Source organism: Zalophus californianus, chromosome 10 (assembly GCF_009762305.2).
Source record: "Zalophus californianus isolate mZalCal1 chromosome 10, mZalCal1.pri.v2, whole genome shotgun sequence".
Lineage (NCBI taxonomy): Eukaryota > Metazoa > Chordata > Mammalia > Carnivora > Otariidae > Zalophus > Zalophus californianus.
In genome coordinates, this window is record NC_045604.1 from 4587397 (window position 1) to 4655149 (window position 67753).

A 67753-nucleotide genomic window follows, 5' to 3' on the forward strand; every position below is an offset into this window, starting at 1 on the left:
GGGATTCAGTGTCTCCCGAATAGATTTCCCAGGGTATCCTGGGAGACGAACTCACGGGAATTCTGTGGTCACCCTGATGGTGACCAGGGACACATAAATGATCTACTTTTCCAGTGAGCAGAGGAGCTAGAATTCCACTCTGGCAAGGCTGGAGAGGCACACAGAAAGCAGCCCTGGGAAGCAGAAGGGAGACAAGAGATTTTGTGCTGCTAATATCTCCATGGAAAAACAGGGAAGAACCGGGACTGTCCTTGGGATTCCCTCTCCTGAGGCGGCATCTGTGTGCACAGCCGTCTGCTTGCCTGGAGACATGGCCCACCCAAAACGTACCAGCCCGTTGTCAAATGCAGCCATTATTAAAAATTAATTTCTATAAATTTCCAGTTAAATTACATTAAAACAAAAGAGATAAGTACTCAAAACTCATCACTTCCTAATTATTTTACTAAGGTTCCCTTTTTTGAGAGAGAGAGCGCACGCGTGCGCAGTGGGTGGGGAGAGGGGACAGAGAGACGGGGGGGGGGGGGGGGGAGAGAATCTTAAGCAGACTTCACACTCAGCATGGAGCCTGACGTGGGGCTCGATCCCACAGCCCTGAGATCATGACCCGAGCTGAAATCAAGGGTCAGGTGCTTACCTGACCAAGCCACCCAGGTGCCCCTACTAAGGTTCACTATTGCCTCGGTGCTGGAGGTCATTTACTTCCGTGGAACCTGTTTCGTGGAACTAGTCTATGGGGGCGTCCTGCGGGACACTGCTCCCAGTCCGCGCGGGGGCGTCACGTCCTAGCTGGAAACCAGCCCCGCTGGGAGGGCGCACATCTCAGAAAGGGCAGATGCTACAAATCAGGGCTTCCCGGCCCCCCAGTCACCGTTACACATTCACCACCACAAGTGTTCTCCCCCAACACTGACAAGGGGTTCATAAAGGACAAAGAAGAGACTAAGGTACCCCTAGAGCAAAATGGCAGGAGCAGAACCACCTCTCCCACCTGCCGCGGAGGTGAGCGAGTGCTGTGGGACTGACTGAGAGCCCGCCTGGGGTTTAGGAACTTCCCCGGGGTACACTGGGTCACCCTACTGGAAGTCGTTTCCAGAGCCTCTCTCAAATCTCTCTTACTGCTTCATAATGAACTTTTCTTGCCAGACCTCGCTGTTCTCAGCCCTCAATGAAGGCTGCCTGAGCGTGGCTCCCTGGTTCCCGGAATGGGGAAGATGATGTCATTCAACAGAACCTCTACCACCAGCTAGCTGTCAGTCCATCCGTCACCGCGTTCCAGGAGGCTGAGCTGGAGGCTCAGTCTGAGGACAGACTGGGAGGGCCTTCGCCAAGTCATCCTGTGCAGGCCCCTGCCTTAGGGAAAAAGTGCGCCAGGCCCTGTGCCCCGCCAAAGGTGTAACTCTATCTGCAAGCCAGTCGTCCCACAGATGCTCATCCATGTGTCCAAACTCAACGAGGGGACGAACGGTTCCTGCCGTTCTCTGTTCCCCTCACCACTCGATCCCCTTACCCCTGTACCCCACCCATCCCCAAGAACCCACCCCCACCCCCAAGACTTTTGTCCCTGCCTCCCTCAGCCCCACCACTGTCTCTCCTTTCTCTTCCCAAGCTTGGGCAAGGCAGAGCCGGCCATGCCCACACCCTCTGGCCAATACCCAAGCCGACCAGAAGGGCTTCGTGGTTGCATATAACCAAGCAGGGTTTCAGGGCTTTCTCAGTTTAGAAACATGGAACCCAGGTAATCTGAGGTCCATCCGTACTCCACACTTCATGCAGTCCCAGGAGAGGAGCAGGGAGCATTAGGAAGCCTCCCAGGGGAGAGGCAAAGAGAAGGAAATGCCTGGGCTCTCAACAGGCAGGTGGCTGGGCAGAGGCGGGTAGCACTGTGTTCGTCAGAAGACCCTCAGCCCCTAGACCAGACACGCTCCCAGCTGTTGCCTGTTGCAGCCACATCCTGTGCAGAGTCCCACCACTTGGTCCCCTAGAGGCAGCGGACTTGGAAATGTGACACTCAGGGCTCCCTGAGAGTAGAACTTGGACCAGGGGATAGAAGCTCTAGGGAATAAAAACTGCGTTCAATAGAAGAAATCTCTCTCTGACAGTCAGAGGCCGAATGGACTGCTTTGGGAGATAGTAAGATGCCACTGGAGGTACCCGAGTGGTTGGAGGATCCTTTGTCAGGAATGCTGTAGAACGAATTCAAATATCAGAGAAACAGCCTGATCTCCTAGAGTCAAACATGCCTGGATCAACACCTGCATTATTACCTTTGTGGCCTTGGCCAAGATATCTATCCCTCAAGCCTCGGTTTCTTCATCTGCACAATGGGACATTGCAAGACATCATTCGACTAGAGCAAGGATTAAAGAAGACAAAAATATTGGAAAGCACCTGGCACTTAATGGGTTCCCAATAAATGTCCATCCTCTTTCCATTAAAGGGGGGGGCAGCTGGGGGAGGTTACATTAGATGCCCTCTAAGGTCTTCTACTGCAGAGTGTGGCTCTGAAACCCTTCCTGGCAGTTGAGAAGGCAGGCATACACCCGGGAGAGATGAGGAAGTAGATGTGGGAGGAAGAAGAGTGCCGAGGATGGCTGGGAACCTGCGGGGAGGTCATTCCGGTCAGTCCCGCGGTTCCCCTCCTCTGCCTTCCGGAACGGGAGGGGAAAGCGGGATGTACGGTGCAGTTGCCCCAGCTACCCCGGCCCATCCCCTTCCAGCCCGCCCGCCGCCCGCCGCCCGCCGCCCGCCCCAGGTGGGAGGGAGGAACCGGCGGAAAGGCAGCGGCCGGCGGGGAGGCCCGCATCCCCGGCCCCGCGCCGCCCCTCGGCGGAACCACAGCCAGCAGTCTGAGATCTTACAGGTGCTTTATTGTGCTAACGCTGTCGCCTGGGAGCTCAGATCTCTCGCGCCACCAGCCAGTCCGGACCCGCGCCCACTCCCCGGCCCCGGGGCCCTCCGCCTGGGCTTGGGGACGCCGGGCCTCCGGCCTCGACCGCGCTCGGCGCTCCCCACCCCTCCCTCCCGCTCCCGGCCCCCGCGCCCCTCCCGCCGAGGCACTGGCGCCGCCTCCCGCGCGGGCCCCGGGGAGGCGCCGTGGGCTCCGCTGCCCGGGAGGCCCCGGGCGGGCGCGGCGGGCGCGGGTCCGAGCGCGTCCCCGGCAGGCGGGCGACCCCTTGGCGCGCTCACACCAGGAGGCCGTCGGTGCGCTGCCGCGGCCCCTCGGCGCAGTCGGCGGGTTCGGCGCTCTTGACCTTGACGTAGACCGGGGAGGGGCCCGCTTCGCAGGCGGCGGCGGCGGCGGCGCAGGGCGCCAGGGCCAAGTCCTCGGGGCCGCCGCAGGGCGGGGGCGCGTACTTGCGGCGCAGGGAGCGGCTGACGGTCTGCGTCGGGTACCCCAGCAGGTGGGTGACGCTGCGGCCGCGCCCGCTGGCCTTGCACCCGGGCGCCTCGGTGTCCTCTCTGTGGAAACAACAGGCGGGCGGGTGAGCGGGCTCCTCTGGGCGCGGCGTGGGCACGGCCTGGCGGGGGCCGGGGGCGCCGGCAGCCTCTCGAACCCGCGCCTCCCTCCGCCTGCGCCTCGCCTCTCCCTCCGCCCCCTCCTGGCCGGCGACCCCGCCGCGGACCTGAGGGAGGCGCCCTCCGTGCCCGTCCGACGTGCGCACGGCCGCCCGCCTTGGCGGGGGGGCGGGGCCGCGGGCACCGGAGGAGCTGCCTTACCTGTCCTCCTCTCCTAAGCCAACACCAGCCCGGCCCTCTCGCCTCCTCTTCTCCGCGCCTCTGCCCCTCAACGTCCTGCTGCATCGCTTCCTCCATCCCCAGGGCACTGCAGCCATTAGCACGACTAGTCTTGTTCTAGTTTTATTCTAGTTGGCTTCTAATATAAGTTATTGGCACTACTCTTACTATTGACTCTTCTTAAATAAGCATGTCCAGAATTGTCACCGGCGCGAAATAGGGGGAACACGCAAAACTACAGACCCTGCCCTCCAGGAGCTTACAGTCTAGACAAGACGGACAGGGAGCGGCACAGACAGGAGGGAAACGGAGGGCAGGGGAGTAGAGGCGAAGACTGGCGTGGGAGGGGGACAGAGGAGCCACGACGAGTGGCAGGTCGACATGCTGCGGTCCCAGCACTCCTGGCGATGGCAGGCAGGGTGGGGGTGGGGATCCCGGCCGGCCCGGTGGCAGGCAGGGGTGAGGAGGGGCAGGGCGCCGGTCCCCTGCCGCTCGGCAGCATGCAGCATGCATCAGGTTTTACCTGATCTCACTAGCCAAGTCGCTGCAGGCCCCTCCGCAGGCCCCTCCGCCGACCCCGCCGCCGTTGCTGTAGCCGAAGGCACCGCGGGTGCCGCCGGCCCCGGGGCCCCCGCAGCAGCAGCAGATGAGCCCCCAGATGCCCACCAGCAGACAGCCCAGCATGAGCAGAGAGCCCAGCACTGCGCCTATGATCATGCCTATGCGCCGGGAGTCTGTGGAGAGAAGTGAAGGCAGTCAGGTGCCTGGCTCACCAGGAGGGGCCAGGGCAGGTCCTCTGTGGGAAAGAGAGCAAGGACCCCTCGGGGATCTCAGGGCCCTGGGAGGCCCAGTGAGGAAGGAGGGGGAGATGCCAGTTACCCCTCAAAATGCATATTTCTCCCAGGGGTTCCCGGCCACCCCCAGCAGAGCCTTACACACTGGGGGGGGGGGTGTCTCCAAACACAGCCCGGGTTCCTCCAGCCCCGCCCTCCCGGTCCCAGGGCCGCCAGGGCCACCGTCACTGCACCCACCTGAGACCTTCACCTCCACCACACACACACTGTAGCCCACGTGGTTGGCCACTGTGCACTGATAGAGCCCATCATCCTCTCGGGAAATGTCCTTCAGCAGCAGGTCACCGTTGTTCAGACCTGAAACTGAAGGAGCGCCAGGGGGCTGGAGCGAAGCCCAGGGGCCTGGTGTCTGAGAGCACCACCCCAGCCCAGGCCACTGCCGGTGGGGCCCAAAGGAGGGAAGGTGTATGCGCGCACACACACACACACACACACACACACACACACACACTGGCCCACCCCACTCTCCAGGTGAGTTGCTTTCCCAGCACTCAGACAGAGAGGCAAGGCAGGCCCCTCTCCCAGCAACAGGACAGAGAAACCATTCATTCACCCTGTGACCTCAGGGAAATGTGTCCCCTTTCTGGGCGTTGGTGTCCTTCTTTGTACAGTGAGGACAAGGTTAGACCAGAGGAATTCTAAAGGCCCCTCTAGCCCTGATGTTGTCTGGTTGTGAGTCCTGTGCAGCTTCTCCCTGTCTCCCCCCGCCCCCTTCCTCCTCACATGACCCTGGAAGGCAGACGTCATTATTCCTTCTCCATGTGAGATGAAGTCAAGGCAGAGCGACGTGCAGCCGCTTGCCTGAGCCTTGCAGCCAGCCGGTGATGCAGCCAGGACCTGAGCCTGGCTCTTATCTGTCCCAGGCCCTGCTCTCTGCACCCCGGGGCCCGCTGCTCGCCCAGTCCCACCTTGGTTCATGGAGCTGTGGAAGGACTCCTGGTAAGAGAGCTCGGAGTGGAAGCTGTGCTGTGAGTGGTAGGAGCCGGCGCGGTAGGGGCGGGTGTGCCCACTGATCTTGGCCCACTTGTAGGAGAGCGGCGGGGTGCCCCCGTTGGCAAAGCACTTCAGCACCACGTCGTTGCCGTGGGTCATGTGGCCCTCAGACCAGCACATGGGCACCGCGGGCCGTGCTGCAGAGAATGGGGCAGGTGTGAGCCAGGGCCCAGCCAAGAGGCTCCGAAGTCTGGGGAAAGGGTGCCCGGAGGCGTCCAGCTGTACCTTGGACAGTGACGATGACCTTCCGGCTGGCCATGGTGGTCTTCTTCACCCTACACTCGTAAGTGGCTGTGTCCGATACCTGCAGGTTCATGAGGTTGATGGAGGCATCGTACTGGCTGGGGTCCGAGGCGGCAAAGCGGACCCTCTGCTGCAGATGGGGGAGGTTGCCATGGTTGATCCTCTTGTCTTGGTAACTAAGGAACTGTGAAGAACAGGAGAACACGGAGATGGTGACACAGGCAGAGCCAAGGAGCCCCCCATGGCGCGGCTGCCTCGGGAACCTCACTGAACTTCTCGGAGACTCTGTTGTTGGTGGTGATGGTGATGATGACACCAGACCCATTAACCTGGTAGTGAGCGGGTGAGAGCTGATGAGACCAGGCGCTCTGGAAAGTGTAAGCTCAGGCTGGGACTGCCCTGAGGCCTCCCGTGCCCTCTGGAGCAGGTGGGAGAAGGCGGACTGTGATCTGTGATTGCAGAGCCCTCGTCCCTGTTGCCCCCATCCCCAGAGAGTCCATGGGTAAGTTCAGGGTCTTCATTTGCTTATCTGCCCTCGTTTTCCCCTCAGGGTGTTGGCTGCCCTACAGGTAGACACCATGAAGCGTATGGTAAGGGGAACCCTAAGCCCGACACTCACCACATTCTCCCGATGTGAGGGGTCTGAATTGAGCTGCATCCACTCGATGTCTAGCCCATTAGGACCATAGTCCTCGGGGTCCAGGATGTAGGGGCAGCCCAGTCTCACATTGTCACCTTCTGCCAGGTACAGGACCTCCTGGCCATCCCCGTTGATCCGCACAGCAGACAGCAGCGCTAGGGGAGGGGCAGGGCAGATGGGGTGGGGGAGAAGACCAGGGGGTGGGGGGGTCAGCTTCAGCCCCTCTCTCCACCATTCTCAGTGGAGTTCCCTAGGAAGCAGTGGCTGCCTTCAGCGCGCGTGTGCACGTGTGAGAGAATGCAGGGGTCGGTCTGTGATGTCTGGGCTTACGCGTGTACACGGGTCCATATTCTGTAACTGTGTGGGATTGCATCGGAATACTGTTTGTATGTATATGGCTGTTACATATGCTTGCTTGTGTGTACGCATGTTTGCGCAGGAATGTGTGCGTACACATGTGCGTGTAGGGTGCTTATGAGGACTTGTGGCTGCGTCGGCGTACCGTAGGGATACTCATGCCTAGAACCAGGTAGGCGATCTTATATACTTACATGACGTGCGTGTGTGTGTGTGTGTGTGTGTGTGTGTGTGTGTGTGTGTGTGTGTAAGCACATGAAGCCGCCAGAGTTGTTAAATGCTCTGATGGAGAAGCCTGGCTCGTTAAAAGGCGCCTCTGTCTGGGCCAATGAGGCACACCTGTCTGGAGATAGGACGGACACCACGGCCTCCAGGGTCCCTTTCCAGCCCAAGGAGCAGAAGGCTGGACGTACTTGTGTGCATCTGTGTATGACAGTGCGTGGGTGTGACCGCGTGTGCCCGGCTGTGTAAGTGCTCTGGGTGACCATCTGTGCCTGTGTGTGGCAGGGGGCAGCTGTGAGCGGGAGCCTGGCTGTGTTTGTCTGATGGTGAGCAATTCTGTGTGCCCGGGAATATGGCCGCATGCATCTGTAGCACAGTCTGAGCCTTGCGTGATGCCATGGCATTGTGGCCTTGCGTCCTTCCCCGTTGGATTGTGTGGCTCAGGGGTAGCCGCCCTCTCATGCTCGCTCCACTTGGGGCCCCTCCCGCTCCTAAGAGCCCTCGCTCTACTGAGTCAGCCATGGTGAGGAGCCAGGATCCAGAAGCTCAGGACTGAGCTCCTTGCCCTCCCTACCCTGAAGCCCCAGGCAAGCACTAGCCCCAACCGGTTGGACCCAGAGAGGAAGGCAGGAAGACAAAGCGGGGCGGGGGGGGGGGGGTGGGCATTGGTGGTGTGCTGGGGCCCCAACCTTAGCAAGCAGGGCAGGCAGGCTCCACCTCCCAGACTCCTGCAGCCCTGGGCCCTGGCCCAGCCTGGCTCATCTCCTCCTGCATTCATGACAGCCAGCAAATCCTTTGGAGTCCCAGCCCGGGTCTCAGCCACTCATTCAGCTCTGCCCGTCTCTCGATCTCTCTGGGGCCCCCGTTCTTGTTAGAGAGAGTGTAACACATGCAGTGACGTGTGGTCACACATTGACACACTTTTGCAGACCTTCAAAATGCAGACGTAGGGTAGGCCTATGCAGTCCCACCGTCCTGCCCACCCAGACACTGTCAGATCCAGACAGACCCGCATCTGCACGCAAACACCGGTACATATTAATCCAGAAGACGCGCCCACTGCACACTCCTAGAGTCCCCCGACTGCATTCGTTCAAGACTCAACACACCTGCAGAAGCTTAGTTTGGTTCTAAAGAGCCAGAGGGGCCCTTTCAACACCCCCAACCCCTCAGAGATCACTGAACTTGCCCCTCGGACCCCTGGCAGGGAGCAGCCCTAACCCCCTGGGCTGCAGGGGGACCCAGAGCAGGCAGGCTGGCCACTGGGGCACTAACGGGATCCCGGGACGCCTCCTCCAGGCCCAGGCCAAGAGAACGCCAGCTCTCCTGCGATAAGGATCTTGATGCTGACTGCCAGATCCTGGGGCAGCTGGAGGCACACCAGGGAGGAGCCAGAACCCAGCGGAGAGCAGAGGCTCCCTGCGAGGAAGGGCTGCTGGGAGCAACCCACAACCCTGAGGCCTGTCCCCATACCCAGGGGGCTAATGGGCAGGAGGGCAAGGATGCAGGGAAGGGGGACTGGGAAAGAGGGACAGGCTGAACCACCCTGCACGAGGCTGTGTCCTCCATGGTCCCAGGCCAGGGCGCCTCACCTAGCCTCTCAAGCTCCCCACAGGGCTCCAGCCTTTCCACACCCCTTCAGGCTCCCCTGAGGACGTTGTTCCTGCTGTCTCACCTTGGTCCCTCTTGCTGTGGCACTAAGGAAGTATTCCGGGGAATGGGAGAGAAGAGAGAGGCTGGAGAGAGGGAAGAAAGCCAGGGTGGGAGAGCGAGCAGGTCAGGACGCCCTGGAGAGAGGGAGGGAGGACAGGGCCAGGGACGATGCATGGCCCCCCATGAGAGCCCCATGGGTGCACTCCCTCTGGGGGTGTCTACTCTCAGCTTGTAAATCCTTCGTGAATTGTCAAGCTGCTTCCCCAGCGCCTAACCCTCCCCCTGGAGGTGAGGGAGGAGAGGAAGGCAGCCCTTATGAGAGGGCATTGGAGCCTGGATACAGGGAGCACCGGGTCTGCCCTCCCACACCCACTCCACACCCCCACACCACACACCACACACCACACACACGGACATGTCCCAGGTCCCCGGAGCACAGCTGGAGCTGTTCTCACCAGCCAGGGGGTTTGCACGCACCCTGCCGGTAAGGCAGTATCTCTCTCTCTCTCTCTCTCTCTCTCTCTCTCTCTCACACGCACGCACACAAGCGCGCGCGCACATGCATAAACAAAGGCTGAAAATGCTCCCCCCTCCCCAAGTTCCTCCCACAAACCCCCTCATGCCGAATCCAGACCCCACGAGGGTCTCAGAGCCTTTTCCAGCGAGGCCCACACAGAATGGCCCTTGCCAGGACTTGCCCCAGCCTGGCAGGCAGCCACGGCATCTGCTCCTGAGCCCTGCTCTCAGGGTGTGCCCCAGTGGGGCGAGGGGGCCTGGGAGGCACCGTCCCCCCGCCCTCCGGCCTCATCCTGGCGGTGTGGTGCTACCCAGGAACTCTCAGAGCTCAGGGGCCCGGAGCAGATGTCCCTGCTTCACCCACGCAGATTACACCGAGGCTCTGCCTTCTCGTGGCAAGCACCTCCCTGCCCTTGGCTTGAGCCTGGGGGCCAGAGTGGGTCCCTCCTCCAGGAATAGTACACACTGAGGAGAAGGGGTCTTTCCTGGCTCCTCCTCAGCGCCTCCAGCTTTGCTGTTCACCTGACACCCCTGGCCCACCCCCAGACCCCTCCCCCCAGTTCTCAGGCAGGCCTGGACTCCCAAGCACAGCTGGTGCATGCATGTTTGAGCCCACACGGCTCACAGACACAGCAAAGATCCATCAGGGACTCCTGCCCCGTAGACACGTGCCCCAAACCTTCAGGCACAGGCTCTCCTGGGGAGAGGCCCCTTGGCGATATCCAAAGTGGGGTGGCAGCAGGCTCCTCCGACCACCTCCGAGGCTCGTCTGCAGGCCCCTTGCTGCCCCTTCCCTGCCCGGCCGGCATCGTGTGGGCGTCCCTGCCGGATGCCCGGCCCCATACCTGGGCTCAGGCACACAAGTAGAAGGTGGAATGCTCCTCGAACTCCCATGTCTCTAGGCTTGGCGTCTCCTCCGCCTGGGCTGGGTATCCTGGGGGCCAGTGGTGGTGGGCGTGTGGGGACAGGTGGAGGGAGGGGGACTGAGGGCCCAGACGCTGCCCGGGGTGGCAGGAAGAGGGAATGAGTGCCCAGCCGCAACCGGAGTTATTTCTATAGGAGGCCTGGTCCCCGCCTTGGGGAGGAGCCCCAGGAACCCTAATTATCAGGGTGACAGAGTGGCCTACCCAGGCATTACCCGGCCCTCACCCAAGCTCTTCCCGGTCCCGAGAGTGGCGCAGGGCAGCCAGCGGGACTTGTAATTAGGCACCTGTTAAACTTCCACTTCCTCCTGGCCCCATCCTCGGGTAACAGCCGTCGCCCCACTTCACAGCGTCCACAGGGCTCCTCTCATCACCACTCATTTGTTGCCTCCTTCCCTGGGGGAAACGGGGAAGCGGAAGGAGAGTCGGGCTTGGGGAGGTAGGGTGGCCAGGCCCTGAAGGATTAATACTGAGCCCAGGGGTCTGACCCCGCCTCCTCTGCACGCTCCAGGGTTTCAGCCCCCACCCCCTCCAGCATCCAGACCCACCCAACAGACCCTCAGGAACTACCCCCCAAGTTGAGGTCTGTGGAAAGGGGCTGCAAGGAAAGGAACACAGGCTGGAGGGAAGGCCCAGGCAGGTGAAAGGGACCCGGGAATGTCCAGCCCACCTTCCCCCTGAGGCCCCTGGCCCTTCAAAGGTAGTCAAGCCTCCTGAGATGCAAGGGGAGGGGGGCGTCTGGGAATGGGCATCTTCCCCTGGCTGCCTCTCTGGAGCTGTGTCCCCCACCCATACCTGAAGTGAGGTCAGCCCTGAGGGCAGGAGATCCCTGGGAGCGGAGCTGCCAGGGGGATCGAACCCCCAACTCCCCGCAGAACCAACCCCATTCCAGCGGGGCTTGGGAGGAGAGGAGCCGGGTGTGTGGAGGGGGTGAGGGGCGTGCGTGGGGCGGCGGAGCGCCAGGAGGGCCAGGGAAGGGGGCGAGCCCATGTGCACCTGCTCACCTGACGTGAGTTGTGTCTCTGCTGTGTATACTTATTTTAGGGATCATTTTGTGTCTGTCCTTGCTTCTCTGCCCAGGAAGGCAGACCAGGACCCTCGTGACCTCAGCAGCTCGCTGGGGTGACAAGGCCAGCACGGTTCTGGGCAGGTTGGAGCTGGGTGGGGAGGTCCTGGCAGCCAAAGGGAGAAGGCAGAGCACCGGCCCTGGCTAGTGCTCCGGAGGGGTCCCAGGGCTGCCCCGCACACAATGGTGGGGGTCAGGTCCTGAGTGACCTGCTGCAGCAGCTCAGCTCCCTCAGAGGAATCCAGGGTCCTCCCCTTCCCTGGCAGGGGGCACAGGGAGGGCAGGGGTTGGGGGAAGAGTCTTGGGGAGAGTTCCGGGCTCAGGGGCAGCCCAAAACAAGGAAGCACAAGACTTCCACGCGTCTTTGCACTCCAAACCTCTCCACCTGCACTCTCAGCAATGACGGGGTGCTCTGGGACCCGCCAATGTACCAATGAATATCCTTATTTCCTTGTTTATTTTGAAGTTTATGGGATTGCCTTGCACACTTGGGAGAGCAGGGATCATTATTATTCCCCACTTTACAGAAAGGGGATGCAGCCCAGGTGTTGCTGTGGGCCTGACAGAGTGGAGGACAGCCAGGCATCTTGACTCTCAATTCAGAGTGGCCCAAGGAAAGGGCTGGGTGGCCCTGTAGGTTCGTAGACCCACCCACAGGGGGAAAGTGCCGAAGGTCAGGGATAGACGGGGAGAACGGTGGGCCGGGAAGGGGATTGAACACCCTCGGGTGTACGGTTGGTGGATCAGGTCCTGGATAGTTCATGCCAGAGTTGGGGTGAAGATTTGATCGGTTAGTTGGAATTACCAAGGAGCTCGAGGTTCCGCTTGAGGCCTGGATGGGAACGAAGGCTAGATTCAGCTCGATTAACAGCGGGAGCTGAGGCCGATAAAGGATAAGGCATGAACAGGGGTTTACTTTCACTCACAGCCTGGCTCGGGAAGCTGAAGGCCAGGCTGAAACTGACTTGGGCTGGGGCTCCTGCCAGCCAAGTTTGGGATTTGTTCAAATTTGAGTTTGGGATTCGACTTAGGACGGGCTATGGTTATGTTTAAGACACGAGTGGCAGTTACATGGGCAGGGTGATTCGTGGGGATCAAAAGTGAGGTTTTATTTGTGAGACAGAAAGACTTCAGTCCCCATCTGCTAACTGCCAGATTGGCTAGAATATTTATCCCTTTGCTCTGGGAGAACACCAGTGTCATATCAACATATATCAGTGTGTGAATTGAGGTCCCAAGTTTGGGGAGAGAGTTCCAAGTATGCACGAGCCCACCTGAAGCAACCTCATCCCCTAACAAATGTAACCTGCAGGAGTCCTGCCCCACAACCCAAGCCCGCCGCCAGTCCAGCTCCCCGGGTGACGTGTGGGGGGTGGGATGCAGGAACTATCAGCAGTGAGTGGGGCTCGGGAGCCATATTGAACCAGAAGACAGGGCCCACCAGAGGCCGTCTTACTGGCTCAGAGGAGGGTCCTGGTTTTGGAGTCTAGGGGACGCGTGTTGGGAGAGACTGAGGGCCTAGGTACTCCTAGAACAGTCACTTTTGAGGGCTCCAGACTGGGGCCTCTCAGAGCCTCAAAAGGCAAAGCACATTGTTGTTCTCCTTTGACCCACTGAGGGCTAATTGCCACCTCCTTATGGTTTGGGGCCCATAAATGAAGCTGCCAGCCTTCCAGCCTTGTGCCCTGAGCCCTGCAGGGTTTTGGGGGGAGGGGGAGGTGGCAGAGGGAGGGCCCTGGGGTATCAGCCTGGTTTTCACAGCATAGGCTCGGCCCCCAGCCCATGTGTCGCTCTGGGAGCCCTGTACCCCAACTCCTCCTTCTCCCTTTTTCCACTCAGTCCCGACCTCCAAACATCCCATGTCCCCACCCACTTTCTCTGCAGGTCTCAGAAAGGTCTGGACAGCTCGAGGGGACGATTGCAGGCTGTCTGTGCCCCAGGGTCAGAAAGGGTGATCGGGAGAGCAGGTGCTCAGGGAAGGGGCAGAGAAACGCATGTGACACCCCGATGGCTCATCAGAGGCTCTGAGAGACAGAAGAGGGAGCGGGCCCAGGCTGTCGTCTGTGATCCAGTGCACACATTTCCAAAGGGCCTCTTGCTTTTCCCTAAGAAATCCTCTCTCAGGCCCCCCAGTGTGGGTTGTATTTGCTTCTATCCTAAGACAGAAGCAGAATCTCAAGACAGAGGTGTGGAAAGGAGTGAACGGAGGCACTGAGAAGAAGGGAAGAGGCAAGCCCAGGGACCCGGAGGAGCCCAGAGGCTGCTTCGGAGCCGAGGGGCAGCCCAGCCCCACGATGCCTTGGGGAAGGACAGGCAGAGGCCTTGGCCAGCCCCGTCTTCCCCCAAAGCCCTGCACGACAGTTCCACGCAGCCCTGCAGGCCCTGCGCTCCAGCCCCACTCCCCGGGGCCCCAGGCTCAAGCTCAAGCTCAAGCTCCTGTCCCCACTCCGGGGCCCTGGGTCTGCAACCTGCCACCTAGTAAACTCCACACACACACGCTCACACAGTCAGCAGGCTCCTTAGCCCCTCACTCAGGTCCCCGTGTAGACCCAGGCAGCAGACCCCAGGAGTGGCCCCGGAGGAGAGGGTCTGGGAGCAGACGTCTGAACGGCCATGGGAGGGACACCAGTACACCAAGTCAGGAGAGCAGACAGGCGTCCGAGGTGCAAGGTCGCAGAGAAGCAGAAGGCCCCTGCGGCGAATGCTTTCCAGCAGGTCTCAGCAAGGGCCGGTCGTGGTCAGGCAGCCAGGTGAGGCCACGGGGGGACGAGAAGAGTCGGGGCACGGGGGGCACAGGGGGTGTGGTGGGAGACTGCTGAGTTCGGACGAGGAAGGGTTGGTCGGTGACTGACAGAAGGCCGAGGTCCACGTGTGGGCTCAGTTTCAGGAACTGGGTTGGGGCTGAGGGGCTGAGGCCCGGTCAGGGCTGGTGGGCAAGAGCTTCTGAGCCCTGCGGCTCCCCAGCCCCTGTCAGGCCTTCCAAGCCTCCTCGATTCCTGCTGCCCCCCCCCCAGAAGAAGGGAGGCCCCTGGGAGGGGGCTGGGATGTGCCCCAGTCCCTCCCATCAAGTGATGCCCCAGACTGACAAGAGCAAGCAGCACAAAGGGGTCCCCATCCCGGAGCAGGGCCTGCCGGCTCCCGGGCCAGCACAGCAGAGGGGCTGGGGGTGCTGAACATGACCAACGGAGCTACTGTCACGGGAACGGCTTAGAAAGTGTATGTGGGTTCCTGGTAACAAACCCGAAGAATGGAGAGACTCTGAAGATCCAAGCTGTGTTCACCTCACGGAGTTCATCCATATCCTGCGAGACCGTCATCCATTCCACAAGTGCTGGGCCCTCGGGGCGGGGGGCAGCCGTTAGCATAACTTGCTCTGTCCTTCTGGAGCGTCCAGCCTGGTGGGGAGAGCAGCGAGGGAAGGGGTGCCCCTCGCGCACAGGCTCGTGAGCTACGGCGATAGGCGGCCAGCCCCCTGACCTGGTGGGACTGGCGTTCAAACAGCTCTGGAGGACCACTCATGATGCGCCCGGGAGCACAGAGAGTGGCTGGAGGAGTGTGTCGGTCCTCGGGACATAAACCAGGGAGGTGCCAGACACGCCAGAGAAGAGGGTGAAGCGGGGAGAGTCGGCTGATGGTGCCTTTCGCACTGAGGGGAAGATCCTGGAGACCCGACCTCTGGGGAGCTGCTCCCCACTCCAGCAGGGCATTCAGTGGGATTGGAGCCAGGCCTTCAGGATGGACCAGACAACCCAGACTGGTCGTCCCAGACGCCTGCATATCTGTGTGTGGAGAGACCTCGGGATGGGTTACTCCACACGTCCAGGGGCACTTTGCTTTGAATTTATAGAAATAAAATTTGGTTTTGATTGTGCCATGTAGATTCTCCCCCCAACACATACTGCAGAGGGGCAGGGTGGTCCTCCTCGGCGCCCGGGGCGGCCCCTGGCAGTGGCCAGGGAAGGTGCGTGGAGGCCAGCAGGGGCAAGAGACAAGCCCGGGGTGTGTCTGCTTCAGTCTTCTCCACTAAGCCCGCCCAGCCAACCCTCGCTCTGCTCTCCTTGTGTTCGTTTGTTTCCCGTTACCCGGACACTGGGAGGGGTGGGGGGAGGCGGTGCAGGGGGTGGGGCTCAGGGGCAGCACAGCTGGGCCAGGGCTGGCCGGGACAGTGGAGGTGTTAGCTGTCAGGAGGGCTTAATGCCCAGCCCAAGGGATAAAGATTCCCTGTTTCCCCCCACCCCCGATTCCTCCCTCCAACAACCGCCCCCAGCCCACAAAATGCCCAGAAGAGTCCTGTGTTTCCAGAATTTCAAACACGTGCCCACACGGAGCCAGACTACACAGGAACAGGGGTACGAGGTACCTGAAGGGGTGTGGTGTGTAAAAGGGGCCTGGACCTGTTTAGTGCAGTCCCAGCTGGCAGGGGGATGCACAGGAAGACGTTCTGACCATCAGGGCTGGTCTGAGATAGCTTGGGTTGCCTTATGAGGTCATGAGCATCCTGTCTCTCCGGGTGTGCAAGCTCAAACTGCCCAGTCATTTGATTAGAGGTTACAAAGGAGATTCAAGCACCAGAGGGTCTTTGCAGGTCCCTTCCAGACTTGAAATTCTCTGATTTGGTGCTCACCCCACTAGGCCTGGGGATGGTCTCTCCCCAGGGGCCATACAGAAAATCCCATTAGCTCTGGGCACTTTCTCTTGCTCTCCACTCTCACCCACCCCCTTGACTCCTCTTTCCAGGAATCTCCTGAGAAAGCCACCCAAAAGCTCAACCCTCTTCCTGTCCCAGCCTCAGAGCCATCAGTGGGCACTGAGGTGATGGCCACACCTCTCCCAAGAGGACATGCAGAACGCAAGGAGCGATGCAGAGCTTGAGCTGGGAAAGCTGAGAGAGAGGGAAGGCCTAACCACTTAAAGCCGAGCAGATGAAGAGCAACTTAGCCTTTTCTGGGACGCTGGAGTTCTGTGATGTTGGAAATGAGCTTCTTCCAGGTAACCTTGGGTGCTCTGCTGGGATACCTCCCAGAGTGTGGGAGGGGGAGGGAGGGAGGCAGGTCACCTTGGCAGCAGCCTCGGATGCAGAGGAGACCCTGGTCTGGAGCGAACCATCCTCCCGCACAGCTGTCTCCAGGCTCCCGCTCTGCAGAAGGAACTGTCAGCATGGATGAAAAAGGAGAGCAGTGAGGAGCTCCATGGCCTCCACACCCAGACTGCTTGTCTGAGACTCCCGCGTCTCCTCTCTACTGTCCCCTTTCTCATCCCAAAAGCCCTGTGTGGCTTTGAACTCTCTGAGCCTCTTTCATCTGAACCTAATCAAAGTGCTTTTACTGAGACCAGTTAATGCCCGGCTGTGACCCGAGTCACAGATGGGGATGCTGAGGTGCTCGGGGGTGCTGAGGACATCCCGGCACCCCACTGAGTCAGGGACAGCCTGGCTTGGCCACCAGGGAAGGCTGCTGAGTCACACTCAACTGGAGCTGCTTCTTGGGCAGGTACAAAGGTTTGAGACCGCCTCCAAGCCACAGTGGAGCATGACGGGGCTCCAAGCACAGGGAGCAGGCAACTGGCACACAGGGGCAGGTAGGGACACGGGAGGAGCCAGGAGCCGGGGTCACGTGCCCGGGAGGCAGCCGCCTGCCTACCTGACCCAGGGCTCCGAGGTGGAGCCCAACCTCTGGATTTGCCAGGCTACACCAACCAGCCCGGTCTGACATTGCCAGGACCAGAAGACCCAAGGAGCAGGGGGCAGACAGCTGGGGAGTCCCTTGGGTACCCATACAACTTAAGTCGGTAGCTTGGGCATGCTTTTTTTTTTTTTTTTCCACAAGCTTCTAACATCTTTACATCAACAAAGACAATGCACCAAACAGCACTCCCTGATTCGCCCAGCATGGCTCTCCCCTTTGCAGCTTCCCAGACAACCCTGGGCTGCTTCAGTGGCTTGAGGGGTTCAGAGCTCACTTCTGCCTCAGAGCAGAGGAGGGAAAACCAAAGCCTTCCCTAGGAGAAAGCACCGCCCACCCAAAGGCCCAATCTCTAGCAACAAGACTGAGTCTGGTTGTTCCTGAGCTCTGGGCCCACTAAATCCTCGAGGAATTCCATTTGTCTCTCTGCTTTGCCCCAGAGTGCCCCGCCCCCAGTCTGTAAGCCGGGCTCTGCCACCAAGCTCCTGCAGCCCGACCCCCAGCCCCCACTGAACTGATGCCTCAGACCTCTTCTCTGTCATTATCGCCCCTGCTGTTCTCAGTGGGGGGGGGGGGGGGGGGGGGGGGCGGCGTGCGGAGGGTTTATAAAAGACGCAGCCCAGATGCCCCCTGCTTGCCTCCGAAGCCAGCTGCCTGCCGGCCACTGAGGAATGTCCCAGTTCTAGGAACTGGGTTCCTGCGGATGACTCAGGCCAGTCCCGAAGCCGAGGCGGCCAGTGGAGGGCTGTTAAGGAATCCCAAGAGGAGTAACCAAACCTCTCTTGACGTCACGGGCCAATTCCAAGAATTCCCAGAGGAAGCAACTCTGATGGCAGAACTGGGAGATTCTCCCCCAAACTGTCTTCCCCTGCTCAGAGGTGGCTCTGTCCCCCATCCCCCGTCTCTGAAGCCAGGCTTTTATTCTGACCTATAGCTGCCCGCCCCTACCGTGTCCAGGCCAGGTCAGGATGGTCTCAGTTTTAGGCTGTGGGTTCTGCCAGGCCCCGCAGACCTGCAGTTTCTCGGGCAGCAGTTCTGCCGAAATGCAAGCCATGCTTTAAGCCTGTGAATGTCACCCGTTTTTCTCCACGTGGCCTCACAAGTTAGCAATGGGCCTGGAACGGCCTTTGTTCTCGACCCTCAGTCCAATGAAACCCATTCCTCCTGGTCCTGAGATGGGTGACTCAGGTCCCCTAGGGCAAACTCCAGGCACCCAAGGCCCTTTCTGCCTTTCCTGGCAGGTGGGTCCCCCAGAACAAGGAAGGACTCAAGGCTTGGTCCCTGCAGGTATGACCTGCAAGAGGCTTCACACAGGGAGCCTGAGCAAGTAAGCCAGCCACAGAAGGTGCCAGAAACCTCAGTGGTGCTGCCATGAGATCAAGGGAGCCCTCCCAACCTGGGCGAGTACCACATCTTTCCAAGACCTCTGGGAGGAAGGGAGCAGCTTCCCCAGGTAGGAGGGGCTTCCTCAGGGGCACTGAGCAGGAGGGTGAGAGCCCCCCTCCCCAGCAGCTAGCCTGGTCAGGGCGGGGCAGGTGGAGAAGGAACCCGGGGAGGCTTCTCTGAGGAAGAGGAAGGAAGCATAGGGAGCAGCTTGCCTGCCCACTCTCCCTGGGCCTTATGAAAAGAGGACTCTTGCCCAAGGCCCCTATAACCTGGCGTTGTAAACACCCAGGACGCGCCCAGCAGCGGCTCCCTGCCTCCTCTAGGGCAGGACCCATCGAGGGAGGCAAGACTGGGCTCTGGATTGGAGGGGAGTATGGGGCGGGGGGTGACAGTGTGGGGCTGGGAGCTGGGAGGCAAGCGCTTCCCCACCCCCAGGCATACAAAACGGGAAAAAGGCTCCATCCCTGGACCACAGCTCTTTAGCCCACAAGGAGCCTGGTAATCAGCCTGCTTCCAAAAAAAGCTGAGACTTTGTAAAGGCACAAGACATGTGGTGGAGCGGCTGAGGGAGGAACAGGAGCAGATTGGCCCAGATGAGAAGCGTCCACGAGGGTGGACCCAGGTCTGCTGCACTGAGCGCCCAGTGTGCACCCAGAGAAGGAGGCACTCAAGCAGCATTTGAATGAGGGAATGAATGACTAGAAGTGTTTTGGGGAGACAGGAGGCACACTAACACAGGCAACAATGGCCGTGGGGAGCCCCACCCGTCAGGGTGAGGTGGAGTGAGGAGAGCCCGGCTGCTTGAGTGAGGGGGCAGCCAGGTCGGGTGAGGAGCAGGGCCCTGGGTGTACCTGGCGGGGGACGGCAGGTGTCTGTGCTGTGGCACCACCTGGAGTGGAAAGGGCTCTGGCAGGGGAGGGCAGAGCCAGAGGGTAAGCCCTCGGTGCAAATGCCACCCCCCCCACAGGTGTGGTCTGAGTCACGGGTGCCCGGTAGGAGCTCTGCGTCTGCAGCTCTGGTCCCTCCTACCCCAGCCCCGCCCTGAGAGAGCGGCTCCAGCCCCCCGCTCTGAAATGCCTCTGAACTGGACTTGGAACAGGGCCAGAGCAAGGCCATGCTGAAGGTGGACAGGAAGGCAACATCCCCAGGGCCCCAGAAAAGCCAGGGGACGCAGGGCAAGGGCCCGTGAAGCTCGGAGGGACCACCAGCAGGGAGCACCCTTCCATCCCCTCCCCCCAGAGCATCACACTGCCCACGGCACCGGCTCCCATAGCCCACTGGGCTCACAGCTCATCTATCCCCAGCAGCCACAGCCCCGCCCCCCAAGAAAGCTGGGCTGTTGCTTAATGAAGTAGAATAAATTTAATCTGTAACTATAAAATGTCTAGGTTAGCGGCAGTTATGGGCGCCCAGAGACGGGGCAGAACCTGTCCCCTGCAGGCACCCCTGGGCACACGGAGGCTCCCCTCATTTCACAGAGGCGGCTGGCTGGATGTTAGCTTTGCGCTCGGCTTCAATGCAGTACTTCTCAGGAAGGCCGGTGGCTCTGCAGGGGGGACACAGGGCGAGTGTGAGGGGGGCATGGGACCAGAGAGGAGGCAGCAGGAAGCAGGCCCCGGAACCTGGGGGCCTGCACCCCCACCCCTGCTCCCACAATCCATCCCCCAAACACATTCCCCTCAAGGCTCTATAGAGCCCCCTGCCTCGGAGCTCCCACAGAGCCAGGCGGCCCCAGTCCGAGAGCCTTCAGCGGGAGCCCCCTTCAGGGGGCAACAACCTGTGTGAGCCTTGAGACAGGAGAAAGGGCCCTCCCAGCGCGCCTGCTGCCTCCCTGCCTGCCGCCTCCCTCCGGGCCCCTGACTCCCACACTCCCTGCCCTCGGGGAAGGGGAGGGGAGGGGAGGGGAGGGGAGCCGCAGGGATCGCTCGCACCTCAGCTCTTCAATCTTTTTCTTCTTGATGTCATCAATGCGCTCACGCCGCTTCTGGGCCTCCTCTTTGAGGCGCCGGCCCTCCTCAAAGGTGGCAATGCGGTCCTGCACCTGCTTCTGCTGGTTCTCGCGTACCTGGCGCCTGAGCTCGTTGGCATGCCGTAAGCGCCCGGTGGCCTTTTTCTCCTCCTCCAGCCGCTCCTTCTCAATCTGCTCTCTCTGAGCCCTGGAGGAGGGACACAGGTTGCCGAATGGACTAGGCCGAGCTGGCCCAGAGAGGAGAGGCACTGAGGGAGCCTTCTGGAAGGGCTTCTCCAGGGAACGTGCTTCAGAGACCACAGCCCTGCACACTCCCACCCTCTTATGAGGCTCAGAGACCAGCCTCCAAGCGGCCTCCGTGCGTGCCACCCCTCTCCTCAGCCAGGCCCGGTGCTGTGGGCACTCCATGTCAGGGGCGTGCTTAGGCGGGCCCTGTGCTTGCTTTCATGCTGTTCCATCACCGTTTTGAAATTCTTAATATTTTTTGAGCAAGGGATCCCCCAGGCCCTGCAAATTATGTAGCTGGCCTATACTCCGGGTTTCATCCACTGGAAGCTATTTTATTCCAACCTTCTCTTTTGCAACGATGCACAGCTCCTCTCTAGCTGGTTCTAAGATATCTTTCTTTCTCTCTCTCCCTTTTTCCTTCCCACGAACAATACTAATGACATCAACAAAACTGCAAAGGGGATGCTCAGAAGTAAAAAGTGCTGGTGTTGGTAAAGCTAGCTCTCCTACTTGCTGGAAGAAGGAAGGAGTTGTCCCTGGGGCCTCTTAGTGCTCCAGCTCTCCAGCTCTCCAGATTCTTCATAGGAGCCTCTTTGCAAGGGCCCTAATATCCTGGAGAAAGTGGCCAATGTGGGCCAGACAAGCTCCAAAAAACCTCAAATGAAATGTATTCACATCTCAGGGGAAGCGCTGAGCTCAGCCACCCTGAGTGGTCATCTTAGTTCTTTCTCGACATAACCAAAAACGAGAACAACGTGTAAAAGCATCTTAGGCAGGGATATCTCACCTGCTCCCTGCCCTGAGGGCACTGGTACCCCACAAAGCTCTGAAAAGCACCATGTCACTTATTCACTTCCCTCTGGCCAGCCATCTCCCCGGCCCCGAGAAACACCGGTATCGTCTCAACTCTCGGTAACTCCTGCACAGCTGTGGGTACCTGCACCTGCCACAGCCCACCAGTCTGCCCGGAGACACCTGCCGACTTCCTCACTGCTCTCCATTTAGACTCCAAACCCCAACCACTCAGACATCTCCGTGATAGCAAGAAGCCCTACCTCCTCGCCTTGCCCTTGTATTTTCCTATACAGAGAATGGGGTTCTACCGTTTCACGTCAGGCAAAATAGGCTGGAAATGGGAGCCTGCATGTGTCACTAGGAAGCCCCTGGGCGGGCAGGCAGTTGGAAATTTGAATGGGGCAGAGCCTGGTCACTTCATAGGGTTATAGCCGTGAACTTGGAGCCTGACTGCACTACAGTCACCCAGGAGCTTCCAAAATCTGCTGCTGCCCAGGGCCTCACCCCCGACCAGTTACATCAGAATCTGTGGGGGTGGAGCCTGGGCCACAGGACTTTATGTGAGCTCCCCAGTGTTTCCGAGAGCCACCGGGTAGGGTAGGTCAGCTATCTCTGCTTAGTCAGTGGGCTGCCAGGCAAAGGCATCCCTCTCTCCAGAAGCAGGAAGCACATATAGAGGCCATCTATGAGGTCATGCTTTTGAAGTAGGAAAAGTTGGATTGCTGGCTACAGCAGAGACGCTCCTAGCGCTAAAAGACACCCGCCCTGGTGGTCACATGGCCCTGGAGACACCTGGTCTAGATGCTAACCTAGAACATCAGGTGAAGCTGAACATCTCCAAAGGGCTGGTCTCACTTTAATAACTGGCTAGTGCATATGCTTTGGGCAAACAAAGCAAAGAAGGGACAAATGGGTCAGTGGCAAAAGTAGGACCCTTAATTTCTTCCCATTAATGTTTATTAGTGCCTGCTAAAGGCAACACAGGTGTGCAAGGGCATACAGGCTGGTGAGGGCAGACATCTGAGAGGTAGTCTGGAGCCCAGGGGCAGAATCTGTGGGGCTGTTGAGGAACCTGCTTCCCTGAGCAGGTTTCCAGAGACCATGGCACGATCCTTGTGGGCAGGGAAAGCTACACAGTCAAAGGGTACTGCAGCTAGTGGGGACAGTCTGGGGCCCACAGTGCAATAAAAGACCAGGAACCTGGCTCTGACAAGGGCAGAGATTCCTACAGGTCTGCCCTGCCTCTGGCTGGGGGGTCTTGGGTGGGGGCCCAGGGCTGGTCGGCCACGCAAGTACCTGGGGCGGTGCCAAGGACCGAGAGCAGGTCAACCAGAAAGCCGGTCTGCACCACTGACTCTCCACTTACCCAAGCATAATTTCTGTAATTTGGTATCTACACCCCCCCATTCCAATTTTGTTTTGTTTGTTTCCTTTGAAAGCTTCTGATCTTACAGAGTCTGAACCAGAGCAAGAAAGGAGTCATTCCCAGTTAGTCCAGAACAGTACCAGGGGAACACCCCAGGGGCCAGGTCTGGTGGTGGCAGATCTGACTGAGAGACGCCAAAGCAGCTGTGGCTGCCGGCAGCTCTGGGGGTGGACACGGGGTGGGGAAAGTGACAGATGTGAACACTTCACTTCCACTTATGGGTGGGAATTTTCATTGAGCCAAAAGAGAACAAAAATAAAAGGATGAAGAGTTGGCAAGGCAGGCAAGATGGATAAATATAGGTAAGGTCCATCCAAATATGAGTCTCCCACATCCTCCCACATGAACTGGCAAGGACAGCGTTTTGTTCACCTCTAATGTCTCCCAGAGCATCCGGCACAGAGTCTTGAATTTATGTGCTTCAAACATATTTATCAAATGAAGGGCAAAGACCCTAGCCCCCAACACAGGCTCTTCTCCAGTGACCCACAACCTTGGTGTTTGAAGTTCTTTCTGTCTCTCCTCGACCTCCCGGCTGCAGCTTCATCCCTAACGTACAGGGGGACGTGGCGGCAGGGGAGGGCAGAGGGACCAGACACATACTTCTATTCACACCTTTAATCCTCCGGGACAAATAATCCCGATAATACCCAATTCCTTAGCTACATCAAGGTGCTGTCTTCCAAATCCCTAATCAGAAAATTCTTGGCTCTCAGTTCTTGTCTTTGCGCCTTTCAGCTCTGCATCTAGTTGGAATGACTCTGCCATCCCAGGCAAGATGAATGCACATCTGTCTGTGGACATGCCGGCAAGGTCCTCTCCGCCCAGTAGGGGCCATCCCTGCCACAGTACAAGGAAAGGAAGCCGAGGTGCCCAGCCCCACCTACCGAAGAATCCTCTCGAACTCATCCCGGTCCCGTTGCACCTGAACGGCCAGAGTGTGCTCCTTGAAAGCCACCTGCTCCAACCGGCTTTTGCGCAGTTTGGCTTCTGTCTCCACCCTCTTCTGTGCATTTTCCTTTTCCTTTCTGCGCCACTCCCTGTCTGCAACCTCCTGGTTGCGCTTGGCCCGCAAGGCGTCCTGGGAAAAGAGAAGGTGGGGAGACCCGTGAGGGTGCAAACCGACCTCGGAACTGACCGGGCACCTTAGGAAGACCCCGACTGCAGACTCTGACACAGCCCACTTTGAGGAGTGCCGTGCATTTCTCTGGCAGCAAGACTGTTGCGGGAAAGCGTACATGGAATCTTGTAGAACTTTCTGGTCGGAAGATACCCTGGGGGGTCTTGGCTTGTCCTCCCCCACCGCTGAGCCCAGTTCTTTCCCTACACCTCCAACACCTCCAGGCGGTCCAACAGTCGCCTCTCATTTTAAAAAACTATAATGATGGAGATGCCACAGTTCCCCTGGTGACAGAGTTCAGTGAAAGTTCTTTACGCAGCAGCCAAAAGCTTTCTCTTGAACCTTCAGCACGTAATGCCCTGAGCAGTCCTCACTGCCACAAGCACTGGGGGAGCTCACCCCTTCGCCCTCCAACGACTCAAGTCTAGGTAACCTGCATGCTGCCCTGCCCTCCGCATCTCTGTCCTTCAGGTCAGTTTTGCAGGCTGTCAAGGGAATAGTTAAGGGAGTTGGGGAGCCCCAAGGAAGCCGAGGCCAAGAAGGTACCTGCTCTGCCTGGTAATCCTGGGCCTTCTCCTGCATGGTCCTCAGACGGGCAATCTCCTTCTCTTTCTCCCTCCGTATTCTCTCCTGCTCAGCCTCAAACTCTGCTTCTCGAGCCTGCCAGGAAGAAAAGGTCTTGTAGAGCAGCTCCCGTTGCCCCAACCTTGCAGAGAGACGAAGTCCCTGCAACAGTCTGTCCAGTATCTCCCACATCACTCCCTGACTCTTTTTAAGGTAGGGCAAAATAACTAGCAATGCATGAATAAAGTCAATTAGCATTGCAAAATGCTTCATTGTTTACCAAATGCTTCCTCCTATATGATCCCAGAGGACCCCTACAACATTTCATGAGACAGGTATTATAGATGAGGAAACTGACATTCATTCAGATCCTGAATGGGTCCTGCCCGAGATCGCGTAGCTAGTCAACAACCAAAGAGGATTTGAATGCAGGTATCCCAAGCCCAGCCTTCATGCTCCTTCCACGGCATTGCAGACAATGTCTAAGTTGCAAGGCCACTGGGCCACGTTTCTATAAGTAAAAACTGTGGCACCCTGCCTGTCTTGTAAAGTGCAGCAGGTGGAAGTTATCTCATTAGTCCCTGGGCAAATGGCCAACCATGCTTTGGGCAGTTCCACTGCGGTTAGCAGATATGCAAGGAGTGAACCATCAGAGTTAGCTCCCTTTGCCACTTCTCTGGAAGAACAGACATAGCCCGGAAATCTTCCCAAACCCAGCCTCCCAACTACCATTCTCGGGTAGTCATAAGACTAATGGCTTGAGCTGGGTGGAAATGTGATCTCCTTTCCCATAAAGAATGTTCCATAGCCATCGTTCTACCTGCCCAGACTCCTGGGCAGCCCAGAGAGTTGCCTACTTGTGAGCTGTGCACAGGGGGCTGTGTGTCAAAGCTGGTCTCTGTTCCACCTCACACTAGGTTGCAGGGCAAGGAACTCCAGAGGCTTCCACAACCAATCTCTGCCCTTAGCTCGAAGGGGCAGCCCCGGCTGCAAGAACAGAGACCACCACTCCATCTAAACTGGGCTTAGAAGCTTTTTCGACCCCCATTCCTCACTGCCCCCACTCACTCCGTTACTCAGCCTGGCTCCTGAGTCAGTCCACGCGGCGTGAGCAGCATCTCCCCGTCACCATGAGCGGGGTCACTCTCTGCCCCGCGATGCATTTGTGCTTACAGCTTCCACAGCAGCGGTGGGAGAAGCTCTACTCTCAGAGTCTAGCCCCCAGTACAGGATGCCCAATAGAGGAATTTTCACAAGAAATTTATGGGGCAGGTGACCCGTGATTACCGGGGATGTAATCATGCATTCCATGAGGAATCCACAAAAACTTTCCTTTCCCCAATAGTTTTCATTTTCTTCCCGGCCTGTACCTGACCCTCATCCAACTTCTAATCAAAGGTGTTAACAAGGATGTAACATCCTAATTTGGGTGTCCCTTCCAGCCTACTCTCTATTAATGAACCAGTGGCCAAGATGAAGAGAAGAAGGAGCCAGTCCCTTGAACGAAGGACATGAATTCTGGAATGGACACATGGCTTCCCCTAGATCTCAGGCTTGCCGCTCCCCGTGGCCAGAAGTCCCAGGCATCAGAAACCTACCATCTTCTTCTTGGTAAACTCCATCACCATCTGGTCTGCCAGTTTCTCCTGAGCCAGCAGCTCTGCCTTCCGTTTCTGGTTTTCGTCATTAATGCGCTTAATCTCAGCTTGCATCTTTAGTTTTTGCTGGTGCCTCCGTTCCATGTCCTGCCATCAGAAGGAAAAGAGCCTCCAAGTAGAAGGGGACAAGACCCAGAGACACCGGCCCATAAGGACAGAGACACAGAGGCAGGGGCACGTGCCCCGTCTGCAGGCCAGCTGCTGCCGCTAGCCTCTAGTCAAGCCTCACCAATGACCCCTTGCAGCCAAATGGCCTCTTTGCAGTCTGCACCCACGTGGCTGGTGGCAGCCCCAACTCGGATGATTTCTATACACTCTCAGAGAAGTGGAGGCTCTTAAAATTCTCCCCGGTGTCTCCCACATGTCATGTGAAGTCCTACCCATTGTTGCTGGTCTTTTCTCCTGTCTTCAATTTCCTTCTCTTCGTCAAACCCTAGCATCCGGTCTCTATTCAATAGCGATGATTGAAATAACAAAGTATTGCTGTAATTTAGTATTTTCTATTCACTGGGCCCTTTATATAGCCTATCTCTGAAACCCAAATACATCCCCAAACCCTGAAAGGTAGAACCTGTTATCTCTCTCATGCAGATGAAGACACTGAGGCCCCAAATTTCTTTGTCCAGGGCCATCCAGCTAACAAAATCCAGTGCCACAATTTTGAAACCCGGTCTTTCTAAATTAAAGTTCCAATCTTCTCGGGAAGATTACCCCAAGTTCCAGTTCTCTCTTGATTTCTGAATCCCCTCTGCACCTAAGATGGTGCCACACCTCCTGGGATTTGGTTAGGCACTGCCTTGTAGGTCCCCACTCATTCCTGTGTGTTCATTCTGTCCCTGCCAAAGGATGGGGACCATGTCACGCTTCCTGTCTTCCCTGGCAATATGTGTAGCCCCATGAGAGGAAAACAGCAAATACTCAATCGACTGAAACAGGGAAAGGGGGAACCAAAGTGAGTGGCATGGGAGAAAAAGGGGGAAAAAATGGTAGACACAGAGAAAGACAATGAATGATGGAGGAGTATCAGTGTGACCCTGAGTGACAAGATCCCTTCTGAGGAAGGAGCCCGAGCCTTTCAAAGCCTGAAGGTCGGAGCGAGCACATTCTCAGGTCCCGAAGGAGAACCTTACGCAGCTGGCCTACCTATATCCTCTCACCAATGTCCAACTCTTTCCTTCAAGTTCTTCCACCCAACAACTCCCCCCACACACCGTTTCCAGCTCCCTCTGTCCCTCAAAGACTATGCCCCACCCTAGACTTCCAGCTCCTTCTCAGCCCAGCTTCTGCCCTGACTCATCCGAGGCAACTCCGCTGGCTCTCCCCGAGCTGGACTCACAGCCACGTCCAGGCCTCCCGGAGCGCCTCCTGCACCAGATCGGCACAGCGCCCACTGCCTCCCACCCAGGCTGCGGCGCGTGAGTCACGGTGGCCGGCATTCCTTCACTCTCCCTGTGCCTACCTCTTCACTCACCCCACTTTTCCCCACCTGGCCCAGTGACTCTCCACTCCCTTTCCCCTTCTCCCTTTCTTCCTTTCCTTTCTACCTGCTTCCCACCAGATTTAGGCCTGTCATCGGTGCCCATGCGTTATTTAATCCCGTTGACCAGCCCAAGGAGAAAACCTGCTGAACACTGATCTAGGACATATATACCATCATGTATTGACTTACTTCTTTGCCTATTTATTTACTTTTCAGGTTGTTGTTTTTGTTGGTTCCACACCATCATTAAATCACTGGGAGATGACAACCCAATCGTCCATTAATGTAGGGAAAGAGGAGAAAAAAATCAGGAATACAGGTCCCACTAGTTAAATGACACCATGAGGAAATAATCTGACAGATCAGAATGGGGGAAACGCTTCAAGTCAACTTGCCTGGGTGCCTCACAATACCAGTGCCAAAAAAATCAAGGAAAGAAGGAACGAGAACTCTTCTAGGTCAAAGCACATGAAAGAGGCTTAAGTGAATGCAACGCAGGGAACTTGATTGGATCTTGGTTGAAAAAAAGAAAACTGAAAATACATTTTTGGAACACTTGGGGAAATCTGAATGTGGATTAAGTATTAAATGATATGACAGATTCATTGGATTCCAATTTTTCATGAGGGGATGAGATACCAATACTGATGACTGGTGAGAGAGCATCTTTGTTCTTCCGAAATAAGGGCTGAACCATTTAGTAGCAAAGTCTCAAGATATCTGCTGTCAAAGAGTTTAACAGTAACAGAATACGTATACACCCCGAAAAGAGACAAGCAACTATGGCAGATTCACAATTATGAAATCTAGGTGGAGCATGTTTGGATGTGATATGTACAATTCTTTCAACTTGTCTGTGTGTATAAAAATTTTCAAAGGTAAAAAACTGAGGGGGCAGAAAGAATAAACACCCCAAAGGCTCGCCTTGCCCCCCACTGTGCAAGGGGCCTTTATGTATTGCAACAGACCGGAGCAGGCAAACAGAAGGGGGTTTCTTTAAGTCTACTTGGTTTGGGGCAGGTATGTCATCATTTCTTTTGCAATGGATATGCCTACTGATTTTATCCAGACTAATGGAGAAAAAAGGTTTGGCTCCTCCACACAATTAACCACGTTCAGATGTTGTGTACTTGGAGTGAGGGAACAGCAGGGAGCCTGAGCCTAAGACAGAGCTAAGACATCTACAAAGTGTATCACATCCCTTTAAATAGCTGCGGGAAGGCTATTAAACATCCCTATGTTTATGTGTGCAATGCACATAGCTGTACATTTCCTTTCTGTGTCCATGCCCATGGATGCGTTGGTCTCGGACCCCAAGTCCCCGGGAGGCAGGGACAGAATCTGTCCAAGTCCCTGTTCATCCCCCAGTATGGCGCCACAGCCAAATGAACGTTCAACATGGCCATAAAAGCTGATGGCGATGGTGTTGCAAAATAAGCATGTGCCTGACAGAAAATCGGTCCACACCCTGACACCCCCAAATCTCGGAGAGCTTTGTTGCTGTTGCTGGTGGAATTTGGCACCATCTGTCCAGCGTGTTACCCTTAGATCCTCCTCCTGGAGCTGTTCCATGTACTCCAGCATCTGGTCCTTCTCTTGCTCCCGCTGCTCGGCAAGCAGCGACCGCTCCTCCTGGTTCTTTACCATCTGTTCCACAATGTGCCGTCTTCCTCTAGGAGTGAGCAGTACCGCAGGGGCTTAGAAACCCACGTCCACGTTCCTCTGCTCCAGCCTCCACCCAAATAACCCCCAAGATGGGAGGTGTCACAGGGACAATTGGACAAGCACCCCCTACACATTGCTACTCTTCATGAGCCCAGACCAAAGTCCTTCTCAAGTGTCCGGTGTCATGAGGGGGTTGTCCTCTCCTCTTCCAAGCTCCCCTTCTTGAGGCTCCCCTTCTTCATTTGTTTGCCCAAGAGTGCACCCCGCCTCTGCAATGCACATTCTGCCTTTCAGTGTGTCAAGAGCTTCTGAAATCCTCCCACCTCCCAAGCCCTCCCGGAGCAATCATGGGATGCTAGGTTCCTATGCCAGCTTCGCAGTTAGAAAGCCCGGGACCTCTCCTTCCTCCCATGCCTCTGCTAGCACCCAGTGTGTCCTGGTGCCCACCCACCTCCCACACCCACTTCGTTAGCTGTCTATCTTATGCCCCATCTCACGTGCCACGAACCTCCCACTCCTGGGTCTGAACAAGCCTCTCTACTCAGGGATGCCCTTGCTCGACAGTAAAAAGCAGAGAACCCAGAGTTTACAGTCTGTGCTGGTGCCAGTGACTCCCTATGTGTGTTGGGATCACAATAAACTTAGAAACATCCAGACCCCATGATGTATGAGTAAAGGCTGGGAGAATGAGAGAAGACACAGGTTAGGGTAGAATTGAGAGGAAGGACAATGAAGATTCCCATCCAGGTGGAGCGCTTGAATGGCTTCATGACTCCAGATGAAATACACAGGAGGAATGAGTAAAAGAATTACATGGAAGCAGGCTGGGGCCCAATATAAGGACCAACTCAGATCATTAGAGTGGCCTGATGAGGCAGAGATTTTTCTTTAATTGGAGCTATTTATGCAGAAGATGAAGAGCCACTTACCCATTAAATCCACATTTATAGGGAGCCTACTACAGTCAAGCAGGTACCTACGGGAAGTACAGAGATGAATGGTTCAAGAGCACAGAATCAGAGGAGGAGAGAGCAGAGCCAGTCAGTGTGGTTCAAGGTAACTCTCACATTATATGGTTGATGTTCTGGACCTGGGACACTGTGGGTCTATAATTTACCTGTTCTGGTAAATCTACTTGTCCTTTTGGTAAATTTACCTGCTCTGGTAAATTTGGTAAATAACTTAACCTGCTCCGATAAATTTACTTGTCCTTTTCTGCAAAAGGAAGGGGACTGAATTTATCACCCTAACATGTGTTAAGCACCTGCTACAGGCCAAACACTCTGCTAGGTCCAGGAGCTACAGGAATGAACCAAGACAGGAATGCTGTCTGGTGAGGGCCAGAGAGCCCCAGTGCAAGAAGCCCTGTGCTGGAGTATAAACATGGTGTGGCAGGATGCAGAGAAAGGGGGCCTGGAGCCTGCCTGCAGAAGGGAGAGAGCTTTCCAGGGGAGGTGACAGCAAAGCCACATAAGGAAGGGAAAGTATTTTCCAAGGGAAAAGGAAAGAGAAGAGTATTCAAAGCAGAAGGAACAACAAAAGCGTAAACCGTGAGGAGTCCAGGCGTGCTGGGGGATGGGGAACCTCAGAGGGGATGGCAGGAAAAGCTGGGCAATGAGGCTGCGTTGGGGCCAGACTGTGACGCACCTGTTATGATCTGAAGAATCAGTTTTGAGAAGCTCTGCGGTCCTATGAATCTCATCATAACGTTTTGAGATCATACTAGATGGTAGTAATGACCATTTCTCCTCTCTTCCCTCTTGGCAAGGCTACCGGCACCTAAAGACCCATGGAAATGGCAGGGAGGGAGATGCCAAAACCACCACTGTACCTGATTCTTTCCTCCCTCCTCTTCCTGTCCAGCTCCTCCTGCCTTTGAATGGATCTCTGTCGTTCCACCTCCATCATCTGATCCAACCGCTTTTCCTCTGCATCCAGTTCTCTTTGAATCAGCTGCTTCTCCATGATTTGGGCATCCCGGATGGCATGGCACTTGGCATTGAGGATGATCTGCGGGGGGCGCGGGGGGAGGGGAATGACACGGTGAAACCAGGTCTAGGCACAAGGACGGGGAGGGATGCACCAGTGGGTGTGGAAGCTGAAGGGGAGAAATGAGAGCAGGCCACTACTGAGCGTGCCGGACCCCCGCACAGCCACGCACAAGCCCGCGAGAGCAAGAGCATTCCTATGCTCACCCTTCCCCGAGTGTAGCTCTACGCGAACACTTACTGGGCTCCTAAGAGTGCTAGCCTATGCAAGGAGAAGCCTTCGTGTTTTGGGGACCATGGACCACTCTTTGAGAATATGAGGAAAGCAATGGGCTCTGTCCTCCTTAAGACTCACTTACACACACACACACATAAAATTTCCATAAAACTTCAGAGGTCCAAGGTCCCCCTTAGAGACCCATGAACCCCAACATTAGGCCCTTTGTTCTACTTCTCAGGGAAACTGAAACACTAGTGCAGAGGCCAAGCCACTAGACTTTTTAAGCTGGAAGAACCCAACATGACACACCAGGGGACAGCCTTCCATAAGAACAACCAAGTGAAAGTTCTGGAAAATAAAAGGAGGCATGCGGACAGATCAACCTGGGAGAGAAGGTGTGGACGACAGGGTTGGGAGTCAGCAGTGTTCATGTGCTTGGGAAGTGAACCACATGCAAAGGAGAAACAAAAAGTCCACCCGAGCCTCTTGTCTTCATGCTCTCAGCTAAAGGAAGCCCTTTAGGCTCCTCAGGAGAAGCCAGTTTCCCGGCAGGAGAGAAAGGGAAGGCAGGTCCTCACTTGGCAAAGCTCAGTTCACCCCGAGAATCACCCTGCTAAGTAGTTTTACCACTCGTTCGACACATGAAGAAAATGAGGCCTAGGGCGGGTGAGCGACTTGCTGAAGGTCACACGGATAGCATGTGGCAAGGCCAGTCCTCCCTCTGACCACAGCAACACCCCCCCTCCGCCAGCCCCTCACCTGTCACCCCCTCCTCGCCCCAAGTCCATCTGGAGCTGAGGCCGTCCAGAGCCGAAGAGGAGGGAGGGAGGGAGGAGAGGAGGAACGAAGTCCCCACCTTGCTCATGTCCTTGAGCTCCTCCTCTTGCTCCATGCGCAAAGTGTTGGCTCTCTGCAGGAGGTTCTGGGCCCTCTCCTTGGCCACCTCCTCTAGGTCGCTGAGCTTCTTGTTGTTTCTCCACACCATTTCCTTCTGCTTCATGATCTTCTTGCGCTTGGTCACCGCGTCCTATGGGAGACAGTCTGGATCAGTAGGGGACTGCCCTGGGTGCTGGCCCGGCTACCACAGGCCACCCAGTAGGACCCCCAAGGTGGCTTCGCCCGTCGTGCTAGCAGAACCCAGAAGTTTCTCGGCCTGGCTTCCTCCTCACCTGTCCTCCGCCCCCCAGCTGTTCCCACACCTGGTGTCCACTCTAGCACGTCTCAGGTCTCCATGAAGCACACATTCATGCCTCCTTCCAGGACCCCCAGACTAGAGCTCCCCCCTCCCATCTGCAGAGATCAGGGCTCAGGGAGGGCAGCTACCATGATGGCCTCCTTCTCCTTCTTGAAGGCCTGCTCCTTGGCCTCGAGCTCTTCTCTGGTCAGCACGTGGGATGCCCATTTGATGCGTTCAAACTCCTCAGGGCTCATGATGAGGGACTCACCAGAGGGATCCTTGGCGGGAACGCTGCCCCAGGGGATGAACAGTCAGTGGAGAGGAGCGGGAAGCTCTCAGCACCACGCTACAGGTGCTGGGCCCTCCGCCCCTCCCGCATCCCACGATGCCACCCCGTGGCGGGAGACACTGCCCGCTGCACCACCGGCCCACTGGGGAGAAGGGGTCCCAGGTGAGGCATGGGCCAAACAAACAGAGACACTTTAAGGGCTTTTGCTGAAAGGCCTAGTGCGCATGTCACCTTCTCGGTGCACCCATCAGAGACCCGGCCCCCGCCACGTGCACATAGGCCAATCCCCCCACCAGGCCAAGAGCCGACCTCCTCGGAGGCCAATGCGCTCTACTGTCACAGCCTGGGCTGTGCCTCCCAGCCCCGGGCACGGCCTGTGCGCAGGACCACACACTCCTCCAATACGTAGCCTCTGCTGGCCCTGCGGACCGCCTAGCCCCCGGCTGGGCCCAGACGGAGAGCTCAAAACCACACTGGTGAACTGGACTTTAAAAACAGCTTATTCCTCGTGGAAGACATAAAAAGGGCAGGGGGGACGCCAGACAAGGTTGAAACGGATGCTGTGAGAAACCTAAGCATCCCTGTCCATCTGGCCCAGAGAGAAGCTTTGAACCCTAAATATTAATTAAAATCTCTGATCAACAACAGTCAGAGGCACGTCTGCAGACCTCTCCTCCTAGCTGCCCAGCACATTCAACAAGCCAATAGCTAATTATAATGATTACAAACAAATGACATACACTGGAGGTGGAGGCGGCAGGAGCAGCCCGGGCCCAGAATAAAGCTGCTTCTGGGTGAGGCCATTTAACAGGGACCCGGCAAGGAGACGCAGACCGTCTGAGGCAGGAAGTGAAACCTCATCTCATAAAATGCGTGTGTGTGTGTGTGTGTGTGTGTGTGTGTGTGTGTGTGTGTGTGTTTGGGGGGGGGGGGCAGTCCAGGAGGAAGACCGAATGAGTGAGTGGATCCGGGGCTTGGCCCGGGACCTGGAATGACCAGGTCCAATCTGGCACTTGCAGGACTGGCCCACCCCAAAAGGGAACCCTTCCTTTGCCCCACAGGTGGCCGCAGGACGGCAGACCATGAATGACCGTTTGCCACCAGGGCCGACCAGACCGCGTTCCTGGGGCCATGACCCAGCCGTGCTGCCCCAGCTTGTGACACAGGCGACACTTCCTGGCAGCTCAAGTTCTCCGCAGGTGGAAGCAGGCTGGGAGGACGGTTTCCAAGAGTGCAGCTAACCGCCCCCCACCACGGCCCCCAGCAACAGCTGTTCCCACTGCGGAGCTACAGGCCTAACCCACGGGGGCGCCGAGCAAGGGGGCAGCTCTAGTCAGGAAGCCATGCGGAGCCAATCCCAAAGGAACCCAAGAGCCCCGGGGAATTTCCTCTTCTGGCCTCAGAGCCTGGGAAGAAGCCAGGGGGCCGATTAGCATCTGGTCAGTTTCCCTTTACCTCAGATTCTTGGTGCAGCCAAAAGGAGTTGACTCCTCTGGACCATATCCCTTTACCAAGAGCGCTAAGGGGGGGCTCGGAGAAAGCACAGCCCCTCTCGCAGCCCCGTGAGTCCCGCCGCAGCCAGGAGACAGGGAAGCAGCAGCTGGGGTTCGAAGGGAAAGGCAAGAGTCGATACAAGAGGAGAAACGAGAGGCCAGAACGCCAAGGAAGGAGAGCTAGGAAGCCAACAGGGGAGATAAATAGTACAGAAGTGGGGCTCGGCTATCTGGAGGCGATCAGACGGGCCTCTCCCTGTACAGGTCCTCAGCAGAAGTGCAGGCTGGGACGGGGAGGCAGGGCTCCGAGCCCTGGGTACTCACATGAGTTCCCGGACCATGTCCCGGGTGATGAGCTGCATGGTCTCCGGCTTGTTTTCCGAGCCCAGGGCAGTGAGGGTTTTCCGAATCGCATGCTTATCTCGGAGGACCACAATGGGGCTGTCACTCTGGGCCTGAGGCTGTGGGGTCAGGAAGCCAGCTTAGAAGCTGGTCAGCCCACATCCTTCGGGGCAGTCCCAACTTCTTCAAGGGCAGCCTTCCCCTCTTTCCTCCACCCCATCCAATGGCAGAAAAGGCTGACTGGGGCCCAGATCGCGGGACCACCAAGAGTTTCCAGGGCACTGAGAAAGAAGTACGCTGCTCTGCCCTTGAATATGGCTGCATGCCTTCTTACTGACCGGCTCCTCTGAGAACAAGGCCTTCCCATGTCTTGTGCAAATAGTCCTGAAAGGATGGGGAGGCGAGTGGCTAGTGTGTGTCCATTCCTAACCTGAAACCAGCAGGCACGAAAATCTGGGGTCTCTAGGTTCTCCTCCCTTCAAGATTTATGAAAGAAGAAATAATGATCTCTCTTGGACCACATTGTGGTTTGAGAGAATACGATTAGTTACAGACTCATGCAATCCATGATGTTCAGAATTTTTAATCCTTCCTTATGATTAATTTACTTTGGTCCCCCCACCCCCGAAAAAAATCATATGGAGGAGGTTAGAAATGGCCAAATGGCCTGGTGGAGACCTGCTCTTACATGGAATGCGGTGAGAAAGTCAGGGAGTCAGAATTAGCGGGAATACATATTAAATGTATGATTTTTTTTTTCCAAAATATTCCAACCATGAAAGAGTCAGATAATAAGAAAATGAAAGCACTTATTTCAGAAAAATTTTGAATGCAGGGGAGAATTTCATTTGTCATGAAGGCAGCGACCGTAATCCTGCCTCCGTGGAGGTCGTTCGGGTCCTGAGCGCCCTTTGCCCTTTGCACAGACTGTCCCCAGAGCGCTACTACCACCTGCAGCCATCTGCTTCCGAGAGGGCACGACTCAGGCGCGCCACGGACCGCTTCTGCCCCCTGCTGCCGCTTCAGAGAGACTTCTGCTCCCCCAGCGAGGAGGCCAAAGAAAAGGGCCAGGAACAGGCATTTCTCTGACTGCCCCTCCCGCTGTCCCAGCTGGATGACCCCTGGAGAACTCGGCCATTTCCAAACCCTTCATCACCCCACGGGCCCAAAACAAAACCTGTCTGTAAGTGAGGGTGCGTTCCTCCGATTCTGTCCCCGTGGATAGGAAAACCAATGCAGATGGAGGTCTTCTAAATGGAGAAAGGCGGGGCGCCTGGGTGGCTCAGCTGGTTAAGCCGATTATTGAGCATCTGCCTTCGGCTCAGGTCATGATCCCAGAGTCCTGGGATCGAGTCCTGCATCGGGCTCCCTACTCAGCGGGGAGCCTGCTTCTCCCTCTGCGTATGCTCTCTCACTGTCCCTCAAGTAAATAAATAAATGAAATCTTAAAAATAAGTAAATCGGAAAAAAAATAAATGGAGAAAGGTGCCTATCTCGAAGCCTCTGGAAGGTCCTGTTTGTTCGTTTAACGATTTATTTATTTCCTTGAGAGAGAGCGCTCACACGTGCAAGTGGAGGGGGTGCAGAGGCAGCGGGAGAAAGAATCCCCAAGCAGACTCCCCGGGGTCACAGATCACACTCCCCAAGGATCGCAGATCATGGATCACGGATCACAGATCACAGATCACAGATCACGGAGCTGGAGGTGGGGCGGTGGGCTCGATCTCACACCCCTGAGATCAGACCAGAGCCAAAACCAGGACTCAGACGCTCAGCCGACTGAGCCACCCAGATGCCCCTGGAGAGTCCTGTTTGGTTCACAATGAGGACAGCGAGGAGCACAGACATCCGCCGGGCTCCCGCCACCTGCCCGATGCACAGGTGTTCACGTCAGCACTCACACCACTCCTGGCATCTTCCCTGCCCTTTGCTCTGTCCCTCTGTCTCTCACTGCCCTCTCTCCATGTCCCGTTCTCCTTCCGTCCTTGCCTCTCTTCCTTCTCACCATGCTGCCCTTCCCAGGTACCAAGAATATTCCAAGTCATGCTCTTGCTGGCTCTCCTTCTCTACACAGAAGAAGCTGTCGGCCTCTTAGTGGGGATGACACCTGCACATGAAGACCTGCTCGGGGTCTCCCAGAGCTAATGAACCCTGTTAGTTGAGCAACTGAGAGAGGAGGGTCTGTGGTTTTCTCTGATGCTGTTCTTGGATGGAGGGGCAATATGTTGCTCCGGGTCTGTGAGCTCCGTCTGTGGCCCTCACACTTCTTCATCCTGGGGCATTCACTGGGCATCGAACTGCTCTCTGCAGCAGAGCACCGCCCTCCCCCTGCCCGCCCGACATCACAACAGATTTTAAATGCAGGGCAGACGTGAAGATTGCAGTGGTGGAGTGAGCCAGGTGCCTCTGATCACAGGGGCCCCACGAGATGCCAGCGTCCGGCTGCTCAGGTCTCCCTCTGAGAGTCACCAGGGAGAGGGGACGGCTTGCCCAGTGCCGGCTTCATCCCGAGGAACACCAGTCCGGGTCACTGCCTCCCAGGGCCAGCTACCTGGAGGGGCTGGGTGACGGTTACCTTGACCCCTCGGAAGAGGCTCTCATCCACCTCGGAGCTCACGGCTTTGGTCCGGTAGCGAGCCCTATTCCTCGACCTGTTGGAAGTGGTGGAAGACGAACTCAGGACGCCAGTGGTGCTTAGCGGCTGCAGGGAGAGGCAGAAAGGCCGAGTTGTCAGTACCGAGCGGTCGGCTGGACCCTGGGCAAGGGGAAACACCTCGCCAGCCCGTGCCGGGGAGAAGCAGGTGGGCATGTGGGGAAGCCACTGAGGGGAAGCACCGGGTAAACCCTGAAATGTAGGAGACACCCCCCAGAAGCAGGGGGCCGTCTGGGCAGGGGCCAGGCACGCTAGCTCCGCGAGAAGGAGCACTTCCTCGTCCCCATGCTGCAGATGGCCAGGTCGTGGTGGGGTACAGAAGGGAGGAGGAAGGAAGCGGGCTGGCAAGAGGACGTCGTCGTCACCCCGGTCCCGATTTCCCACAGGGGCACTGTCTTTTGAGGCCATGTGGGCTGCCTCTCCGGAAAGGTAGCATCCTCTCCACCTCCAAGCCTCTCGGCCTGAGCTCCGAGCCCCCTTTCACGGCTAACACCGCCATCTGACGTCCTCCGTGTCCCCACAAGCTAGCAAGGTTATCGTGGGGACCAAAGGACACAGGATGGAAAAGCACCTTCCCGCTGCTTGGCTCACAGTCGGTGCCCAGTGAAGTTCAGTGGATGAAGGCTGAGTGACTGCTTCATGGCTTTCACTCCTGGGACCCCAAAAGCATGCACGTTCAACCAACCAGTGTCTTCCTATTTGGGAAGGAAGGAACTCATCTAATGAGTTAAGGCCTATCTCCGACTGTAGATACTAAAAACACCAGACATGCGCCTTCTGAGCCTGGGCAAAGGGCCTCGGCTTCACCAATCGGATCCCCTGAGCCGGAGAACGGAGGGGAGCTGGTGGTGCCAGGAGAGCCCGGAGGAGCTCTGGCCAAGGCAGTGTGGCAGCAGGGCCACGCTGATGAGGACCTGCGGCAGCACGCCACAAAGCTGCCGGTGCTGGGCGTGCCACGGTGCATCCAGGGGCCTTGCCAGACCCGCTCTGGGTGGTGATTTTGGCTCCGGTTCCAGATGCCGTGGCTCCCTTTGTCCCCGTTTCCCAAGCAGTTTCCCAGCCGGGGAGCTCCCCAAAATCCACCTCCCTCTATGCCCTCGGACGTAAATCAGAGTTCTGGTTCTGTTGCCTACAGCTGCCAACGCACTACTACAACCTCCCCTCCCAAAGCCCAGCTCAGCCCCGAGAGGAGTCTGTCTCCGGGAGGTGACTTCTGCGAGGACTGGGGGCGGCTCCAACCTTACTCTAAAGCTGACCCAAATCTCCCTTTGGAGGAGCCAACCCGTCCCCCAGCTCTCTAAGCTGGGGTGTCTCGGCAGCATGAGCTACCCACTGTGGGTCTCCCAAGCCTGGGAATCAGCAGCCGTCAAGAAGACAGGGTAGACAGAGAGAAGGACCCTGTCGTTGCAGGTCACTAAGCCCTGGGCGGTGTGTTTTGAAAGCTCTCTCCGATCCGCCCTGCCCAACCAGACTCAGCAGCACCTGTTTCACCTGCATCGGGTTTTCCCGCTAAATCAGGCGATTATTCTCCTGCACGCACAGCTGTGCGTGCCCTCCCTTCTCCTCACCGCCCGGCCCAGCCAGCAGGAGGCTTACGGTGGGGGCCTCCCTTTACAACTTCAGGCAGCCCCAGTACAGCAAAGCAGGAAGGCTTGGATTTATTAAAAGGTAAATAGAGCAGCCCCGAGGATGCCCAATAACAGACTTGGAAGGGTTATTATACGGTTAGTGGTGAGCAACTGCTCCCCTTCCCACCAAATATAGAAGCAGAGGAAATGAAAAGAACCTGCAGCAGGTGGGACTCAGGGCAAGCATTGGGAGGGGAGAGGTGGAAGGTACCGGGTCAGCAGGGATGGTGTGAGTTCTGCCTCCAAGTAAGGAAAAATGTGTGGTGCCTGGCACGTCGGAGGAGCGCGACTCGCATTGGATGAAGCCCGAATGAATGAAAGCAAGCAAGGCGACCTCTCGAGGGCCACAGGCCAGCTTGACTGGAAGCTTCCCCAGAACACGCCTGACTCTGGGCCACTCCCCGACTCCACGTCTTCCAAATCACCGTGAAAAATAACACGGTGACAGGGCTTTGGAAGACAGATGAAAAGTATTATTATTGTTTTTGCCCGTGTTCTCCTCTTTCTTTTCAAGGGCTCCTGCAGGTTTGCCCTTTACCCTCAGGTGTCCACCGGGTGACAGGTTCCTCCAGGGCTGAGACCCCGTCGCCTCTTTCCTGTGACCTTGGCACCCAGATCAAGAGCAAGCCGCTCAGGAGATGCTCCACTGTCAGAGCCTAGAAGTCAGAACAGAGGAAGGAAAAGAGATGACCAGAGAGAAGTGGCCACTGGGCAGGGCAGAGGGAAGCTCTGAGCTCTCCAGGGTTGGGTGGCTAAGAAACCTCACTGGGGAAATGCTGACTTTGAAGCCACAAGCCACGCACCGCAGTCAACACAGCCACTGTGGCCAAGAACAACAAGAAGGATTAGGGAGGTCACTGTGTAACAGTGCTCGGAAAAATGAAGAACCAAGCAGAAATGGAAAGTTAGAGCCCTCTAGGCCGAGACAGTAGCCAAAAGGCTCTTTCAGGAAGTGAAGGGCTGGTTTGACTTCTTGCAGGACCAAATAAATATCCCCAGGAGGGTGAGCAGCGCCCAGAGACAAGCCTGTCTAGGGCCTAGTTCCACGGGCGAAGATGAGGAGGGCGGGCAGATAAAGACGCCAGTCCCACTTTGATGTTTCCATTCCTGCTGACCCAGCCGACTCCCTCTCTTCAAATACCCTCCCACCCCAGGACCACAGGAATTTGGCCGCCACTAGGAATCTGGGGAGAGACTCCGAGGCCCAAAGATTAGCTGGTCAATCAGATGATTTTCACTCTGTCATTGATACAGGACAGTCTCTATAATATATTAGGTTTTGAAGAAACCAGATTGGAAGGCACATGTAAATATTCCTGCAAAAATGTCCGTTTGGAGGCTATGCACCCCGAGTGCATATTAAAAGAATGTTCACAAAAAAATGCTGAACGGAAATTTTGGATGAGCATTATTATCTTCAGATGGTTCTCGCAGTGAATGATTTTCTGCAATTGAGGAGGTAACCTTTTTATAGGTAACACACTGTATTTATTTAAAAACAAAACTTAGCCATGGGGCTGGTGCCTGACTCTGAACACAGAAGGGTGTAGCCCTTAAAAACTGCAGCATCGGATGTCCCCGATCCAGTACGTTCAGCCCAAATCCGGTGAGAAGGAGCTGGTACAGGGGTGGTGCGGACAGCTGTGGAGTTTCCCTGACGTAACCTTAACACCTGTCAACTGAACGAAGACCTTTTGTGTCCTTTCCTGGACAACTTCCTCACCCTGCCATCCAGCTCTCCTTTTGCATATAGGTTCATCACAGGCCGGCAAAGGCAAGCTTCCAGCTCTCGGCCGGATTCTATTTCCCTTTCTGTGGGCTTTGGTTACCAAGAAGGTGAGGACGCGCCTGCACCGCCTGCATCTGCCTTTTACTGAGTGATGCACTCAGGCCACCTCTTTCCTCAAATGGGAGACAAGGTTGACCATCAGCAGAATGCCATCCGAAGGTGGCATCCTAGTCAGGACTGAGGTCCCAAGCCTCCTTCTGGAGGATGGTGTTATTCATTGTTTTTGGAAGAGTCCTGGAAATCTGCCTCATTGTAAGCCCCTGCCTCCCCACGCCTCCAAACACTCTCAAAAGCTAGTGAGCGGCGCGCGCGCACACACACACACACACACACACACACACACACACACACACACACACACACAGCCTGCCAGAAGAGTGGAGATCACTAACTCGACCCACTGCTTCTGAAAGGTGCCTGCAGGCCCAGTCCCGTTCAAGCAATCTGGAAGGCCTCCTTCAGCAGGCCGACCCCTGCCCTGAGTGGCCTGTAGTCGGGGAATCCCCATCTGAGTACACTAAAGCCCACAAGTCTATAGCCTAAGTGCAAAGCACTGATTAATTTGCACTGGAAAATATGAATAGGTTTTAAAGCGGAGAGGAAGGAAGTAACAGCTGCTATGTGCCCTTAGTTGCCCGACGCGATGCTAGGCCATCACCGACAAACAGACATACACCCTGCGCTTATGAAGCACTGAGGAGAGCCCGGAAAAACTATGCCTGATAAAACGGATCCGTGAAAGGGGACCCCCACCGCAACACCACAGGGAGTCCCCAGAAGTTGGGGACTGCTCTTTGTTGGAGACTTGTTTGCGTATAATTAACAAAGCTCTTCTGAAATCCCTACTTGGGGACCCTGAATTGGAACCACTGAGCCCTAGAAAAGCAGTGTGACCTATGGGCACGAAATGTGTCCGCTGAATACCCAGGGCACCATCTCTGCCCCCTGGTGTGCCCCAGAAATTCTAAGGTTATTTCCAACACCCCGAGGCTCCAGTGACTATCCTCTGTCCCCCTGCCTTATCCCTCAGGGACCAACACCCTCCTTACTGGAACCCAGACACCTCTTTATAGTTCCTCCCAGGCCTGGTGTCCTTGTCAACCCTCACCACTGCGGGGTCCTTCCCACCCCAGGGAACCCCAGGCCTGCCAGAGCACACCTGATCCCTCCCCAGGGCCTTTCAAACCTGGTACCTACCCCCCATTCATTCATTCACAAATACTTGTCGAGCCCAACTGAGTGAACCAAGGCCCCACCAACAGAAGAGAGACCTGAGGCTCAGGGAGGTTGGGTGGCTTAGTCATTCTGCTATCAGTGGCGGAGCAGGTCCTATAACCCGGCATGTGGCCTCCTCACCCGCGGTTGTCCCACATCACCGCCCATTATCCCCAGCCCGTGGAGGCTCTAGTCTGAAGGAGAGGGAAGAGAAGGTCCCTTTCTCCGCAACTCCCGGGCTAGCACCCCTCCACCCTTTCAATCCCTACCGACCCCACCCCTAATTCCTCTCGTGGACGCTCCTCGGGACTTCCCTTGCTGCTTCTAAGCATGCCCTCTTTGCCCCTGGGCCTTCCTGACCCCAGACCCTGACTCATTTTCTGCCCTCCCCAAAGCCCCGCTCTCCCCGCTCAGAACCCCAACCCAGTTCAGGACACACGAGGCCCCCCTCCTCGGTGCTCCCGGGACCTCACCATCTCAGCCGAACGCCCTGGCTCTGCGCCTCCGCCGCCTCCCCAGCCTGGGCGCTGGATGTTGATGCGTTACCACAGCAACAAGAGAGCGCGCTTGCACTCCGCGGCCCCGCCCCCGGGCCCACCCCCGGCCACGCCCCTCGTTTCCCGCGGACGCACGCGGCGTCCAGCGATTTGGGGGACCCGAACCCTTCCCTCGACTGGAAACGGCGCCCCGGAAAGACTGAGCCCCGCCGGCGAGCCCGGCTCTTCACTCTGGCTCTGGCTGGACCGTAGGGTCGGAACCCGAGCCCTCAAGGGCCTGGCACGGGCCCGGGAAGCATCTGTGGGCACTCCTGCAAGAGCCAGGCCCGGGGACACCCCCTGGGTACCATGGTTCCTGTTGCCAGTGCTGCCCAGGAGGTGCCAGCCAACCCTGGATCAGAGGAGACACGTTTCACAACGGGACAGTCTGGTTAGACCACAGAAAGAACTTCCCGCCGTGAGGACGTGTGTGCAGTTTCAGGAGCAGTTCCTCAGACCTCCAGCTCAGTCGCCCGGGAGTTTATTAAAAACAAAAGGCAGGCCTGGGACGCCTGGGTGGCTCAGTCGGTTAAGCGGCTGCCCTTAGGCCGGGGTCATGATCCCAGGGCCCTGGAATTGAGTCCCACATCTGGCTCCTTGCTCAGCAGGGAGCCTGCTTCTCCCTTTCTCTCCCTCTGCTTGTGCTGTCTCTGTCAAATAAATAAAATCTTTAAAAAATAAAAATAAAAGGCAGGCCCTATAGAGTATCTGAATGGAAATCTACAGAACTGGCCTTAGGAAATCTGTCTTTTAACGCTTCCCAGGTGGCGTGGACTGTTCTGGAAGAGTTCTTAGGAGTTTTATGATTTTCCCAATTTGGTCTGGCCCACATACCTCCCAACCTGCAGGGACGAAACTGAGCTGATCCCCCCAGCCTGCGTGCCCCACGCCTCACCAAGCCTCTGCACGCACCAAGGACGCTTTCCCCTCCAGCCCTGATGAGCTGAACTCGGGCCAGAAGGCAGTGATGACTCTGATCCTGCTCTCCCACTCGCGGACCGCTCCCCAGTCCCTCACAGCCCACCGTTCCGAAGCTCACTGCAGCTTGACTTCTGTGCTTCAAAGCCACTGGCTGCATCTGAGACACACTCTGGGCTGGACTGTCTGCAGAGCTAGGGGCACCGAGGGCTGTCCACAGCCCCAGGGGATGGAGGAAGGGAGCCGGGGTCACCTCCAGTTGTTCTTAAAAGGACTTAACTCCAGCAGACCTCACATTCCTTCTCTGGATTTCCCAGCCTTATCTCCTTTGGGATCCTCAAAAGAACACGGGGGCGGGACAGGGGTGGCGGGGAGGCCACAGTGTGGGAGGTGGGATCCGAGGGGGAGGTGAGAGCAGCTACCACGCCCCGTGGGCCTGAAGGGGGAGCACAATCCTCTGGGCTTGGGAGTGGGCCAAGGGAAGGAGGGACAAGGAAGTGAGCCGCCTGCTGTGGTTGGGATGCTCCCCCAAGTGTTCCTCCGAATCCTCATGGCCACATCTCTGTGAAATCATCCCCATCACCAGAGAGGAGACTGAGGCCAAGAGGGGTCACCATCCAAACTCAAAAGTTGGTGTTCTTTCCTCAACCCAGGCGGCCTCTCTGAAGGCAAGGTCTTAAAGTCGAGGCAGGAAGGAGTGGGGGACAGAGTGCCAGGTAAGGGAGCCCCCTGCCAGGCTTTGTTTGAATTGACCTCAAAGCTCCCAATCCTTAAGGTTCAGGCCTTCAGAATGCTGGAGCCCCTTACAAGGTTCAATCATCAGGCCTCTTAGCTCTGTGTCTGCTTGGCCATGTGGTGTGCAGATTTGCAAAAGTAAGTTGAGTTGGGGATCCATTTATTTTGGATCCCGTGAAACGTGTTGTGTGGTTCCCCATCACCTGTATAGTTGTGTTACTGCCTTTTGTGAGGCTGTAGGCAAGGCTGCCTGAGACACTCCCTCCGGCCACCCACCCGGCCACCTCACCTGAGGTCAGGACAGGAAAATGCTGGCCACATTCTCTGTGGGAAGATGTGCCGTGGTGCCCGACACCAGAAGGCTTTGCAAAGTGAAAGAAAAACAAGGTTTGAAATTTTTTTAAGAAGCCAGCAGCCAGGGATGCCCGGGTGGCTCAGTCAAGCGTCTGCCTTCGGCTCAGGTCATGATCCCAGGGTCCTGGGGTCGAGCCCCGCATCGGGCTCCCTGCTCAGCGGGAAGTCTGTTTCTCCCTCTCCCGCTCCCCCTGCTTGTGTTCCCTCTCTCACTGTCTCTCTCTCTGTCAGATAAATAAGTAAAATCTTAAAAAAGAAGCAGCAGCAGCAGCCAGCAGCCAGTCCATGAATAAATTCTAACCCTCCTATTGTATAAAATTTTAAGTGGAGATTCTGTTCTTATCACTGCCTGGCCAAAACGGAAGTTCTCTCTGGCCAGGAAGAGACCTAGTAATGCAACATATATAATTATAAACACATTATACATCTCACCAGAGAAAAAGCTGTCTCCAGAGGACCTAAGCTTGTTGACGGTTCTGTTTTTCCAACAATGATACGGTTTTTCCTTTTTGCATTCTTCTCGTAGATAATTTCAAACCTACATGCCCACTTGAACGCTTCTGAGTATAATGAGACAGTCTTTCCATTTAAAAACTGTTCAAGCCTTGTGTATTAGTTTTCTACTGCTGCTGTAACAAATTACCACAAATTTAGTTGCTTAAAACAGCACAGATTTATGATCTCACACTGCTGGAGTTCTCACCAGCCTAAAACCAAGTTCTCAGCAGGATCACATTCTTTACAAAGGCTCTAGGGTGAATCCTTTGTCCAGTTTCTGAAGGCCACCATATTCCTTGGCTCAAGCCCCACTTCTTCCATATTTAAAGCCAGTAACATTACACCGCTGAGCACTCTACGCAAGTCACATTTCCTTCTATGGGGAAGTTTCTCTGATTTTAGGGACTCGTGTGATTAGGTTGAGCCCACCAGGATAATCCAAGAGAATCTCCCCATCTCAGAATCCTTACCTTATTCATATCTGCAAAGTCCTTTTACCATGTAAGGTAAATATTTAGAGGTTTGGGGAATTAAGAGGTAGATCTTTGGAGGAGAGGTGGTGCATTATCCTGCCTACCACACCTTACTAGGTAACAATGATTTTTTAAGGATCTGTAACATATTTTCAAAGGCTTGGGAGAGAAACACAAAAAACAAAATGCAAAAATATTTCTTCAAAAAATCGATACAACTTGAACATGCCTTTCTAAACTGATCTTGGAAAGTTTCTTTGAAGATTTAAATAATACAAGTGAGAGTGAACAGATTTGGACATGTATCACGAGTACATCCTCTTCGGGGCACCTGGCTGACTCAGTTGGTAGGTAGAGCATGCAACTCTTGATCTCAGGGTCGTGAGTTTGAGTCCCACGTTGGGCATGGAGTTTACTTAAAATTTTTTTTTAATCTTTTAAAAAGAGTACGTTCTCTTCTTCCATCAACTTTATTTTTTTTAAGATTTTATTTATTTATTTGAGAGAGAGAGAATGAGAGATAGAGAGCACGAGAGGGAAGAGGGTCAGAGGGAGAAGCAGACTCCCTGCTGAGCAAGGGAGCCCGATGTGGGACTCGATCCCGGGACTCCGGGATCGTGACCTGAGCCAAAGGCAGTCACTTAACCAACTGAGCCACCCAGGCGCCCTCTTCCATCAACTTTAAATGTATGTGTTAAAGAAGAGAAAATTTACTTTAAAATTAATGACTTCATTTTGTACAAGAAAGGAAATGATCAACAAAATGAAAAGGCAACCTACTGAATGAGAGAAAATACTTACCAATCATGTATCTGATAAGGGGTTAATAGCTAAAATATATAAAGAACTCCTACAACTCCACAGCGAGCAAGCAAGCAAGCAAGAAAGAGAAATCCAATTTAAAAATAGGCAGAGGCTCTGAGTAAATATTTTTCCAAAGAAGACATACAAGTAGGGGCGCCTGGGTGGCTCAGTTGGTTAGGCTTCTGCCTTTGGCTCAGGTCATGATCTCAGGGTCCTGGGATTGAGCCCCACATCGGGCTCCCTGCTCCGCAGGAAGTCTGCTTCTCCCTCTCCCTCTCCCTCTGCCCCTCACACCTGCTCATGCTCTGTCTCTGTCTCTCAAATAAATGAATAAGATCTAAAAAAAGAACATATACAACTGGCTCAACATCACTGATCATCAGGGAAATGCAAATCAAAACCACTAGGAGATATCACCGCACACCTATTAGAATGCCTAGTATCAAAAAGACAAGAAGTAACAAGTGTTGGCGAGGGTGTAGAAAAAAGGAAATCCTCCTGCACTGTTGGTGGAATGTAAATTGGTGCAGCTACTGTGCAAAACAGTATGGAGTTTCCTCAAAAAACTAAAAAGAGAACTGCCATATGATCCAGCAAACAACTTGTGGGTATTTATCCAAAGAAAACAAAAACACTTAAATCAAAAAAATATACACTCTTCTATGATACTTGAAGCATTATTTACAATAGCCAAGACATGAAAACAACCTAAGTGTCCATTGATGAATGAATGAACACAGAAAATGGGAGATAGATAGATAGATAGATGATAGATAGATGATAGATAGATGGAATACTAGTCAGCCATTAAAAAAAGAATGAAATCTTGCCATTTGTGATAAGATGGATGCATCCTGAGGGTATTTTGCTAGGTGAAATAAGTCAGACAGGGAAAGACAAATGGTATGATCTAGCTGTTGGGGGAGGTCATCAAAGACCTGACCACTGGTTGACCCATGACCTGGACCCAGGCCATCAGAGGCTTCTCGGCCCCACTCTGTCTTTGGAATGTGGGTTCCACTTGGCTTTTCCACTCCCAGAGGCTGCTCCAAAGACACAGCCTTGGATAATGATGTGGCACCGAGAACATTTGGCCAGTATATGTGACTGAACCCAGCTAAGGCCTCTATATAAACTTTTAAGATTTGGGGGGGCAGGTGCAGGATCTACTTGTCTGACTCCCACCCAAGACAAGCCTCTTATGTAAGCCCCCTTGCTTATTAAATCTGCCACCTTCAAACCTGGAGTGGTCATCTCTCTCTCTGGCCTCTCTCTGCCCTCCACATATGGGGCCGGTTTGAGATTATATCCAGGAAGCTCCTGAGAGGGTTGTAAACCAACACTCACTTATGTGTGGAATCTAAAACAGCGGCAAGGAAACAAAATCAAACTCATAGATCCAGAGAGGAGATTTGTGGTTGCCAGAGGTGGGGAGTCAGGGGTGGGCAGCTGGGCAAAGATGGTCAAAACGTACAAACTCCCAGTTATAAAATAAATAAGTCATGCGGATTAATGTGCAACAGGATGACTGTGGTTAATAATTCTGTATTGTGGGGCACCTGGGTGGCTCAGTCGGTGAAGCAGCTGCCTTCGGCTCGGGTCATGATCTCAGGGTCCTGGGATCGAGGCCCACATCAGGCTCCCTGCTCCACAGGAAGCCTGCTTCTCCCTCTCCCACTCCCCCTGCTTGTGTTCCCTCTCTTCGCTGTGTCTCTCCCTGTCAAATAAATAAATAAAATCTTTTTAAAAAATAAATAAATAATAAACAAATAATAATACTGTATTGTACATTTGGAAGATGCTAAAAGAGTAGATCTTAACATCTCTCGTCGTAAGAAAACAATGTGTGAACTGTGTGTGGTGACAGATGCTAACTCGACTTCTCAAGGTGATCATTTCTCAGTGTACACAAACACTGCATCATTATGTTGTACACCTGAAACTAAGATAATGTTATGTGTCATTATATCTCAATAAAAGAACTTGATAGGTTTATGAAACAAAAGTGGTAAAAATGAACCATGAAATCAGTACAAATTATTATGAAATTGAAAAGTAAATGGTAACAAAACTGTTCAGACTCTATCAACAACATAATTCAGTAAGAGAAGTAGACAAATTTTGAATAAATAGGCCCTTGGATTGTTTAATAATCCAATTAACAAGGAGAAAAAAATCCTATGAACACATTGGGAATATATTAGATTTCCTGTTGATTTGACATAAAATATTGACATTGACAGAGCTTGCATAAAACTCATATTAGTACCCTAAAATCAGAACCTATGACAAGTTGGTTAATGAGTGCCCTCAATTCAAAGAACATTTAATTACTGAACAATGTCCTGAAATTTATAGCTCATGTAAGAAATTTAGCACCGATTTTCCCAAATTTGACAATTACAAAAATTGATATGATTTTACCAACGGCAAACTGAAATGAAAGAAACATCCTAATCTATTAATAACAATAAAAGCGTCGATCAATCCATATCAGAAGAAGGAATGAATTATCACTCTATTCTGTCCATATAAAATAATATAAAATCACTGTCGTTTGGACACAAAGAATAAACGGCCAAAAAACGGAAGGATGAAAGCTATTTTAGAGTTGTCTCAGGCAGTGAATTCACTTAAATCTGTTGCTCTTCCAGATGTTATGATTTTTATAGTACTTGCCAGATTTTGAAACATTTCTAATTTGTCATGATTTATCATACCAAATAAGGGTTCACTCCTGCAATTAATGGTGTATTAATAATGTTGCCTCGTTTCTCTTCAATGGGGCTTCCCAGACTGCACGAGCTTCGGGCCTCACAAAGTCTGGTTCCACCCCTGATAAGCAGGGAGGCAACCTTCCCCTTCTCAGGAAAACTTGGCTCCCAAGTGCAGCCGTATCCGGTGGGGCCGGGGTGGCGTGCCCTTGCTCTCCCCTCGCAGCCTCAGCCGGCTCTGCCCACTCCTCCCGGGCCCTCTCCCACCTTCTCCCTTGCGCCCTGCCCTCCGTTTCGTCCCGGCCTTCCTCCTTGCTGTGCATCTTGGGCGTCCGCTTCCTGCGAGCCCATCCCCAGACTCTCGGTTCCCTCCCGTCCTCCGCTCCGCCCCTTCGCAGCTTCCCCTCTGCGCAGCCAGGCCGGGGGGAGAGCAGTCCGCGGCTGGAGGGGCTGGAGAGCCTGAGGAAGAGGGCGGTCCCGACTCCCTGCCCTACCCGAATCCCACCCCTAGCTCCCTGACCCTTCCCACCGCGTCTTCACTCAGAGGAGCCTCCCCCGGGGGCGCTGGGCCCCCGCAGCTCCTCCTCGCCCCACTGGGCCTTGGAGCCCTCCCCGGGGCCGGCCCCACCCTGCAGGCGTCCCGAGGTGCTCCCCACGCTGGTAGGGCTGGAGGGGCGAGAATTTTGACTCCGATGAATAAGCATATTTTAAATGGGAGGAGCCTGGGAGATAAGAGCGGAGGAGCCAATGGTTAAAATGACAGGTCTGGCCGCTCCCTGGAGCGTGTCTCCTGTCTAAGAGCAACGAGAAGAGAGACTGATTCCCCGCTTCCCTCTCTCTTCCTCTCTCTCTCTGTTTCTCTGCGCTTGAAATGCATTTAGAACCCGCACTTTGCAGGCCAGGGATCGGCGATGCTGAGGTTTTTCGGCGGGGCTTGGGGTAGCAAGGCCATAGAAAAGAATGGCCAGCCGGGATGCGGCTTCGCACATTTCCTGCTGGAGAGTTTGTGTTGAGCGCATGTAGTTCTTTGCTCGTGTAGTCTCTGAACGCCTTTGATACACGTGTCTTGGGAGTTCTCCAACATAGGGGTCCCACCTCCTTCCTCCGGACCTGCCTTCATGGCCCTACCAGATTCTGCTCCCATTGTCAGGGTGACCAGCTGTCCATAAAGGGAATTGTGGGATGCTCACTCAGTTCTCAGGAAAGCACATTGTTTCTAGGCTGGTTCACAGCCAAGAAGTCCATCTAGGACAGACCGGAAGAGGCTCTCCCATGATATGTGCTCCCCGGGCAGCACAGTGAAGAAGGAAAGTGGTGACTAATTTTGGAGCCAGACTAGCAGGGTTATAGCCCTGACCTAGCCGCTCGCAGCCGAGAGCCCCTGGGCCACCTGCCCAACCACCTGGGCCTTGTGTCCTCATCTGCGACACGGGGCAACAGCCCCAAGAGGCACTGTGCCGACCAGGCTCGAAAACCAATTTGCACAGTTCCTGGTGGTTTTCTTTCCTTTTCCACCCCCCAGAGCAGGGGGCTATATGGGGTGGGGGACCTCTTTGTCCTCTGCGTAGTATAAACACGGTCAGGAATCAGACTGTAAATCCTCTAAGTTGCAAAGATGCCTGAAAGTCTATCTCACTACCCCCTTCTTCCTGGAGTACTTGAACTCTCAAAAGGGCCTTCAATTCTTCCCAAAGCAAAGTAGAACTGAACACATAAATAAACACTTAAATGCATGAATCGTTTTACTCAAAGAATTTGCTGCCTTCCCTATTTCTCCAGAACTCTCTTTTCCTCTCCTTAAAAACCGGGAAATGAGGCATGGGGCAGGGAGTGGGGAGAGCGTCGGAGGGCTGTGGAGAAAGATGGTGAGCCCCAGGGAAAGAGCAGGGGTGAGTGGGGATGAGGGAGGGGGAGGAGGGTGTGGGAGGTGACTGGAGGCCCTGGGTCCAGAGGCAAGAGGCAGGGAAGGAGGGGAGAGGGCACGGGCCAAGGAGGCACTATCACCCTACCACCCTTGGGCCTGGAGGAGGTGACGGTGGGGAGTGGGGCGCTGAACCTCCAGAGCTCTGACAGAGCCATGGTGACCACACAGCCCACCCCCTATGTGGCCCCAGCCCCCCGGGGCAGAGAGCCCCCAGGCCAAGGAGAAAGACATTAAGGAATCTACAGCCTCCACCCCTCTTCAAAACCACATCTCCACCCTCCCGCCCATCCCAGGTTCCCCCAGGTCCCGGGTGCCCTGGACACGCCTCCTCATGCCTGGCACCAGCTTCCCCTCCTACGTGACCAGCACAGACCCTGGACTGCATGGCGGATGTTGAGATAAGGCCAAGGAGGGAAAGCCGCCAAAGCCCGGAAGTTACACAGCCTGTTTCCCCTGGCAACCCAGCCACAGTCCCCAAACAGTGCAGGGTCGGGGGTAGGGACAACTCCCATTCAAGGCCTTGGGCCAGGGCCGTCCCAGACCTCAGTTTTCTGCCCAGAGAAACCTCTCTGCATCTCCAAGTACAGGACTGCCTAAGAATTAGGGGGGAAGCCAGTTTAAAATGTAAATTCAAGAGAACACCCCCATGAACTCCCCCACAGATTCTGAGTCTCAGGGGTCTAAGAAGACAAACTGGAATCTTCATTTCTAACCAGCACCCGGGGTGATTGCAGTATTGGCAATGTGAGGACAGATGTCACGTAGAGAACAGAGTAAGTCTGAGCAAGCTGGGACTCCTTGTGGCGGGGTTAGGGGGTACAGGAGGGGGCCTAAGGTAGCCCAACCATCCAGTGTCTGCTGGAGCCTACAGCCAGCCCCAGCCCCAGGGATGCTTCACTTTGGGTATTTTCAATGTCCAGGGAGTGACCAAGAGTCCAGAGATCTGGATTCTAGAACATGCAGAACCAGTGCAAAACTATGAGCTCCCACTGAGCTAGCTTCTGGGCCAGGTATTACCGTGCTGAGCACCAGGAGCCAGAGGAAGATACACAAGGGGTTCAAGGATGCTGGGACCTTGAGCACACCACTTAACAGTGTTTAGGTGTGTTCTTCTCTTTTCTCCAAAGGCTATACAAATATTAAAGCCTTTCCAAGAGGTGACAAGCCCCTCTGGAATTAATAGATACGGGAGTGCTTCTCTGTATGTCCTGGTGGTTGCGAAAGCTTTTGTTGCTAGAGGTAGAAGTTGGGCAGTCAGAAAGCTCCAGAAAGTCAGAGAGCCTTGAGGACAGGAACCCCGAGTTGCAAGATCCAGGGGCTGGGCCTCAGGGTCTCTCCATTAGCCTCTTTCTGAAGCTGCCAGATCTGCAGTAGCCTTGGAGGGGTGGCTGCCTCGGAGCTGAACTTCCTGCCCCACTTCTGAGGCCTGACCTCCCGCTTCCTCACTGCAGCCCTGGCCTCCACCCACAGAAACACTGCAGTTCCCGCTGGCTACCAGCCAAACCCTTCCCCGGGTCAGCCAGCTCACAGGAGAGCCCAGAAAGGGGCAAGTGATGAGCTTAGACTGCTTTGGTCATCACCTCAAATCCCAGTTCAGCCACCAGCCGGGTTCTGAAGTTACTTTTGCTCTTTGCCTCAGTTTCCTGACCTGGAAAATGGGAGAGAGGTGGAGAAGAATCTGTGGTATATCAAGCCCTTATTCCTGGATTCCCCGTCCCGGAGACCACGGCACCACTCACGTGGTTGCTGAAACCCTCTTCACTCTCCACAATGCATGAGCCAATCTGGAAATCCATCCTCTCCTTCTCATGCCTGCTGAGCCCCCTTGGCCCAGGCTGTTCTCACTCCAGCCTGGACTGATGCTGTAGCCTCCTAAGGAAGGCCTGCCTCCGGAGTCTTCCCAACCCCAGGCCCTGCTCTGCCCTACCGCCCAGGGAAGTTTTCTAAATAAGACACAACTCTCATCTCTCCAGCCCCCTGCTTAAAATTCCTCAGTAGTGCCCCAAGCCCTTAATGAAATGTCCAAAATCTTTCATTTGACTTTGAAGCTCCTTGGAAGAGCTGGTCCTGACTTCCTTCTCAACTGCATTCTCAGCCTGTAAGCTGGCTCTCTACAGTCCGGTTCTGCACATTCTCACCTCCAGGCCATGCCCATGCCACGCTCCTGCCTGGAACACTCTCCTCACCACCACAGGCCACGTCTTCACACGTCTAACCGTCCTTAAATGCCCAGCTCAGACTTCAGCATCTTTCAGAGATCCTTACTGATGCCCTCCCCACAAGGCTGGGTTGAGTCCCCTCCTGCGGGATCCCTTAGCACCTACGCTCCCCTTACGACCCCCCAGATCACATTATAACTGGCCCTTTGCTTTTCTAGCTCCTCCCAGGAGGGCAAAAACTCTACTTGTCTTGCTGATGCTATATCCCCCAGCACCCAGCAGATACCTTACCCTGAATGGGTGCTCAAGAACTATTTGTTGAGGGGTGTCTGGGTGGCTCGGTCAGGTTGGTTAAGTGACCCGCTGGCGTTGTGATCTCAGGGTCCTGGGATCAAGCCCCGCAACAGGCTCCCCGCTCAGCCGGGAGTCTTCCTGTCCCTCTGCCCCTCCCCCTGCTTATGCTTGTGCTCTCCCTAATAAATAAATAAAATCTTAAAAAAAAGAGAGAAACATTTGTTGAATAAGTAAAGAAGAAACACAAACTACGGATAAAGCTCATAGCACAGTGACCAGCAGAAAGTGGAAATGAATCTCCTCATCCCCACCATTATGGCCCAGCCCACACGGAGCCACACTTTCTCGCTTCTCTCATGGAAACACAACTCAGAACTCCTGTGTCCTTGATCTGTCCCTACCCAGTCCCTGGCTCTCACCCCAACTCAGGCCTCTTTGCCCACCCCCAACTCCTGGATGGAAGGGAACAGCCCCTCACCCCCCACGGAAAGTTGACCTCTGACCACAGAGCAAGTAACTGTTCCTTTTCCCGGAGGAGCCCCCAGCCCCCAACCAGCAGCCCCACTCCCCTGAGCTGATTCCTGAGGTGTGCAGCCTCAGCTCCCCACGACATCACCACCAGCCTCCACTGCAGAAATGACCCAGGGCTGCTGGAGGTTGGCAAGTGATCCTCCCAAAGAGCCCTGTTTGCATTTTTCCGAAGGCACTTCCTGAATGATCAAGACTGGGCTCGAATCTGTTTGATCGCCGCTGCAGGACTATGTGCTCTTTGAGCAAAGAGATCATGTAGTAGTGATCTTCGTCTCCCCCGTAAGGCCTGACATAGAGAACCCCAATAAGTGTTGAACGAACGAACACCTGAATTAAAAAAAAAAAAAAAAAAAAACAACTGGGTGTATGTATATGCATTCCCAAGCAGAACTGCCCATTTTCTACCTTAAGAAGATGGGATCTGTCCTATTACTGAAAACATTCCTCTTGATCCTTAAGAGATGCCAGAGGCTAATAACCTTCAGAGTCAAGAGGATCATTTTTCCTTGCGTAACCTAAATTTTTCTAGATGCAACTTCAGTGCATTTTTCTTTTAATCCACCTCTTGGCCCCTGGGACTAAAACTCATTTCTTTGCATGGAGACAGTTACTAACTTACTCTTTAGGCTTCTCTTCAACAAATTTAATCCCAGACCCTTTATAGTTCCCTCCCTAGGGCCCTATTGCCCAGGCTTTTCCCTGTTCTGCTGCTCCTTGGGCCTTTTGCCAAGCTCCCCAAGGCCTCCCCCGGCTGTAAAGGCAGGAATGGGACATATTGTTCTCCACGGAGCCATGTGCAAACTCACAGATGCTTACATCCTGCCTACGCACACCGGACGCACACCTCGCTGCGCCCATAATTCCCGCTCCTTGGCAAACATGCTCATAGGCGGCCTCCACACTCGGTCGCAGATTCCTCTGCTACCACCTGCTGAGCCCTAGCCCTGCGAATTCTCGCACACCTGGACACACACCCACAGGAAGGGACCACACAGACCTATGCTTTTTCCCCAAGGGTAAGCCGAGCTAGGCTGAGCACCAGGGGCCCTCTTCCTCTTCTTCCTCCCCCCTCCGCCCCCCCTACCTCTCCCTGCCTTCCTACTCCAATTCTTTCCATTGGGCCACAAGGAGCCGAACCTACTTTTTCTCCACCTCCGCAGCAATTTCGCACTTCAAGGCTGAAGGCAAGGGGTAAGTGAACCAAAGTTGGCTCCTCCCTCTTCCCGCCCTACTCCCATGTCGTCCCCCAAATCCTCAGTGTGCCTTTCATTTGCCCGGCGCACACACAGCTCTCTGTCCCCTCCCCGACCCCACTTCTGGCCGTCCGGAGCCCTGGTGTCTCAGGTTTTCACCTGCTGGAAATGGACAATGGGGGAGCATCGGAAGGAAGCTGACAGATGAGCTGGTTCCATCTCAGACCCAATGGCAGGCTGGCTTGCTGAGCGCCTGGCCTGGCTGGGCACCGTGTCCCTGGGCCAGGGGATTCAGGAACATGAGAGTGGGGTGATACGCATTCATTTGTTCGACAAATATTTATCCAGCACCTACAACATGCCGGGCACCTCGCCACATCAACAAAACCAACACAAACCTGCCCTTAAAGAGTGTACTTTCTGTGGGTGGAGACAGAAAATAAATAAGTAAAATACACTGCCGGTCAGGTGGTGACATGAGAAAGCAGGGGTGGAGTGTGCAACGTTAAATAGGCCGGCCGGGGAAGGCCTTACTCGGAAGGCAACCTTTGAACAGACTTCAAGGACAAACCGCGGTGAGACCTGGAGGGGACAGGGGCCCTGGCCGCAGGGACTGTCCTGCAGGTAGGGCGTCAGGAGACACCAGTGCAGGGAGCCATAGAGAGCGAGGTGCCACACAGAGGAGCTCCTGCACCCCCCCCGTCCCCCCTAGGACTCCGAAGGGCGTGAGGCCAGGAGAGGTGAAAGAGGCCAGATTCGGTGCAAAACTGTGGCCTCCGATGGGACGAAAACACTAAGCAGATTTTGAGGTGTCGGTGCAGGCCGTTTCCAGAAGGAATCTGCTGAAGCTGCGGCCAGGTGGATTGCGGGGAGCCGTGGAGACGGCTCACAGAGCCTACGGGGGGTGGCGGTCCAGCCAGAAAGAAGCAAGGCGTGCCCCCTAATCAAGCACTTGTCCAATCCCAGCGAGTTTGCCTTGAAGAGCCAGTTCCTCCCCGGGTGGGGGATCCGGCTGCTGCCTGAAGCATCTCTGAGCATCACCTCTCCCCCCACGAGGCGTCCACACAAACCCTGCTGCACCCCACACGTCCGTCTCTGGAGCACTTGCAGGCGAGGGACCGTGCTTTCCGCACAGGGCTGGCACAACCCTCACGGCACCGGGAGGAAGGAGCCAGTATCTCTCGCTTTCAGACGAGGGGCCCCCACGGCCCCCCACATCCCTTTTGTCCCCCTGTTCCTCCACGGCCCCACTTCTTGCTGAGCCCCCAACTGCCCAGGATCACAGCCAGGTTGACCCGGCCTCAAATCCACGTCCCTCCCTTTACTCCTGACGTGGCCGTGGGATGCCCTGAGACCCGGTGTGCTCGTGTGGGGCCAAAATGGGGGAAAGAACACAGTGCTGTGCACCTCGTGGACTACTGTGGGAATCCACTGGGGGAAGCCAGGGGGGTCTCAGTCTAGGCTCTGGAACAAGCTGAGTGTCTCAGAAAGTTGTGAGGCACATGGCCCGCAATCTGTAGCTGCAAATGGTTAAATGAGGGAAGGGTGCAAATGGTTCAGTGTTCTCGTATAACAATTAGTGAATTCAAGGTTTTCTGTGCAATGACATCACTCTCCCTCTCCGGTGTCCCGCAAGCCTCCCAGAGCCAGAGATAACGGGGCAGAATGACAGCTAACCGTGGGAATTTGCATAGAGGCACCAGCCTATTTTATCTGTGCCCCAGCCTGAGGGAGGGCAGCCAATTCCATCCCTCCTGTGGGGTCACGTCAGGATCCCCCAAGATCCCCGCTGGGCCTTCCAGCTGACCTTCCACAGACAGCCCGGCACGGTAGGTGCTCCTTGGCAGAGGGAGCCACAGTGAGGCAGGGGGAGAAGAGAGAATTAAAGCTCTCTGGTTGGCAACCCGGTCCTAATCTGTCCCCCTCAGGCACGACGCTGGGGCTCTGCCCTCCTAAGGAAACAGGCGCTGAAGTAGAAAGAGGGTAGGGGGGAACTTGGTGTGGGGGGCTGGTCCAGGGTCTGTCCAGTCCTCCCAGGGTCTGATGGGGAGGCCATGGAGTCAAGGTGACACCTAGGAGTTGGAAATGAGGGGGGCAACATTCATGCCTCGGTCAGGGCGAGCTCTGGACAACCTGACCCCAAAATTGATTTTCTTGGTACAAGGCCACCTGCCCCGAAGTCAAGTTCTCTCCTCTGCACTCCCAAGGGCGTGGGATCCCTCAACAGGGCCTCCTCCCTCCAGCCACCACCACCAACTCCCTCCTGCTCCCTCGCAGCCTGGCAATTCCTCCCCACCACTGCCCCCCTGGCCCCCAAGCTGGTGTGGCCAACTCCAACAGGGGCCACCTTGCCCCAGGCCAGCCCGAGGGGCCTCCCGCCGAGACTGGCCAGGACTCAGGGCAGGGCCAGCAGCCAGCCCCACCCTCCTGCCGCGGCGAAGAAGCTGTTCTGGCTGGGAGAGGGGCCCGACCAGGAGCACCAGGTGGGATGCCCAAGTCCTAGGCTGGTGTGTGGACTCTGCCCACATCTCCTGCATTACGGCCCCTGGCCCAGCGGCAACTGTCCTCAACCCACCCCCCCCTCCCTTAAAGCCGGGGAGGAAGAGGAGAGGGAAGGAACTCAGAAAATGGGTGTGAGGACTGCAGCCTTTCATCTGAAAGCCCTCTCTCCCGCACCACCAGTCACGGTACTGCCCCCCACATTCCTCCCTTCCCAGTGGAGGGCTCATGGCCCCAGACACAGCCAGAGACCATCCAAAAAAGACAAGAGATTTATTGAAATCAGCAAACTCAGGTTTTTTGAGCCCCAGCCCATGGTGGGCAGCCCTCCCGCCCTGTCCCCTCACCCCCACTCCTTAGCCACAGCAAGGGAAATGGAAAATGGGAAGCTGAGAGAGCCCCTGCCGGGCGCAGGCTGCCTTGATGTGCGGTGAGCACAGCCCGGCTGTGGCTGGGGTGGCGGTCGCCACAGGCCTCTCCCTATAAATTAAGTCCTGCAGCCACAGCTAGGGGCGAGGCATACTTGTGGAAGCAAGGCCAGAAGGCAGGGTCCCTGAGCCCCAGCCAAGGAATGGATTGAGGGCAGAGCTCAGGGGGAAAAGAAGCCAAAGGGAAAGAGAAGAGGTATGAGGGTAGGGGGTGGCAAGGCCCCCAAATTTTGGTCCCAGGAGAAAAGAGGCCTGTTGGTCCAGTTTGGGTGGGTTCAAAGAAGGGAATGTATTAGTAAGCACGGGGGAGAGCCTGCCATCGGGCGCCCCCAGAGAAGGCCGGCCAGGCCAGGCCCCCACCCCGGCCGAGGGGAGTCTGAGAGCCCCGGGGGCTCTCAGGGAATGTCACTGCTAAAAAATATACACATATATATTAACCATTCGTGGGAAGAGCAGGGACAGGGCTGGGGTGGGATCAGAGGATCTGGCGGGGCGTCCCGTAGCCGGTCATGCCGGCCTGGGACGCCCCCCGGTTGGTGCCCATCTGCAACCCAATGACGTTCTTGCCCTCTTGCAGCTGGTTGTCCGAGAAGTTCCGAGGGTTCTCCTTAGACTTCCTGCGTGGGAAGGGGGCGCTGGTGAGGAAGAGGCTGGAGGCTGCCCCAGGACGTGTCTTCCCCGGACCGGGCAAGGCTTCGCTGGGGACTCGGGTGCCAGTGTCCACTCTGCCCTTGAGAGGCCTTGAGCTCCCTCAAGCCACCTCTTCGTGTCTCAAAAGGGACAGTCCCTTGCCAGCCCAGGAGAGTTGCGAGGACTCAGGGAGATGAGGGACGGGAAAGTGCTTTGTGCGGGACCGTTTGCTTGGGACGGGGACAGGCCTGGGCCACCCTGCCATACTCACTTAGGAAACCAGTTGGGATCCCCAGAGAAGAGCCCATCATCCCGGGCTACCGCCAGTCCACCCAGGTTCATCAGCGTCCTCTGCACACAGGCCATGTTCTTTCCTGGGAAGGGGGAGGGGGTGTGTTGGCCTCGGCAGCACTGGGGTCCTGGGGGCCAGGGTCCCACCTCTACCACTTAGGTCAGCAAGCCTGGCTTCCTAATTCCCTCTGTCCTCATACCCTCCTCCACCCCACCCCCCGACACGGCCCCTTCCTCCGTGAAATACACACACACAACCGCTCTTTGTCCTCAGGGTGCCAGAAACCTGCCCCCTCCTCCTGGGCAAGATGGCCCGGCCGGGTCTCTGGTCTTCTGGGTGACAGTGCCCTGGCCCTGACCCACCTTCCCAGAGGTCCACAGTCTGGAAGATGTCAGTGGTGTTGATGCCATAGCGCTCGGCCGCCTGCAGGAACTGAGAGATCTGCTCCATCTGCTTGAAGGCCATAGTGGAGGCCTGGATCTTCTTCACTGGGGCCTGTCCCTCGGGGTACAGCCCATTGATGAGCTCACACAGCACCTGGGTGAGGGCAGCAGGTGTGCAGAGGTGAGGCCATGCTGGCCCCGGAGACAGTGAGCCCCCGAGGTTCCTGTCCTGCCTGAAGGCAGCTCCTACTCTACCTGGAGTGAGCCCCGGGCCCCTTCCTGCCCGAGCCCAGAGTGTTCTATTCTTTTTTTTTTTAATTTTTTTATTGTTATGTTAATCACCATATATTACATCATTTGTTTTGGTGTAGCCCAGAGTGTTCTAGAACACACCCTCCCATGGTTCTTTCCTTGGAGCTATTCCTCCTTGTGTCCCCCAGGGCCTCCCCTTTCACTCTGTGAGTCCTCTGCGGGATAGATACCCAGGCTCAGAAGGAAGAAGCAGAACAAGTCCAGGGCCCCCCGGCGCCCCCCCCGCCCCCCCCCCCGCCCCCCCCCTGCTCCCTGCGCTTCCAGTCAGAAGTGCTCAGCTCTCACCGTGCCATCCTTAAGCCAGTTCTGGAAGTTCTCGCGCCCAGGCTGGGGCCGGCCCACATCCTTGCGGCACTGGGTGGTGATCCACTGGATCAGGATCTGCTCCAGGTCCGCGTCGTACTGTTTCTCGATCTTCTGCTGCACCTCCCGGCTCAGGCCGTAGGCAGGTCCCCTGTTGGCCATTCCCAAGGGCAGCGGGTGGCTGTGGAGCTCTGGGGAGAGGACACGGCCAGGCCCGCAGTCAGTACGCTGCAGCCTGCAGGGGCACACTCCACATCCCCAGGGTGGGACCCGCTGTCAAATGAGGGGACTCTCACCCTGACTCCGGAGCACGGGCTGAAATAACACTGCTCAGAGCTCTGGGGTTAAGGGTCCATACAGGCCATCTCTGGGTTCTCCCACCCCTACAACAGGCAGACTGTTACTGAGTCCTGCCATTAGGCTTCATTTGAATGGCCCCACTACTAGAATGAAATAGAAAACCCACCGGAATAGAATATGGGGTAAATGAGGCCAAGTCTGGGGGTTCAGCCCCTCATTTGGGGTGGTTGGCTTTAGCAAAGGCCAACTGGTCATTCTAACCCCAGCCCTGGGAAGGAGGAGGATTGGGGGAGAGGAGGAAAACGGGGCTAGGGAAACTTCTTCCAGGAGCTAGAGAACTAGACACACCCACCCTCAGTTAGCCTCTGGGTTTAACTGAGCACCCACTCTCTGTGCTGGCGACTGTGGAAGAGAAAAAAGTTCTTGGTCCTAGAATGCCAACAGAGAGACAAAGAGAGCACCCAGGAAAGGGTAAGGCTTGTCCATGGTGACTACTGTACAAGTCGGCAGTCAGACCCTAGGTCACAGAAACGCAGAGAAGAGTGTGGGCAGAAGCACCCCGGAAGGCTTCCTGGAAGAGGGGGTCTGAGTAGGCCCTTAAAAGATTTCCGCAGACAAAAGGAACTTCCCATGAGAAACCAGGCAATCAAAACCAATCCTACCTCCCCTTCCAGAAGCTATGGTAGGCAGAATAATGGTGCCGCCCAAAGGTGTCTACATCCTAAGCCCCAGAGCCTGTGAATGTTACATAGCAAAAAAGGCCTTTGCAGATGGGGCAGAACGAAGGGTCTTGACACAGGGAGAGTATGCCGGATCATCCAAGAGGGCCCAGCGTCCTCACAGCGAGGGGCTTTACAAGCGAGGGAGGGAGGCAGGCAAGTCAGAGCGGGAGAAGCAAGAAGAAAGCAGAGTCAGGGGAGAGCCATGCAGGTGCCTCCAGAGGCTGGAAAAGGCAAGGAAAGGGGTTCTCCCCTAAACTCCACAAGAAGGAAGGCAGCCCTGCTGAGGATTTTAACCTCTGCTGAGGTCTCTACAACTGCACCATGTGAAATGTGTGTGGCTTTAAGTCACTAAATTTGTACTAATTTGTTATAGCAGGAATAGGGAACTAACCCAGGAGTGTAGGTGGTATTTTTAGGGAAACTTTGGAGGGGAGGGAGAGTTGGGGAAACACACGGGAGGATTTAACTTCAGTTGAGAACCTGTGTTGGGAAGAAGTGGGTGGTTTCCAGACCGCCGGCCCAGGGGCAGTCTGTCCCCACCTCCTACCTCACTGCCTCCGTCCCGCTTCCGGGACCCTGTTGACAAGTCCCAGGAGTGCTACCCATGCTGCGGGCGGGGGGGGGAGCCAGGGCCACAGAAGGGACAGGACCTCACTCCCTGTCCCCACCCCTCTGCAGATGAGCTTCCCTTTCCACTGTGAGATCCAGCTAGCTGTCTGCCGCTCAGACAGGGGGATCCCCCAGAACAGGCACCTGTGTGCAAGGAGAGCGAGGGGAGACACTCCTACAGCCCACACCTGGCTCCAGGCCAGGTCAGACGGAAGGGATGAAGTCACTCTGTCTCGCTCTCTGCCAAACACCCCAGGTTCCACAATCCTGCCACCCCCTCCGTGGGCCTCGGGGCTCAGCAGACGAGCCAGGCGTGGGGCAGAGCCGCCTCAAACCTCTCCTGCTCTCAGCCTTTGGTCTCAGGCCGGTCCCCTCCCCCACACTCCGACAGCGCGGCTTCTTTCTACGCCTGCTTATCCAGCAGCACATTTCCGGCAGCGATCCTCCCCCTAAATCAGTTATTTTTATGCCTCATTAAGAGCAGCCCACCCTCACTTCCCCCCAGCCTGAAGACTGGCCCAGATAAATGTCGGTCTGGGCCTTGACCCACACCACCAGGCGCACACACTCTCGGCTGGCGGAGGGCAAGCAGAGAGCAGCCGAGGCCTGCAGAGCAAGGGGGACAAGATTCTCTCCTGCCAGCCCAGGCCCAGCAGCTCAGCCACCACCCGCTCCATCTCAGCCCGGGGCCCCTGACACACAGGGGCATGGCTGGGACACCTGGGGGGAAAGGGGGAGGACGGGGCGGAAGCCACCAGTAAGCCCCCTTTTCCCAACCCAATGTCCAGACCTCTCTTCTGGAAGCAGCTTCACTAGGATCCCCTGGGCCCCAGGGCTGTGTCTCCTTGGAGCCACGTGGCCTAAGGCCAAGGGATCACGATGGCCCAGGGAGAGAAAGGGCAGAAGAATCATGAACCCAGACACCAGGGTCAGTAGGGGAGAGCAAGTCTGAAGCGCCCCCCCCCCCCCCCACCCAGGGGCAGAACAGACTTGGCCTCCCAGCCCCAGCTCCGGGCTCCGGGAGGATGCTGGGGGCCCTGCCCCCACTCTGGAGCCTGGACACAGCTGGCCGTGTCACAGCCTCCAGCTGCAGTATCTCGGCTCCACTTGGGGGCCACTGCCCTGGAGCCCAGAGGTGCCAGAGCTGTGGGGCAGAGATCCGGGAAGGGGAGGCCTGGCCAGCTTGCCTGCAGGGTTTTCTCAGGCGCAAGCTGACTGGCGGTGGCTGGTGTGCTGGAGCTGGGGTGGCCCACCCTCGTGACACCCAGGGGACCTTCTGCAGCCGTCCCTCAAAGGAAGGGAAGAGGGCCAGGTGCCTGCTGGGGTGGGGAGCTGTGTAGGAGATGCCCAGGGCTGGGGATCCGAAGAGAAGACAAAAGCTGAACCACTTGGTGGGGAGTCGGGGGGGCGGGTTACCCAAGCCAGAGCTGCCTGCAGCCGTGGGAGCCCTCACCCCCATCCACAAGGTTACAATGGTCCGGGAAGGGAGAAGGCCTCCCCCAGACCCTGAGCAGGACGCTCACCGAGCCCCGCCCCACGCAGATGTCAAGGGCAAGGGTCCCCGGCTGGGGTGGCTGGGGTGGCTGGGGTGGCTAGGGCCCCGGGATGTGTCACAGGGGAAGACAAAGAGACTCTCCATTCATTGTGCACACAGTTCGCAGGGGACCGTCCCAAGTCAGAATCGGGCTTAGGGCTATTCTGAAGGAGCCAGCGGGGGCCCCTGCCCCCGAAGTGAAGTGCAGAGCGGGCAGGCAGGGCAAGGGGGGTGGACACCTGTGACCGAGGAGCCACCCGGGGGGCAGCCCCTCACCATCACGTCAGCGAGCAGAAGAGAAAGCTGAAGCGGCACAAACAGGAAGTCCAAGGCTTGCGGGAGGAGGGGTGAGGTGGGGCCGTTGCCATGGCTTCTGTGTACCAAACACAGGAACCCGGCAGGGTGGGGGCACCGGGAAGAAACACGCACTCAACACACACGCCGTGGTGAAGAGGCTCCGTGCACCGGGGCCAGAGGCGGCCTCCGTGGAAAAAGCAACCCCCCCACCCCCGGCAGTTCCCAGGTGCAGGCAGGTGCGAGGGATCCCTCTGGGGGGCAGCGGCGGAGGCTGAGGGCGTTTGAAGGCGTGGGAAGTTACAAGTTTGGGGGTAGAGAAGCGGGCTCAAGAATAGTTCAGGAGAAGAAATGCTCTGCGAACGGAGGGTGTGCTCGCAGTTAGAGAGCCCGCTGCCTAAAAATCCCGGAGCGAGAAGGGCTGAGGCGAAGGAAGGATTCGAGGCCAATCCAGGGGGCAGAGGAGGGCTGGGGCGCTGGAGGGGGGCTGCAGTCGGACAAAGACTACCGGTAGCCTCCCGCAGGGCCGGGCCCCGCAGCCCCACGCTACCCCGGCCTCCTCTGCGGTTGTAGGTCTCCCCGCGCGCGGGACGAGGAAGGAGAAATCGGGAGGGGCGCTGGAGAGGGGGAGCTGTCCCTCCGTCTGGTGCTCTGGAGTCAGAACTAGGGAGAGCCCAGCCAAGCCACAGGGCTCCCCGTACCCGGGACTTCCACCACCCCCACCCCCACCCTCCAATCCCGCCACGCTTTCTGCTCCCAGATGCCAGGCTGCCCCAGAACTCCCCGGGCACGGGCTCCAGGAGGCTCCAGGGGGCCTGCAGGGCCGGGAAGGCGGCCGTCCACTTCCGGTCCTGCAGGTCCGGCCCCGCCGCCCCGCCTCGCCACACCCTGGGCCGTTACAGGCGGATGAGTCACCCACCGCCCGCCGCTGGGGTGACGCAGTGGTCTGGGCAGCCCGCCCGCCCGCAGCCCCCGCCGGCTTTCCCAGCAGTAGGGGGCGCGGGGTGGGGGCCCCGGCGGGCGCGGGGGCAGGATCGCCCGCAAGCAGCCCCCTCCCCACACCGCCCGCCAGCGCGGGCGGCAGCCCCCGGAGCCCGAGGTCGGGGGACTGTCCTCCCCAGCCCGTGACCCCGACTCGCCAGCGGGACAGCGGCGGGAAGGGGAACGGAAAGGGCGGCCTCGGGGCCGCGGAACGCGGGCATCTCCCGCACGTGCTCCTGGGACCCGGAAGTGAGGGTCGCGGGGAAGCTCCGAGGGCGCGCCCGCCCTCGGGGCACGCCAAGCCAAGCCCCGACGCCCGCCGATCCTCTCCCCCGAAGGCCGAGTCCCCCCCCCCGACCCCCGCTCTGGATGGACGCCCCGTCCGTGCTCCCGCAACCTCGGCTGACCTCATCGCCCAGCAATGCCGGGTCGGGGCTTGGGGACAGGACCCGACAGCACGGGGCGAGCAGAGCGGTCGCCGGACCCTCGCCCCAGCCGGGGAGCAAGTCGCCAGCGCTGGCCTCCCGCTTCCTGGGGGCGCGCCCCCCGCCCTCCCCCCGCTCACCGTTGGCGGGCCGGTGCGGCACACTCCTGGCAGCGGCTGCGGGCCGAGTGGCGCGCCCGGCCCGGGCCGGGGGGTTTTCAGCGGGATCCCGCCTTGGACGGGGCGGACCCGGGGCGGGGCGAGCGCCCAGAGGCTTTAAAGGCGCCACAGCGCGGGAGCGAAGGGCAGAGCTTTGGGGAGGGGGGCGGGGGGCGGGCGCCTGGGCGAAAGGATCTGGGGAGTCCGGGCCACAGTACTGGTCTCCACCCGTGAGAACCTCGGCCTCCACCCCGGAGCTCTTAAACTTACGCCTTGGTGGGAAGCTTTTTGCCTGGAAGGTTAGCTCAAGACCATGGTCGTGTTTATGCGAGATGAGGCCTCTTGATTTAAAAAGGGTGGTTAGGTAAACGGAAGCACAGGAAGACCCTCCCCGCCCCCCAAGTGACTAGGGTGTGACTGAGCTAGGGCTGCAGGCCAGGGCAGTACCCGCACGCACGTGCTCCTGTTCTCGCCTTCTTCAGGCCTGGGCAGGAACTCACAGTGAGGTCACTCTTTGCCCAGGGCCCAAGGGGTGTGGATCAGCATTGGGACCCGGGGTTCAGAGATGCCAGGTCAGGGAGGAGGCCTCAGGGGAGAAGGAGGTTGGCGGTTCAGTGTCTGAGGGTGGAGAGGAGCATAGTTTAGGGGTGGAAGGAGCACCCCTCTTCAGGTTTCTCCTGAGCTATGCCCCTCGGGCGGAGTCCCTGCCTTCATCAGACAGTGGGGTTCTTCCTGTTTGGTAGAAGCTATGGTTTAGCTTGGTTTCCAAGGACATCAACCACCAGTGTCCACTGTCCACCTCACCATCCCCTCTTCCCCAATCTTACAATCCAGTACCAACTGAGTCCCCAGGAGACCAAGTGTTTTCACTCCTCTGTGCCTTCTGCCTGGGGTGCTTTCCCTCTTTTGACCAACTTCTGACCTACCCTACTCCATACCCGCTGTGTGACCTCTGGACAAATTCCTAAAGCCTCTATGCTTCAGTTCCCCAGTCTAGAAAGTGGAGCCAGGCATTCTACCTACCTCAGAGTGGTGGAAAATGTAAGGTGTAAGGAGCTTAAAGTCATCCCTGGCACAAGTGGGGGCTCGGCTGCTCACTATTGCTGTTACCCCCACTCCATGAAGACCCCCCCATAGGTAGCGCTGTCCCAGCGCATGCTGTAAGCACTCATTGCTGACGCTTTCCTTTGTGAGACCACAATATGCAACACATAGCTTTATCACAGAACTTACCACATCACACTGTAACTGTCCCTTTGCCTGCTTCACGGACTAGAAGGAACTTGCCAAGGGCAAAGGCTTGACTTAGTGAACTTTGTTTTCTCAGCATCTAACTCAATGGCTGGTCTTAGTAGCTGACCTCAGTAGGCACTCAATAAATGCTTTCTACAAGGATGTTGAATGAACCTCTGTTCATTCAGGAAGAGTCCCCTCCTTTTTAAGGGTTCAGGGATTTTCCTACCTCCCTCTCAGATTCAAAGGCAGAAGACACACAGAAACATTTTTCAGACTTTCTTTATTCACCTGTAAAAAACCTCACCCACACCACAAACACCATCACTATCAACACACACACACACACACACACACACGCACACGGGCAGACCTAAGATCCCTGTTCCAGTCCCCAGGCTCTAGGGGCCCAGCACAGACATCTCATACCAAGCCCACCCCTGCCCACCATCAGAGGCTATGCCTGGGCACCAAAGGGGCAGAAGCAGCGTCCCAGGCCGGAGCTGGGTCTTGTTGGGCCCTCACGTGCAGGGCCTGGGCGCCGTCACCCAGCCTTCACAGCAGAGTGGCCTGTTCAGGGTGGGGGGCTGGCTGTCTGTAGACCAATAACCGGGCCCTCGTGGCATCTCGGCGGCGCCGGAAAGCCAAGAACTCCTCCCGGAGGGCAGCGCAGCGGGCTTCAGGGCCTGAAGCGTGGGCCACACTCGGGAAGCCGCCCTCCTCCAGAGTCTTCACATCTGCAAGGGGAGGGCAGCACAAGGACAGGGAGAGGTCGGAGGGTCGCTGGCACCACGAAGCCGCCCAGGCCCAGCCGATGCAGATGAGGCCCGGGAGCGCGCGCAAGCCTGGGGCACGGGGCCCGACTGGGACCAGACGGGCGAAACGTGGAGCAGCAAGGCCACACGGCCTCTCTGGAGGGCTCGCGCACCTAGCTCTGGCTCGGCTTCAGCTCGGGTGCGAGGGCCAGCCAAGCCCAGGTGCAGGGTCTCCAGCAATTCCACGTCCCCGGGGAACTCGGAGTCCCACTCGTAGTTCTCATCCACAGACGTGTTCCTCCTGTTAAAAGGGACAAATGTCCCGTATTGGGTGGAGGAACTGAAGGTGACCAAAAAAGCCCCAGCCCAGAGTCCCCAAGCTCAGGTGGGGCCGTAAGTCCCCTGAAGATCCCTGGACCTCAGCAGAAGCTTCTAACAGGAGACAAGTTCTCCTGGTCCCAGGGTGGGGGTGGAGCCCGGAAGGCACAGGGCATCAGGGGAAGTCTGGGCAGAACCTGGAGCCCGGGCAGGGATGAGCAGGGACTGTCCTCACCTCTTGCTGACTGTCACCACATGCTCCCTCCGGGGCCACCTCTCAGGGCCACTGGCCCAGCTGCTGGTGTCTCCCGGAGCAGGGCTGAGGTAGCTGCCTCCTGCAGAGGGGGCCGTAGAGGGGGGCCGAAGGAACGAGGCACTGCCCCGCCCGCTGCTCTGGCTGGTGAGGCTGCCCCGAGGGGCGGCAGGGAGAAGGCTTGGCAGCAGCCGGTCCCTCAGCGTCCAGTCAGCCAGTG

The 67753-nt window shown here is 56.6% G+C and overlaps 4 protein-coding genes across 6 annotated transcripts in view; all 4 read right to left on the reverse strand.

Annotated features, from left to right (window-relative positions):
• Positions 1-3075: 3075 nt before the first annotated feature.
• On the reverse strand, positions 3076-10110 carry VSIG8 (V-set and immunoglobulin domain containing 8). The gene is made up of 7 exons (XM_027613656.2): positions 10062-10110; positions 6448-6623; positions 5811-6012; positions 5501-5722; positions 4770-4889; positions 4262-4472; positions 3076-3462 (listed from the first exon to the last, which is right to left on the reverse strand). Exons 1-7 carry the CDS (start codon positions 10108-10110, stop codon positions 3186-3188), a joined length of 1257 nt encoding a protein of 418 aa, XP_027469457.1. The 3' UTR covers positions 3076-3185.
• A 9527-nt stretch (positions 10111-19637) lies between these two features.
• Positions 19638-42525, reverse strand: CFAP45 (cilia and flagella associated protein 45). 3 transcript variants are annotated; one of them, XM_027613652.2, is made up of 12 exons: positions 42445-42525; positions 37262-37387; positions 34669-34805; positions 32709-32853; positions 32242-32412; positions 31009-31187; positions 29055-29184; positions 25973-26119; positions 24357-24470; positions 23578-23771; positions 20204-20428; positions 19638-19818 (listed from the first exon to the last, which is right to left on the reverse strand). In XM_027613652.2, the coding sequence occupies exons 1-12, from the start codon at positions 42445-42447 to the stop codon at positions 19740-19742; spliced, it is 1650 nt and encodes a 549-aa protein (XP_027469453.2). In that variant the 5' UTR covers positions 42448-42525; the 3' UTR covers positions 19638-19739. The 3 variants fall into 3 exon arrangements, with proteins under 3 accessions (XP_027469453.2, XP_027469454.2, XP_027469455.2); XM_027613653.2 differs by lacking the exon at positions 42445-42525 and adding an exon at positions 39179-39623; XM_027613654.2 differs by lacking the exons at positions 37262-37387; positions 42445-42525 and adding an exon at positions 35864-35971.
• Positions 42526-57859: 15334 nt separating this feature from the next.
• Positions 57860-65080, reverse strand: TAGLN2 (transgelin 2). Its single transcript, XM_027611483.2, has 5 exons — positions 64957-65080; positions 59934-60142; positions 59316-59490; positions 58933-59035; positions 57860-58648 (listed from the first exon to the last, which is right to left on the reverse strand). The coding sequence occupies exons 2-5, from the start codon at positions 60111-60113 to the stop codon at positions 58507-58509; spliced, it is 600 nt and encodes a 199-aa protein (XP_027467284.1). The 5' UTR covers positions 60114-60142; positions 64957-65080; the 3' UTR covers positions 57860-58506.
• A 1413-nt stretch (positions 65081-66493) lies between these two features.
• Positions 66494-67753, reverse strand: part of IGSF9 (immunoglobulin superfamily member 9) — a 16326-nt gene continuing 15066 nt past the window's right edge. Inside the window, exons 19-21 of the mRNA XM_027611482.2 lie at positions 67516-67753; positions 67136-67263; positions 66494-66944 (exon numbers count right to left, since the gene is read on the reverse strand). The exon at positions 67516-67753 is cut by the window's right edge and continues 620 nt beyond it. Of these exons, the coding sequence (XP_027467283.1) occupies positions 66763-66944; positions 67136-67263; positions 67516-67753 (548 nt within the window). The 3' untranslated portion in view covers positions 66494-66762. The remainder of the gene's footprint in view (positions 66945-67135; positions 67264-67515) is intronic.

Coding starts and splice junctions, on each gene's coding strand:
- VSIG8 (XM_027613656.2), bottom strand. CDS start 10,110: ATGGGAGTTCGAGGAGCATTCCACCTTCTACTTGTGTGCCTGAGCCCA. Junction 6,624..10,061: donor ACTTGTGTGCCTGAGCCCAG/GTATGGGGCCGG, acceptor CCCCTCCCCTAG/CGCTGCTGTCTGCTGTGCGG. Junction 4,473..4,769: donor GGTGGAGGTGAAGGTCTCAG/GTGGGTGCAGTG, acceptor TTCTCTCCACAG/ACTCCCGGCGCATAGGCATG.
- CFAP45 (XM_027613652.2), bottom strand. Junction 26,120..29,054: donor TCCAGGAGGAGGATCTAAGG/GTAACACGCTGG, acceptor TTCTGATGGCAG/GACATGGAACGGAGGCACCA. Junction 24,471..25,972: donor AGTTTACCAAGAAGAAGATG/GTAGGTTTCTGA, acceptor TCTTCCTGGCAG/GCTCGAGAAGCAGAGTTTGA.
- TAGLN2 (XM_027611483.2), bottom strand. CDS start 60,113: ATGGCCAACAGGGGACCTGCCTACGGCCTGAGCCGGGAGGTGCAGCAG. Junction 59,036..59,315: donor GACTGTGGACCTCTGGGAAG/GTGGGTCAGGGC, acceptor CCCCCTTCCCAG/GAAAGAACATGGCCTGTGTG. Junction 58,649..58,932: donor GATCCCAACTGGTTTCCTAA/GTGAGTATGGCA, acceptor CTTCCCACGCAG/GAAGTCTAAGGAGAACCCTC.